Here is a 72,089-nt window from a genome sequence, read left to right on the forward strand (position 1 = left end):
ATTGTGTAATTTGCAAAATATATGTACTATAGGTTTGCAGGAGATGCAGGTGTCAGTTCATCACTTATGGCTCTGAAGGACAAAGGTGAAGGAGAAGGAAGGATGACCTGTTATGACATTTGCAGTGCAGACAAGGTACATAATAGTTGTCGATTATGATCATGATTTTGGAGGACCAAAAGATCCTTAGTAGGGAGGATTGATCCAGGTGGATATTGAGAGTACAAGTGGTATGAAGAACTGATCCAGGTGGATCTCATAAGTGCCAGTGGCATGAAGGTGGATCTTCATAAAGAACCAGTGGCAAGGAAAAGGCTCAAATTTCAAAGTGGTAGAAATTGGATGAAAGTGGTGTAGGATCGAAGTGTTCATCACCCTGATTCCAATGGTGTGAATGGTGTTGAAATCCGAGTCTGTATGCAAAAGTTATAGCTAGTCAAAGATTCAGATTGACCAAAAGAATAAGTCGTAGAGAAGATGACATGGCAAAGTTTTAGAAAATGAGGGAGCACCACGTGGAACGTTTCCACTAGGCCTTAAATATCACATATTGGTTCAAAAGGAAGAAGTGGCTTGAGAATCGGCCCCAGAAGGGTCCCAGCTATGATTGCGATATCGCATATCGCAGGACGAAGATGGAACAAGTATATGAATCGGCCTTGGTGTAGAAGGTTCGCGATGTGATTGCAATCACATATTACAGTGGATCAGAATTGGCCCTCGTTGAATCCCTGGTTGCAATGCGATTGATCGCATATCATAATTACAGAAAACATTGGATGGTTGCGATGCAGTTCCAACTAAAAACACCAATTGTGATTTTGCAATCGACACCAGATGTGATATTCATTATGCTACATCGTATATTCACGGTGGGTCTGCGTTCATCGCAGAATATGGAAAGGATTGTGTGACAACAGACTTGACCGGTTCCAATATGTGATGAACGTGAAATTTATATAGGTCATATTCAAAAGTGTTGACGGGTCCTTTTTATATGCATAGAGTGTAGTTTGGGATCTGTCTGCTGAGAAAAAAATGTCGAGATTTCCACAATCGTTGATATGACGAACGCCGATGGAAAATTATCGAGTGGACCTATTATTTGACCTGATATTTTATCTAGCAAGTCTATAGGATTTTGTAGGACGCAGTTCTAAAACCAATAATTTGGTCTGTTATGATATTTTTAACAACAGTTATTATTTTCAGGTTCGAGAATCTTTAGATTCATGTTTTAATTTGGGTTGTAGTTTAAAACTATTCGATATTTTAGAACGGTATGCCTCAAATGGGGTTTTGGTTCGAAATTGTCTTATGCATGAGAGATTCAACCACTGTAAATATATATCTGCGCAGCGAGAGAAAGGGGGGAGAAGAGAGAGCAGTGCAGTTTTGTCAAGTAGATCAATGGTGCCTACTCCTGGCAGGTGGACATAATTGTTCCTCAACAATCAGGATGTTCCAAGAGGTTGTAGAAGGCCCGATTATTTGTTTGGATGTTTGGATATGTGTTTTTGCACTATTTTTCATGACGAGTTCAATGGTGCTATCTGTTTCTAGAGTTGGGATCTCCATCAGCTAGCTATATTCCAGATTAGAGATATAAGGATGTTTTATGTAAAAATCTTCTTGTACTTCTCTCTTTTCATGCCACTTAATAAAATAAGGCCTCCCCACTATTGAGTAGGGCTTGAAGATGTAGTCCAAATTGGATGAACTTCATAATCAAATCTCTGTGTCATGATATTTTGTGATGATGTCTCTTTGTCTTCATTTTTCATGCTTATGTTTTTATGGTTTTTAAGCATTGTAACTCATGTCAATTCTGATGCATCTATAAGCAAAAAAAAATCCTGGATCAAGTGGTATCAGAGCAAGGCTTAAGTGATGTGAATTGCATGAGTGCGCTAACTAGAGATAGGCTTCAGAGGACGAGCATCTTAAAAAAGGAGACATGGTGAGTATTGAGGCTCATGGGGGAGAGATATGATACAATTGCTATTAGAGTGTGTGTGAATGACAGAGTTGTGCATGAATGATTAAGTGTGCAGCCATGGAGCGCAGCAAGGGAATGCATGAGACTTTCCTGCGTATGTCCAAGATGGTGGATATTATGTATATAGCATATGAGAAGCGCAAAGAGGAGGAGACTCAGGGATCAGAGAGTGATATATCATCTACCTCTTCTAGTTCTTTTCAATCATTTCCTTCCTCGAATGCAGAGATTAATCAGAGGCTTCAAGAGGAGAATGAAGAATTAAAAAGGCTCCTACAACAAGAGAAAGAGGAGAAACAACAATTGCTACAATAGTTGCAAGCAAAGGAGGAAGCCTTGGAAAAGCTGCAGCGTTATCCATGTGAGGTAAATTCTTCCACACTGAAAATGATTCCTGATGCTGAATTTGCTGCTTTTGAAAATCATACCACATGAATAGGTTCTAAATTGTTGAAGAGAATGGGGTATGAAGGAAAAGGCTTGGGCATTAATGGCCAAGGCATTATCAATCCCATCAAAGTAGAAGAATTACCCTATCTAATAGAACTTCAATATGTCAGGAGGGAAGCTGATAAATGCGCTATTACAGCTAGTGAACCATCAATGACAGATGATGAGAAGCCCTCATCAGATTTTTCCAAATCGACAGTGGAGGTAAAAGATGTCAAAAACCCTTCAGTTTCATCTTCACCTAGTTTAATTTTTGTTGGAAATGTGGAGATACCAATTTCAAGGACAAATATGAGACTCCTTACTAGGACGAGGTATAAGGAAGAAGAACTTGGTGTTAGAAGCCAAGGGATAACTCATCCATTGAAGGTTAAGAAAAGACCTCAATTCACAAGGTTGGGGTGCACTGAAGGACATTACTGAAAGATGTCAGAAGCTTCCACAACATTTTTAAGACTGTTGACGAAAGAGGGTGATGGGGAAAAATCATCATCAACCTATGACAATATGCATAACAGAGACAGAGCTGAGGCAAGCTCTTGTTCCCATGATCATACTAGAGACCAACAAAAAAGGTATAACCAGTCTCAATATTTTAATGTTCATTTTGATTACAGTCACATTATTAATAATGGACCTTTTATAATTAACCAAACCAGCCACAATATTAGTCTTCAAGTAGATACATGTTCAAATACGCTATAAATAAACCAAATAAAAGAAAGTTCTAGGAGACAAAACTTGGAAATAGGAAATGAATAGAGAAACAACATTAATGACTAGAGAACTAATCAAACTATAAATGGACTTGTTTTGAAGCAGTTAAAATTGGAAATGATGACAATTTAAGATAATATTATTTAACTCCACTGGTGTTTTTCTGAGACCTTGCTTTTCTAGGTATCAATGATAGAATTAAAATATAGCTCAAGTACAACTTGCATGTTTATTGAATTGTCGAGGATGTGGCAGTCAATGTTTGAAAGAGATCAAATAGAAATAACTCAAACTAGAAAACCTCCAATGTCCAAAGACAAATTATTTAGAAAGTTCTTTTATATGTAGTTCCATGATCTGGATTATCCACAGTTTCAAGTTCATTCTGCCAACGTTTCAAACCCCAAAGGGGGTCCATCATCAGGACAAATCAGAAAGAATAAGAATGAGAGATTATTGAGAGAGAATAGCATTGCGAAATGAATATAAATAAACAAGAACCCTAAATTCATAAAGTCATAAATAAAGGCCGACATATGATTCCTAATTATTATTTTATTTATTATTTTCCTTTATAATTTTATAAATTTTTTATTTTATAAAATTCTATTTATTATTAGTTCAGGTTTTAATTATTAATTATTAAAATCATGAACAATTATTAAAATCTTTACTATAATTAAATTATATTAATTAATATAACTAAATTATATTAATTATATTAATATAATTAATTTATATAAATTATAATTAATTTATATAATTTATATAATTAATATAATTTATAATTAATATAATTTAATATAAATTAATTAATATAATTTATATTTTATATAATTAATATAATTAATATAAATTAATTTATATTAATTTATATTAATATAATTTAATTAATATAATTATATAAATTTGCTTTAATTGCTTTAATTAAACCTCCGAAATGCAAGACCCCTTATTTCTGATCCTAAGCTTCCAAGGGTCCGGGGGGTTTATTTGTTTTATCAGAGGAAGCCAATTTCCACTGATTTCACTCCCATTGTCCCTGTTGAGGTTCTGAGGACATTTCATGATTTCAATGGCCTCTCTGATTTTTCTTTTATGATAGTTGTCTTCTCTTGCAATTATCTTGGCGCCTTCCAAACACACATGATGTTTGGTCTTGGACGAGTGCTCTGCAAGGGCTGATGTGCGGGATCTTTCATTCTTTATGTCAGCGGCATGCTCTTTAAGTCTTATTTTCAGAGAGCGACCTGTTTCCCCAATATAACTCTTGCCACATGAGCAATCGATCTTGTACACTCCCTTGAGTTGCTGACGATCAATGTTATCCTTAACCGACCTCATCATTTGCCTTACTGTTCCACATGTTGTAAATTGAGTGTGTATGTTCTTCTTCCTTAAAATTTTTGCAATCTTATCTGTAATCCCTTGGATGAATGGAAGGTAAACTTTCCCTTGATTTTCTTTCTTGTCTCCAGGGGGACGTTCAGAGAGGACCCTATCCCGAGCCCTTCTTATAGCTTTTGTGATACTCCACTCATTGTATCCAATGTTTTTGAAGACAGATGTCAAGTGATTGATCTCATCCTTAATGTGATCAGGGTCAGAAATCCTAAAAGCCCTCACAGCTAGGGTGTTTAAGACGCCGGATTTTTGGGAGGGATGATGGTAGGAGTCAGCGTGAAGATAGCTATCAGTATGCGTTTTCTTCCTGTAGACCTGGTGTCCCAAAGTACCATCCTCCTTTCTACTGATCAGAACGTCTAGAAAGGGGATCTTACCATTTTCCTCAAGCTCCATCGTAAATTTGATTTCGGAGGATATAGAGTTAAGATGATTGAAGAACTTCTCAAGCTCTGCCCTACCATGAGTCCAATTCAGGTTGGTGTCATCTACAAATCTTTTCCACCATGCTGGCTTCAAGTGGAAGGAGTCAAGGGCTTTTCTTTCAAAGTACTCCATGTATAGGTTGGCGACAATAGGTGAGAGCGGGGAACCCATGGCGACTCCAAAAATTTGCTCATAATAGTGATCTTGAAAACTGAAAAATGTGGACCGTAAACAGATTTCTGCAAGCTTTGCTGTTTCAGGATCGGTGGCCATCTTTATAACATGAACAACTTCATCAAGAGGAATCTTTGTAAACAAAGATACGACATCGAAGCTTACTAGAATATCATCCTTATGCACCCTTTTATTCTTAATAAGCTTTACAAAATCACTTGAGTCTTTTATAAAAGAGTCCGTGTTACCAACCAGAGGTTTTAGGATCTTAGCCACATACTTAGCTAATTCATAGGTAGGGGAACCAATGGTGTTAACAATTGGTCTAAGGGGAACCCCTTCCTTATGGATTTTTGGTAATCCATAGATTCTAGGAATAACCTCACAGGAGGGAATCAGCTTCTTTTTTATTTTATCTTCTAGGTTGGTTTCCATGATGGCTTTCTTGACCTACTTTATTACCTTGGGAATAGGGTTGGAGTTGACTCTTCTATAAATTCCACAACTCAAATGCTCATTCATTTTGTGAATGTAATCTTCTTTATTTAACACTACGGTGGCGCCACCTTTATCAGCTTTAAGAACAACTATCTTATCATTATTTCGGAGAGATCTAAGAGCCTCTCGCCCTTCTTTATTCAAGTTACTCTTTGGGTGTTTAGACTTCAACATAGCTAGGGAACATTCTTGTCTTAATATCTCCCCGTCGTTTGAGGAAAGACCTTGAGTCCCATTCTCAATGTTGCAAATGATGCTTTCAAAGGGAATGTTCTTAGGTGAGACCGCAAATCCCAATCCCTTGCTCAGGATTTTGACCTCTTCAGAGCTGAGAATTATGGATGAGAGATTCACGACTCTCTTATCATGCTTATTGGGAACAATGGGGTTCCCCATAACAAATCTATCATTGTCAGAATTATCACTGGTAGCTCCATGGCTTGAATTGGTTTTAGTTTTAGCATCAAGATCTTTACCATCAAAGTTGCTTCCATTCTTATAAATATTATAATCATCCATGATTCTATTAGCATCACCTTTAATGTTCTCAGTATACTTAATTCCAACATCTTTAAATAAATTATAATCATCCATGATTCTTATAGCATCACTATTAATGTTGTTGGTATCATTAATTACAACATCCTCACTAATTTCCACATCCTTACTAATGAATTCTGATGGACCTTCAATGGGATTCTTCTTATTGCTGTTGGAATCACCATCATGGACAGCGTAAGAGACCCTACTACCTGTGTGTTCCTTCATAGCGCAGTTACTGTTGGAAGTGTGTTCCACAACATAGGAGACCATGCTACCTGCGTGCTCCACATTGTCATCATTGCTGCTGGAATTGTCATTCATGATTGCTGGTTGAACAGCGTGCTCCGCATTGCAAGTTACAGGTTGAACAACGTGCTCCAAACTGATATCGATTGGTTGAACAGCGTGGGTAGCCCATCCAGCGTTCTTGCATTCTGGGCCATTCACATTGTAGCTAATATCTATTACTGGCTGAACATCATGCTCATTGCAAATTACTGCGTGCTCCACATTGCAAGTTACAGCGTGCTCCATGATATCGATTGTTTGAACAGCGTGGGTAGCCCATCCAGCGTTCTTGCATTCTTCTGGAACCTTTATTTCAGCGTATTCTCTTTCAGTATCAGCGCTGTCCAGATATGTTGGTGAAGCATTGTCATAGTAAGGGATCACCTGTTCTGCTGTTATCTTTATGGCGTTGGGAACAGCGCAGGAAGTTTTAACCGAGCAGGAGATTGGCATGCTCAACTTTTTTCTGCTTACAGCATTAAAACCCACACCTTCCTCCAACTTGGCCAGCTTCTTGGACTGCCTTTCCCTGGCGATTCTACCCTCTGACTGGGCCTTCAATGCAGCTTTTGCATCAATTATTTTCCAAAGATCAAAGCTAATTTTCATAGTTAGTTTCAGATGGGAGGAAAGGGCCAATCGATTGAGCCTGTCTAAAGCTGCCCTGGTTCTTTTAATTTCACTCCTTCAGCAACTATCACCAGCAACATCTGTCAATCTCCATCAGCAACCATGATCTCCCTCTGCACCTGTTCTATCTGAACCAAAAATAGCTGTGAAATTGTACCAAAAATTTCTAAGATAATGCAAACAATGTATTATTAGAAGTATATGCTCCCCTTGAACCTGTGCCAGATGATCATTATCAAACCCATATCAGACTCTTTTCATCCTAAGTCTGTCCCACTGATATTCTTCCAACCAACATATACGTGACTGTATCCACTGTAACCGGTGTATGTATGCGGATACGCTTCATGAAACTCGCGTACACAAACTTTTCACTGAACCAAATAAGAATTAATGGCAAGAAGATACATCAACTGCTCCCAACTTCTGTTTGAGGTATTCAAATGTCTCTCTGGGTAGTGGTTTGGTGAATATATCAGTAACCTATTCTTTGGAGGGAACATACTCCAATTTGACCTTTTTTTCAAGCACTTGTTCCCAGAGAAAATGATATTTAATAGGTATGTTCTTGGTCATGGAATGCATGACAGGATTCTTTGAAATACTAATTGCACTTGTATTATCACATAGAATGGATATGGGTGGAGTATAAGTGATTTTAATGTCTTGCAATGTTTGCATCATCCAAAGAAGTTGTGTGCAACAAGATGTAGCAGCCACATATTCTGCTTCAGTTATAGATAATTCAATTGAACTTTGTTTCTTGCTGAACCAAGACACTAATCTGGAACCCATGAAGAATGCACCACCACTAGTGCTTTTTCGATCATCCACGCTTCCTACCCAATCTACATCTGTATATGCATGAAGTGTAAGATTTGTATCTCTGGGATACCATAAACCAAAGTTTTGTGTCCCTTGAATATATTTAAAAATCCTTTTGACTGCCTGAAGATGTGATTCCTTTGGATTTGCTTGGAATCTTCCAACTATTCCCATTGCATGCACGATGTGTGATCGCGTACTTGTTAGATAAAGTAGACTACCAATCATGGATCTATAGGTTGATTGATGCACTGTTGCTAATTCATCATTTGCACTGAGGCTGCATCCTGTTACCATAAGGGTACATACTGGTTTAGCATCATCCATTCCATATTTATTCAAGATTTACTTCAGGTACTTGGTTTGTGATAGAAAAACACCATATTTATTTTTTTGAACTTGTAAACCAAGAAAATACGTGTGCTCATCAAGAAGGGACATTTCAAATTCTTTTTTCATTACCAAAGCAAAGTTTTGACTCGTGGCTTCTTCATTACTCCCAAAAATGATATCATCAACATACACAACAAGTATTAGCAATTTATCATTATCAATTTTTATATATAGATTGCTATCAGTTGATCCTTTCGAAAAGCCTTGTTGATGAAGGTATTTGTCAAGATGATAATACCAGGCCCTTGGAGCTTGTTTTAGACCATAGAGCGCCTTTCTGAGTTTGCACACAAGTTTTGTATCATTTCCAAGGATGAATCCATCTGGTTGCTCAATATATACCTCCTCTTCTAGATCTCCATTAAGAAAGGTAGATTTCACATCCATTTGATATACTTTGAACTTCAGAAAGCTAGAAAGAGCAAGGAACATTCTTATGGCTTCAAGTCTAGCAACAGGTGCAAAAGTTTCTTGAAATTCTATACCTTCTTGTTGAGCGTATCCTTTACAAACAAGTCTAGCCTTGTTTCTAACAACTTGCCCATTTTCATTCAACTTGTTTTTGAATATCCATTTGGTTCCAATGATATTCTTATCATGAGGTCTAGGAACTAATTCCCAAGTATTATTCTTTTCAACTTGCTCAAGCTTTTTATTCATGGCCTTGACCCAACATTCATCTTTGCATGCTTCATGTACATTTTGTGGTTCAATGGAGGAAAGCAATGCTAGATAGCTTGAAGCTTCTATAATAGTTCTTCTTGTCTGTACACCTGCCTCTTTCTGTCCCAAAATTTGAGTCTCTAGATGATTTTTTTGAACATATCTGGATGGAGTCTTTTCTTCTACCATTATCTGCTCTTCTAGTGCTTCATTGGTTTCTTCTTCTTCAACATTAGTCTGATTTGATGTGGAAGGATAATCCTCATATTCTTCCCATTCTTCAGTTTTTACCTACTTTGGATTTTTGCCTGCTTCATCAACCACAACATCAATACTTTCAACAATTTTCCCTAGTCTTTTATTATAACACTTGTATCCTTTACTTCGGGAAGAGTAACCAAGGAGAATGCCTTCATCTGCTCTAGGTTCAAACTTTCCAAGTGTTTCATTAGTCCTTTTGATGTAAAATTTGCTTCCAAAAACTTTGAAGTATTTTACAGTAGGAGTCTTAACATACCAAAGTTTATGAGGAGTTTGAGTGATGTTTACCTGAACATTCGCTTTGTTGAGAATAGTGACGGCAGCAAATGCAGCTTCACCCCAAAAGGTGGCAGGAGTTCCAGACTCATCTAACATAACATGAGCCATTTGTTGAATAGTTTTGTTCATCCTTTCTACCACTCCATTTTGCCGAGGAGTCATTGCAGTAGAGAATTCCCTTCTTATTCCATGTTCTTCACAGAAGTCAAAGAATTCATCTGAGGTAAATTCCCCTCCTCGATCAGACTTGAGGCATTTGATTTTGTGATCTAATTCATTTTCAACCAAAGATTTGAATGCTTTGAACTTTCCAAATGCTTCATCTTTATGCTTCAAAAGTCCTATCCAATACATTTTGGAAAATTCGTCAATGAACAATATAAAGTATTCTTCTCCACGAGGTGAATTTTTCCTTGATGGACCACATAAATCAGTATGGACAAGTTCAAGCAGCTTACTAGCTGATCCTTCCTTCTCAGGGAGATGTGTTCTAGTTTTCTTACCAAATTGACATGATTTGCATATTGTATTTTATGGAATTCTGATGTCAGGAAGATCGCAAACAACCTGGTATTTGCATGCTTTCCTTATATGAGGGAAGCTTAGATGCCCCAATATTTTGTGCCATAGTCAGTGTTCATCATTTTTTCTTAGATAGCATTGTTGTTGTCCTCCCTTGAGTATGTATAAATTATTTGGAGTTCTTATGCCTTTGATCACCATTTCTCCTGTATCAAGCTCACGAACAACACATCCATTTGATCGAAATACTACCTCATTTCCTTGATCACACATTTGACTAACACTCAATATATTATGCTTTAAGCCATCAACATACATAACATTCCCAGCTTTGACCTTTTCTTTTAAGAGAACAGAGCCTTTACCTTTTATGACTATAGGGGTGTCATTTCCAAATGAGGTCTTCCTTTCCTTTTCTAAGGCACTATATGACTGAAGTTTTTCTTTATCACCTGTCATGTGTTTCGAGCATCCACTGTCGATGTACCATTGATTTTCTTGTCCTTCTGCATATAAGGCTATACCACATCTTTCGGTTTGCAGTTCTTTCTTTTTCCATGTTTTGGGACCCAATGAAGCTTACTCCTTCTGATATGTGTGGTGAAATTTAATCCTGCATTTAGAGTCTTCATGACCGAAGTTGTTACAGATAGAGCATTCTATTTCATTTTCAAGAGAAGAAAAGTTATTGTAGGTCCTTTTCATGATCCCAGTCACATTTCTTTGATTTCGTGCTTCTCTAGTCATGATGGTCTTGTAAGCAACACATTGAGCAACTTCGTGTCCAAAGTTATGACATGAAAAACATTGGCCATTAAAAAAATTCCTGCAATTATCGAATCTATTGATCTGATGATTGTAGTTTCCATTGAAATTCATTCTTGAAGCAAGTTGAGAATGATTCACCTGTGGTTGGTTAGAGCTTTTGTTCATTCTTGAAGTATATTGAACTCGATTTACCTGGTGATCTGCTTTAAGCCTCTGCTAACAATTGTCAACCTGTTCACTTCTCCTTGTTGCATCTAGATAGCTTTTAGAGGTTGATGAATTCTGTGCTTGAGATGATTCTTCAGTATATCCAAGACCTATCTTTATAAGAGGAGAACGCTGCACTTTGATAATTTGATCTAAAGTTTTTTATCCTTTAGCAAACCTAAGATTGAGAGATTTTGTTTTCTCAATTTCTTTTCTTAGACCCACAATTTCACATTCTAACTTTTCATTGTGTTTTTCCTTTTCAACAAGTTGGAATGTCAGAGTATCTATAATCATACTCTTTTCTTCTAAACAGATTTTAAGTTTACAAATTTCTTCATAGAGACCATATTCATCTAAACCATCTAAGAAATCATCATCTTCAAAAGCCATCAGAAGTCTATAATCATTACTATTTTCATCTTCATCACTATTTGATAAACCATCACTATCTTCATGCGTATAGTAGCTTTTTTTATTTACACTTTGTTTTCTATTCCATTTTGCTGATTCCTTACCTTTATCAAGCTTATCTTTGTGAGGACATTTGGCATCATAATGACCTACTCTCCACAAGCAAAACATTTGAAAGGTAGTTTACCACTGAATCTTCTAGAACCCAGTTGAAGGTTCTTGACAAAGTTTTATTCTTCCTCTCCTTCTAACGTATGTCCTGACTCATTGAGTTCTCCTTTTCCTAAAGATTTGAATGCGGCTTCTCTCATGTCTGATGGCCCCCCTTTTCTCATTTCGAAAGCAGTTAGGATTCTGTGTAGCTGTGACATAGTAATACTCTGAAGATCTTGCTTTTCTTTTATGGCAGAAACTTTTGATTCAAACTTAGGAGACAAGGATCTTAGAACCTTTTCAACTAAAATAACTTCTTTTATCTCTTCACCCAAGTTTTTCATGCGATTAATAATCTCATATATACATACGAAATAATTAGCTACACTTTCATCATTGTGCATTATGAGAGTTTCATATTGAATTCTAAGAGATTGTAGTTTTGCATGTTTTACCTAATTGTCTCCTTCATAGCTTAGAATGATCTTGTCCCATATTTCTTTGGCAACTTTGAGCTGCATAACCTTGACAAATTCTGATTGTGATAGACTCCCCAATAGAGTATTGACAGCGTTTGCATTTGTTTCATACTACTTTTTACCTGTTGTATCTGTAGGATTTGCTGATGGAAATGTGTATCCTCCTTCCAGGATATCCCAAACTTCTGTTCCAAGATATTGAAGATAGGTTGTGGTTCTTATCTTCCAATAGATGAAGTTGCTCCCATCAAAGTTTGGTGGCATAATGGATGCCTCTTTTTCGTAGTTTCTCATGATGATAGATCTTCCTTCAAGCGATCAAGCTTCTTCTAAAGGACCTGCTCTGATACCAATTGTTGGAAATAATATTGAGGGGGGGGGGGGGGGGGGGGGGGTGAATCAGTATTATCAATTTAATAATATTTCATTTCTATAAACAGATTTATATATGCTACTTCGGTTAATGCAACTTGCGTATATATGCAACTATGTTAAGAGCAACCAGCATACACCTTGTAAACTTATAATTTAGTTAGTTGATCTTTAATCTATGTATCAGAACCATATAAGTAGTAACAGGTACAGTGAAAAGAGAGCAGACAATCACACACAAGAACACAAGATATAAGGTGGAAACCCAATGTGGGGGAAAACCACCTACTGCAATTAGTCTCTATCTTCTTTTAATAAGAAACTTCTTTTACAATTTTTTTATACTGGTGCAGTCTTATACCAGTACGCAGGCTTCTACCTACAGAAGGCTACAACCTTCTCTTGTTCTCCAACTTCTCCTAGAAGGGAGCTACAACCTGTTGGCATTATGATACATATGTTGTACTTGATGGCAACCCACTCATCTCAGATGATAAATTATAGTGCAACAAAGTTCACGCACTTTCATGAAGATAAAAGTTTCTTTCGTGTAGAGAAAAGTTCACGCACTTTCATGAAGATAAAAGTTTCTTTCATGTAGAGAAAACTTCGCACGCTTTCATGAATATGAAAGTTTCTTTCATGTAGAAAAAAGTTCACGCACTTTCATGCAGAGAAAAGTTTCTTTCATGCAGAGAAAAGTTCACGCACTTTCATGCAGAGAAAAGTTTCTTTCATGTAGAGAAAAGTTCACGCACTTTCATGAAGAGAAAAGTTTCTTTCATGTAGAGAAAAGTTCACGCACTTTCATGCAGAGAAAAGTTCCCTTCATGCAAGAGAAAAATTCACACACTTTCATGGTTGGTTCATGGTATTAGTACAACAGTTTTTGATCCTATGGTTTTGGTCCATGGTATTGCATCCAAAAGTGTTGATCTCATGCACTTTCATGGTTGGTTCATGGTATTAGTCCGACAATTTTTGATCCTATGGTTTTGGTCCGTGGTATTGCATCCAAAAGTGTTGATCTCACGCACTTTCATGGTTGGTTCATGGTATTAGTCCGACAGTTTTTGATCCTATGGTTTTGGTCCGTGGTATTGCTTCCAAAAGTGTTGATCCCAAGTATTGGGTTCATGGTATTGTGTTATTATGGTTTTGGACCGTGGTATTGTGAAAGGCCTAAGACTATAAAAGAGGAAGGAGATCATTTGGCAAAGCATCATCTGAATTATTGAATATCTGATAAGGTGCTAGATCTGGAATATTATGATTGGGTTATGGTCTAGATCTAGATCTGAGCTAAAGAGGGATCTCACCGGTTGATGGAGAACAAGATCTAAGGATAGATCGAGATTAAATGGTTTGAAATGAACTATCTCTACATAGTTGATTATGCTTATTCTAGATCTGTATACTGACGCTTGTAATGATCTGAACTAGGTATAACTTAAGTTTGAAATCGCTGTAAGTCATGATTGAATATTTATAGATCTATATGCGGGTTGGCCTTAGTGAAAGCGCGTATGTACGCAAGTTTGGTTCATTGTAGTAGCGTATACCATTTGAGCTATGATGTTTAAAGTTACAGGTGGTTCTGGTTGTTGATGTGTTCAGATGACTGTTTAATGGTGTCAGTATTCTACATATTCAGTTTGATTGATTGTGTGTAGCCTCAGTGTTGATGGATGAGATCTAATAATGGATCAGAATTATAATGACTCATATTTATGTGATCTAATGGACTAGATTGAGTTGCTAACACACATATTATCCTTGTATAATTAATAATTTGGATATGTCTAAAGTCAAGAAGTGCATCAAGTTATAAGTAAGTAATTGATGACATATATGCTGGTTCACTTTGGTGAAGTTGCGTATACACACAGGTTCAGCACCTCTGAGTAGCGTATGCACTCTGATGCATGTTTTTGATGATACAGTTGGATCTGGTTATTATTGCAGAGTTCTGTTGTCTGTTATGTGACTGTGTTGATTGAGAATGTTACAGTATTGGATAAATCAGAGATTGATGATGCAAGTGTAGTTGATGGGTTTTGCAATAGTGATTGTTCCTGTGCTTCAATGTTGTTGTTGGGTCCAGTATGAAAATTGGATGAAACGTGGCCTTTCAGATTATGATGTTGTGCTTCAGTGTATCTAGTCTGAAAATTGATGAAACATAGTACCTGGAGGAAGAAAGAGAAGGTTGTAGCCCTCGGTAGGTCAGCACCTATGTACTAGTACATCAATTAGTACAAGAACAAAGGGGGTGGTAGCTCCCTTCTAGTAGCAGCTGGAAAACAAGTAAAGGTTGGAGCATTTCAGCAGGTAGCAGCCTGCGTACTAGTAAATGGATCGGCTAGTACAAGAGAAAAGGGGGTTGTAGCTCCCTTCCAGGAGAGCCTGGAGAACGAAAGAAGGTTGTAGCCTTCTGCAGGAAGAAGCATGTGTACTGGTATAAGTCTGCACCAGTAAAGAACTATTGTAAAAGGTATTTCTTGCTAAAGAAGATTGAGACGACTTGCAACAGGTGGTTTTCACCCACATTGGGTTTCCACCTTACATCATGGTGTTCATGTGTGCTTCTTGTGTGTGATAATAAGTTCTATTTTACTGCTCCGATTTACTGCTCATATGGTTAATAATGTTCTGATGCACTCATTAGAGATCAACTAACTAAATCATATGTTTACTGGATATATACTTGTTGCATCACATATGAATCTTAATATGGAAAGTGAAAAGTTATATTGATCTGATAATACTGATTCACCCCCCCTCTCAGTATTATTTCCAACAATTGGTATCATAGCAGGTCCTTCGGTAGAAGCTTGATCACTTGAAGGAGATCCGTGGAACAATGGGAAAGAAGCTTAAGAAGAAAGCGCCTAAGCAGAAGAACACATCTCAGAAGAACTATGATAGTGGGAGAATCAATTGGGGATTATGCAAAAGCACTTCAGATTCAAAATCATATTTAGAATCACTTCAGAATGAAGATGAACAAGATCTATTAGGTATGAATTTGTTATCCTCTGGTAATACAGGTATCTATCCATTTGGAAAAGATGAAAGTGATAGCGAAACAATTGAATTTTCTCTTATGGGTGAACAAGAAAGATATCAAATAGAGGCAGAATTTAAAAGGCTGACAGACAAAATTAGAGATCAAGAAGATCTATTGAACATAAAGGCTGGTGCATTCAAAGAAGTTGCTACCAAACTAAAGGCTTAACAAGAAGAAAGGAAGTTATTCAAGGAAAAATATCAAAAGTTGCATGATGAAGCAACATCTCTAAGAAATGAAGTCAATGAAAAGAACACAACAATCAAGAAACTCAGAGATAGATCCAGTTATTATGAAAGTCTTGAAGCTTCAATCCTCTCACTAAAAGAAGATCTTGAAGAATCAAAGAAGTAGAATAAAGATATACTCCAAGCTATTAAAAAACAGGAAAACGAAGTCATCAACTTAAAATCTCAGCTGGAATGTGCCTTCAGAATGCATCAAATGCAGCAGGATCTGAATGAAGAACAAGAAAAGGAGATACTCAAACTAAGGCAAAAAATGGAAGAAGGAAGAAAGTATGAAGAAATTTTGAAGAAGAAATCTCTGGAAAAAGAGGAACAACTTCAGATTGAGGTAAATATCTTAAAAGGAAAATTAGAAGAAAAGGATAAACTGTTACGATTTCAGGATAGTACTAAAGCCTTGGATGATATTCTTAGTAGTCAAACGTCTCCTGCTATCAAGACTGGTCTTGGTTTTCATGAATCTGTTGAAGGTGAATCTAGTTCACAAGGAGAGGCAAGGAACTCTAAAGAGAAATCTAAAATTATCAACAAGGAGATGAGAGGTCAACCCCATCAACAATCAAGGAAAGAGATTCTTCAAAGAAAATCTTTTACTCCTAACTATGGAAGTAATAGTCGCCCATTTACTCAGATGAATATTATTGAATGTTGTGAATGTCATAATCTTGGACATGTTGCAGCTAGATGCAGAAGAAGAATGGTTCAAGATCATCACACAGAAAGATCATCACATTCCAGGTACTTTAATGGATATTGCTTTGCTTGCAATATGTTTGGTCACAAAGTTACTGATTGCTACAGAAGGAATATGAAACATGTAAGATGCTATGCATGTAACAAGCTTGGACATAGAGCAAAGGAATGCAGGAACAAAGTACAGGGACCATACCAAAAGAAGAAATCATCATCACACTTGAAGATATGGAAGAGGAAGAAAGTACAGTCAGAAAGATGTGGTACAGCACAATATACTCAGACAAAGCATAGCATAGACATAACAGACTCAGGGGGAGCTGAAAGTGTAAAAATTCAGTGTCCTGAATCCCATACACTAGTTTCTTAAAGGGAATTCATGTATATATGTGAGTTGAATACTGCACAATCGCGTATATGATTGTCTGAAGAAATGCAGTGGGGACAGGCTCAGAGAAAGGGTATGATATGATTCAATCAATTATTTGCTCTATTGGTTAATAGTTATAGTCTATCGAGGATGTGTGGAAATTTCTTGATACTTGTAAGATGTTTAGAAGTGTTTTGATCCTAACTTGATGATGATGATGTATTGATACTTCTTGTTGATATATGTGTGATCAGATTTGACAGTAAACAGATGGCATAGGTTCAGGGGGAGCAGATACTTTTAATAATGCATTGTTGGCATTATGGTTAGTGGTCCTTGGTGATGATGCTTAGGATACATCTTGCTATGATATGATTATGAGTTGTCCATGATAAAATCTCATATGATGTTTGGGGTTACATAGTTGATGATCAGATCAGATTTATGGTTGATTCTCTGATATAGTGCTTACATGGTGATATTTATAAGGATAAGGAAAAGTACAAAGCTTGAATTCACATCTCCTTTACTTGATAATGAGTCACTCATATGCTGTTGTTGTCATATGAATAAAGATCATATATTTTAGTTATGGTGCAGAATTCCTATAGTTCTTGGTGCTCACATGAATGAGGATTGTTGCTGCTGATGATATCAAGAAGTTTTGAAAAATGATCTTGAGCTCATGATACATAGAAGAACAAGACTCTATACATTATAAATGACCTTCCTATCACCAACGACTCATACATACATCCATCTCCCAACCAAGTGGGGATATACCAAGATTGACTCATTCACCCAACCAAGTGGGGATATATCAAAAGGTTCTACAAGATAAGAACATTACATCATCCATCCCAGGCATAGTGCGGAAATAAAATAGGTTGTTACATGACCTTGATAGTAAAATATATACATGACATAGAGACAAAATATATAATATGAGATAGTTATCAACAACTATCATCAGTAGCATCTGTCAATCACCATCAACAACCATGATCTCCCTCTACACATGTTCCATCTGAACCAAAGATAGATGTGAAATTGTACCAAAAACTTCTAAGATAATGCCAACAATGTATTATTAGAAGTATATGCTCCCCCTGAACCTGTGCTAGATGATCATTGTCAGACCCATATCATACTCATTTCATCCTGAATATGTCCCACTGATATTCTTCAAATCAACATATACATGATTGTATCCACTGTAACTAGAATATTTACATGGATACACTTCATGAAACTTGCGTACACCCACTTTTCTCCAAAATAGATAAGAATTAATGGCAAGAAGATGCATCAACTTACTCCCAGCTTCTGTCTGAGGTATTCAAATGTCTCTCTGGGCAGTGGTTTGGTGAATATATCAGCAACCTGTTCTTTGGAGGGAACATACTCCAATTTGACCTTTTGTTCAAGCACTTGTTCCTAGAGAAAATGATATTTAATAGGTATGTGCTTGGTCTTGGAATGCATGACAAGATTCTTTGAAATACTAATTGCACTTGTATTATCACATAGAATGGAGATGGGTGGAGTACAAGTGATTTGAATGTCTTGCAATGTTTGCATCATCCAAAGAAGTTGTGTGCAGCAAGATGCAGCAGCCACATATTCTGCTTCAACTGTAGATAATGCAATTGAACTTTGTTTCTTGCTGAACCAAGACACTAATCTGGAACCCATGAAGAATGCACCACCACTAGTGCTTTTTCTGTCATCCACGCTTCCTACCCAATCTGCATCTGTATATGCATGAAGTGTAAGATCTGTATCTCTAGGATACCATAAACCAAAGTTTTGTGTCCCTTGAAGATATTTAAAAATCCTTTTGACTGCCTGAAGATGTGCTTCCTTTGGATTTTCTTGGAATCTTCCAACTATTCCCACTGCATGCATGATGTCTGGTCGGGTACCTGTTAGATAGAGCAGACTACCAATCATGGATCTATAGGTTGGTTGATGCACTGCTACTGATTCATCATTTGTGCTGAGGCTGCATCCTGTTACCATAGGGGTACATACTGGTTTAGCATCTTCCATTCCATATTTCTTCAAGATCTGCTTGAGGTACTTGGTTTGTGATAGAAAAATACCATCTTTATTTTGTTGAACTTGTAAACCAAGAAAATATGTGAGCTCACCAAGAAGGGACATTTCAAATTCTTTTTGCATTACCAAAGCAAAGTTTTGACTCATGGCTTCTTCATTACTCCCAAAAATGATATCATCAACATACACAACAAGTATTAGCAATTTATCATTGTCAATTTTTATATATAGATTGCTATCAGCTGATCCTTTTGAAAAACCTTGTTGATGAAGGTATTTGTCAAGATGATAATACCAGGTCCTTGGAGCTTGTTTCAGACCATAGGGCACCTTTCTGAGTCTCCATACAAGTGGTTGAAGGGAAAGTACCCCTAGAGTCCTTTGGGCTGAGACTCTACCAGACTGAAAATTGCTTATACAAAGAAACACTCACACACAGCCATCTTTTTTACTTTTAAGCAAATCCTAATGTTTTAGGGTACATACCTAAGGTCCTACGTCTGAGAAGACCGTTAGGGTGCAAACCCTTCTTGGAGTTCCCTTCTTCTTTCTCTGATCTGCAAGACAAACAAATCAAAGAAATCAACAGTACATGTATAGAAGTTTATGTATAAATCATCTTTATGCTATAAAGTTAGTTATAAATAATCTTTAAGTAACTACTTTCATAAGTATTCAACACAAGAATCTCATAAGCATAAAGAAAGATTATTCGGGAACAAAGACGTGTTTCTTTATATATAAAGGCAAATAAAGTACATATATCGGAAAGATATCACCTGAACACCTTCAGCAGGCTCCAAGCAAGCTTCCTCCCGGATTCGTTCCAGCCTCCAGCCTTCAACAAGAGCTCCTTCCAAGTCTTACTCAATGATGGTGTCAAGGATGAATGATCACCAATACACATGGAAACAAGGGTTTCCTATGCAAAATGGGGGAAGTGCAGGATGCACCAAGGACTTCAGACCTGGTCTAAGGGAAAAATCTCAGCATAATAATCTTGCTCTCCTTTCTCTCCTTTCTCTCCCTCTTTGGCCTTCCCTTTGATGTCTTTTTATACCCTCTCCAAAGTAGTTTTTTAGTTAGGAGTTGGTTGGGAACAGTTGGGCCACGGGCACTAACAGGTGATCCAGCAGGTAAACCCGCGATCACCGCCCGAAAAAGAGGAAATTATATTTTTTTAAGTGTTTTAATAGATACACGCGGGTTGGGTATGACAGACCCGCGTGTACACGCGTTTAACACAGGGCAAAGTCGCGTACAGGGAATAAAACACTGTTTTTTAAATTTTTGGACCAGGTCTGGAAGGAGGGGTTGCCCTAGGCCATAAATGCAGCATCACAAACCATAAGAGTGAGATTTGGAGCTATAACAACAAGTTTTGGATCATTTCCATGGATGAATCCGTCTGGTTGCTCAATATATACCTCCTCTTATAGATCTCCATTAAGAAAGGCAGATTTCACATCCATTTGATATACTTTGAACTTCTGAAAGCTAGAAAGAGCAAGGAACATTCTTATGGCTTCAAGTCTAGCAATAGGTGCAAAAGTTTCTTCAAAGTCTATACCTTGTTTTTGAGCATATCCTTTACAAACAAGTCTAGCCTTGTTTCTAACAACTTGCCCATTTTCATTCAACTTGTTTTTGAATATCCATTTGGTTCCAATGATATTCTTATCATGAGGTCTAGGAACTAATTCCCAAGTATTATTCTTTTCAATTTGCCCAAGCTTTTTATTCATGGCCTTGACCCAACATTCATCTTTGCATGCTTCATGTACATTTTGCAGTTCAATGGAGGAAAGCAATGCTAGATAGCTTGAAGCTTCTATAATAGTTCGTCTTGTCTGTACACCTACCTCTTTCTATCCAAAAATTTGAGTCTTTGGACGATTTTTCTAAACATATCTGGATGGAGTCTTTTCTTCTGCCATTATCTGCTCTTCTGGTGCTTCATTGGTTTCTTCTTCAACATTAGTATGATTTGATGTGGAAGGATAATCCTCATATTCTCCCCATTCTTCAGTTTTTACCTGCTTTGGATTTTTGCCTGCTTCATCAACCACAACATCAATACTTTCAACAATTTTCCATAGTCTTTTATTATAACACTTGTATCCTTTACTTCGGGAAGAGTAACCAAGGAGAATGCCTTCATCTGCTCCAGGTTCAAACTTGCCAAGTTTTTCATCAGTCCTTTTGATGTAACATTTGCTTCCAAAAACTTTGAAGTATTTTATAGTAGAAGTCTTACCATACCAAAGTTCATGAGGAGTTTTCATGTTGTTCACTCGAACATTCGTTTTGTTGATAATAGTGATGGCAGAAAATGCAGCTTCAACCCAGAAGGTGGTAGGCGTTCTAGACTCATCTAACATAGCACAAGCAATTTGTTGAACAGTTTTGTTCATCCTTTCTATCACCATTTTGCTTTGGAGTCCTTGTGGTATAGAATTCCCTTCTTATTCCATGTTCTTCACAAAATTCGAAGAATTCATCTGAGGTAAATTCCCCTCCTTGATTAGACATGAGGCATTTGATTTTACGATCTGATTCATTTTCAACCAAAGCTTTGAATGCTTTGAACTTTTCAAATGCTTCGTCTTTATGCTTCAGAAGTCCTATCCAACACATTCTGGAAAAGTCGTAAATGAACAATATAAAGTATTCTTCTCCATGAGGTGACTTTTTCCTTGATGGACCACATAAATTAGTATGGACAAGTTCAAGCAGCTTACTAGCTGATCCTTCCTTCTCAAGGAAATGTGTTCTGGTTTGCTTACCAAATTGACATAATTTGCATATTGTATTTTCTGGAGTTCTGATGTTAGGAAGATCATGAACAACCTGGTATTTGCTTGCTTTCCTTATTTGAGGGAAGCTTAGATGCCCCAATGTTTTGTGCCATAGCTAGTGTTCATCATTTTTGCTTAGATAGCATTGTTGTTGTCCTCCCTTGAGCATGTATAAATTATTTGGAGTTCTTATGCCTTTGATCACAATTTCTCCTATATCAAGCTCATGAACAACACATCCATTTGATCGAAATACTCCCTCATTTCCTTGATCACACATTTGACTAACACTCAATAGATTATGCTTTAAGACATCAACATACATAACATTCCCAGCTTTCACCTTTTCTTTTAAGAGAATGGAGCCTTTGCCTTTTATGACTGTAGGGGTGTCATTTCCAAATGAGACCTTCCTTTCCTTTTCTAAGGCACTATATGACTGAAGTTTTTCTTTATCACCTGTCATGTGTTTCGAGCATCCATTGTCGATGTACCATTGATTTTCTTGTCCTTCTGCATATAAGGCTATGCCACATCTTTCGGTTTTCCGTTCTTTCTTTTACCATGTTTTGGGACCTAATGGAGCTTGCTCCTTCTTAGATGTTTGCCGAAATTTACTCCCACATTCAGAGTCTTCATGACCGAAGTTGTTACAGATAGAGCATTCTATTTCATTTTCAATATTAAAAAAGTTATTGTATGTCCTTTTCATGATCCAGTCACATTTCTTTGATTTCTTGCTTCTCTAGTCATGATGGTCTTGTAAGCAACACATTGAGCAACTTTGTGTCCAAAGTTATGACATTAAAAACATTGGCCATTAAAGAAATTCCTACGATTATCAAATCTACTAACCTGATGATTGTAGTTTCCATTGACATTCATTCTTGAAGCAAATTGAGAATGATTTACCTGTGGTTGGTTATAGCTTTTGTTCATCCTTGAAGTAGGTTGAACTCGATTTACCTGGTGATCTTCTTTAAGCCTCTGCTGACGATTGTTAACCTGTTCACTTCTCCTTACTACATCTAGATAGCTTTTTGAGGTTGATGGCTTCTATGCTTGAGATGGTTCTTCAGTATATCCAAGACTTGTCTTTATCAGTGGAGAACATTGCACTTTGATAATTTCATCTAAAGTTTCTGATCCTTTAGCAAACCTAAGATTGAGAGCTTTTGTTTTCTCAATTTCTTTTCTTAGACTCACAATTTCACATTCTAACTTTTCATTGTGTTTTTCCTTTTCAACAAGTTGGAATGTCAAAGTATCTATAATCATACTCTTTTCTTCTAAACAGATTTTAAGTTTACAAATTTCTTCATAGAGACCATCTTCTATAAACCATCCAAGAAATCATCATCTTCAAAAGCCATCAGAAGTCTATAATCATTACTATTTTCATCTTCATCACTATTTGATAAACCATCACTATCTTCATGCGTATAGTATCTCTTTTTATTTACACTTTGTTTTCTATTCCATTTTGTTGATTCCTTACCTCTATCAAGCTTATCTTTGTGAGGACATTTTGTAGCATAATGAACTACTCTTCCACAAGCAAAAAATTTGAAAGGTAGTTTACCTCTGAATCTTCCAAAACCCTGTTGAAGGTTCTTAACAAAGTTTGATTCTCCCTCTCCTTCTGGCGTATGTCCTAACTCATTGAGTTCTCCTTTTCCTGAAGCTTTGAATGCAGCTTCTCTCATGTCCGATGGACACCATTTTCTCATTTCGAAAGTAGTTAGGATCCCGTGTAGCTGTGAAATAGTAATACTCTGAAGATCCTTCTTTTCTTCTATGGCAGAAAATTTTGATTCAAACTTAGGAGACAAGGATCTTTGAACCTTTTAAACTAAAGTAACTTCTTTTATCTCTTCACCCAAGTTTTTCATGTGATTAACAATCTCATCTATACTTAGCTACACTTTGATCATTGTGCATTCTGAGAGTTTCATATTGAATTATGAGAGATTGTAGTTTTGCACGTTTTACTTGATCGTCTCCTTCATAGCTTAGAATAATCTTGTCCCATATTTCTTTGGTGGTTTTGAGTTGCATAACCTTAACGAATTCTGATTGTGATAGACTCCCCAATAAAGTATTGATAGCCTTTGCATTTGTTTCATACTAATTTTTACCTGCCGTATCTGTAGGAGTTGCTGATGGAAATGTGTATCCTCCTTCCATGATATCCCAAACTTCTATTCCAAGAGATTGAAGATAGGCTGTGGTTCTTACCTTCCAATAGACGAAGTTGCTCCCATCAAAGATTGGTGGCCTAATGGATGCCTCTTTTTCGTAGTTGCTCATGATGATAGATCTTCCTTTAAGCGATCAAGCTTCTTCTGAAGGACCTGCTCTGATACGAATTGTTGGAAATGATACTGAGGCGGGGGGTGTGAGGACTGAATTAGTATTATCAATTTAATAATATTTCATTTCCATAAACATATTTATATACACTACTTCGGTTAATGCAACTTGGGTATATATGCAACTATGTTTAGAGCAACTAATGTACACCTTGTAAACTTATAATTTAGTTAGTTGATCTTTAATCTATGTATCATAACCATATAAGAAGTAACAGGTACAGTAAAAACAAAGCATACAATCACACACAAGAACACAAGATATAAGGTGGAAACCCAATGTGGGTGAAAACCACCTGCTGTAATTTGTCTCTATCTTCTTTTAATGAGAAACTTCTTTTACAATATTTCTTTATTGGCGCAGTCTTATACCAGTACACAGGCTTCTACCTACAGAAGGCTAAAACCTTCCCTTGTTCTCCAGCTTCTCTTAGAAGAGAGCTACAACCCCCTTAGCTCTTGTACTAGCTGATGTACTAGTACGTAGGTGCTGACCTATAGAAGGCTACAACCTTCTCTTTTCTTACAGGGACCACGTTTCAATAATTTTCACACAGGATCCATCAATAGCATCAATGAAACATCAAAATATATCTACATCAATCAATCTCCCTTGCACAAACCAAAACTGAATCAAAAAATCACTTCTCTGAACATTGTAACCAGAATATAGTAACAATACCAGAACCTAGAACACTGCAACAATAAACTGAAGTATCTAAAACATATTTTATGAGACATACACTACTTCAATATGTATAACATACGTGCATACGCTGCTATATGAAGGAAAATTTGCATATACGCTATTTTGAATTATCGAACCAGCATGTATATGCACCTTTGCTATACTGAACCTGCATACAGATTGGTAAAAGATGATTTACCCTTTTCAACTATTTAGACTTCAGTTATACCCAGATCATCAGATTTACAGATCAAGACATGTGCCAAATATAAAATATCCAAATTACACAAAGATACTTCTCTTCAAGCCTTAAGATCTTGACCCATCAATAGAACTTATCCTTCTTCTAGCGCTCAGGTTCCTCCTTGATTCAGATCCAGCTATGCACCATAACCTAATCACCAGTATTCTAGATCTTGCTCTTCATTAGATATTCAATGCTTGAGTGCTTTTGCCTAATGATCTCCTCCTCCTTTTATAGTCTTAGGCCTTACTCAATACCATGGTCCAAAACCACTTAGAAGCAATACCTTGGACCAAATACCTAGGGTCAACACTTCGGTCAAGATACCTTGGATAAATGCCACGGGTCAAAATACCAGAGACCAAATACCACAGACCAAAACCAAGTTTTCCAACATGTACGTGCTTTTCCTTGCGTGAAAGTGCGTGTATACACATACGCGCCTTCTAGAATGCTAACCCGCATGTATACGCGGCTTGTTCAAGGGAAACTTGCGTATACCTCTTTTTGCTTCATTCTGAGAGCCTAAAATGTGATATGTCATCTCAGTGAGTTGCCATCAAGGATAACACTTGTGTCCTAGTGCCAAACTTGTGTCATAATGCCAACATGATCTATCTAAATTCTCATAAGTTGCCACTTTGAATATCTTAGTCATGATGGTGTCTTTTATATCATTACTACCTCTAGGGGTAGCAATTAGTAACTTGGTTTCTCTCAAATGACTAGAGCCTAGGAGCATTAGTACAATAATACATCAATATATGAGAAGATCACAAATCAACACCATTCCCCTATTTGTAAAGTAAGGATAAGGTTAACCTAACACTCTTATGGTAGGGCTAATGTTATGCAATCAGCTCATATAATAGAATAAGATATAGATCAATGACTTCAAAATTAGCCTCTTTGATGGGGGAACCTCCTTTACATGACAGAAATGTACAATTATTCGATGATACAAATGACAAGACCTACTTTATATATATAGGAGTCTAAGGGGTCACAATATAATCAAAGCCTACATAACAATAATATTGTAAGGGCAGAAAAATAACAATAGTGGGCTTTTATGGGGCACAATAATACAATATGGGGATTACATGGGCACAATAATACAATAAGGGGGTTCACTAATAACAATAAGGGGTTACACTAGTATTATAGGGACCTAAAATGCCCCTCTCCTTCAAAAAAGTGTTGTTCTCAATGCTTGATTAGTTTTGGATGCTTCTGTATAAAATTCTCATCCTCCCATGCAGAATCTTTAGCAGTTAATTTCTTCGACTTGATGAGATATTCTAAAATTGATCAATTTTGTAGTTGTCGGGTTCTTATTTCTGTGACTACTTCAAGTTCCAATACGATTTTTCCTTTCTTGTCAAGTTCCGGAAATATTGTTTGAATTGGGATCTTGTCACCTGTAACCTTATTTAAGCATGAAACATGGAAAACTGGGTGCACTTAGGAAGATGTAGGAAGCTCTAATTTATATGCCACAGTATTAATATTTTGCAACACCCTGTAAGGACCATAGTACTTTGGTGATAATTTATTATCCTTCTTAGCTTGCTTGAGGGACATTTATTTGTATGGTTGTAGCTGTAAAAATACCCAGTTGCCTACATCAAAACTTCTTTCGCCACAATGTTGATTTGCCTGTTGTTTCATTCGATTTTGCGCCAAAGTGAGGATATCCTTTAAGAGTTGGGAAACTTGTTGTTGATGCTTGATGTGATCTTCCACTGCTTGAACCTTAGAACTTTCTCTTAGAGATGATGTGATGGATGATGGATGATATCCATAAAGTACCATAAATGGGGTCATTTTTGCTAAAGAGTTATACCACCATTCAACCAAAGGTAACCACTTGACCCATCATGTTTGTTTATTAGATACAAAGCAACAAAGACATCCTTCCAAACATTTGTTCACTATCTCTGTTTGTCTATCTATCTTGAGAGTTTGAGGAGTGGTAATTCCTGCCAATGCATTACAAGATATGGTCAGATTCATTTCTTCTTTCTCTAGGGTTGGTTCCTGGTGTATATCCTCTTGTTTTGATGTTTCTTGATCCTTTTCTTCCTCCTCTTCACAATCTACGTAAAATAATTTATTCTTAGCACACTTATGACCTTTAGTGTATTTCCTATCACAACTGTAACAAATCCCTTTTCTTATTTTTTCTTCCAATTGTTGTGGTGTCAAACTTGTAGGTTCTTGAAGGCTAGGAGCAACAACACTTTCATCTTTATAGTTGTGAGTGGTAGGATTCCTTGTTGCCATAATTTTTCTTGCCAACCTGAATGCCTTCTCCAATGAATTAGGTTCCCAAAGATGAACCACATGTTGGATGTTATCCTTTAAAGTCCTTATGAAGACATCAATATTAATGTCCTTTGCAATATCATTTACCCTTATATTCAATTTTTGGAAGTCCTCAATGTGCTACACCATTGAACCTTTTTTTTTAGATTTATTAATTAGCTAAAGAATGTGTTGCTCTTTGTATCCTCATAATGTGTTATCATTTACTCCGTTAAAATTGACCAAGTGAATTTTTTTTTATGAGAGCATAGCCATAGATACCATACAAACTGATTGGGTTCTAAATATAAGGTTGCAATACGTACCTTTGGTGTGTTTTGCACATTATCGATATCAAAATATTGCTCCATCTGTAATATCCATATTACAGGATCCTTGTCATCAAAATTTATCATATCAATCTTTGGAATATGGTGGGTCTTCAATCTAATGTTATATCATATGAAATCATGATTAAAATTTCTTTTGTTATCATCATGATTTTCCAATGCTACCTTTTCATCATTAGGAAGCCTTTCTTGTAGCAACTTTGTCCAACCTTCCTTCAAACCTTCACTGTCTTTCTTCAAATATTCCATGTTGCCTTTAATTTTTTCTTCTATACCATTGATATTAGATTCCATGCCATATATAAAACCATTTATCTTAGATTCGATCGCATTCTTCAAATCATCCATCCAATTTTTCTTACTAGGTGTTTCTATTTTCTTGATTCGAGTAATTTTTTTCTTACTTAGGAGCTCGATATTGAAATTATTGTAACTCTGTCATTTTGGATCTCCAAGTTCTAAAATTTCATTTTATCGTAGCCCTCTGAGTCCTCTTTCCAACCCCATAGGTCTGATTGAGATTGGATTCTTCAAGAAATATTTATGCCCAATCTCCCACGATGACCTAATTATAGATTGGTTCAGTAGAGTGAACTTGTATGAAGTTCCATGTGTCATTGTTTCAATCCTCAACCCTAAAAATGATATCCACAAAACTACAGTCCATCTTATTTATGTCACTTTTTATGAAATTTAAATTTTATGCTTAGAGAAAAATTTATGAATATTTTCCCAAGGTCACCTGTTTGAGATCGAATTTTGGAGCCTGCAAACATCCTAACTTCCTTGTATCATATCTCTGACAATATAGTGACACAAGGTCTGAAATTCATATACTAGGTTCAATGAGATTTCGCCTCCACTGGGTTTTAATTTCAGCTTCTTAATCTTCATAGAAAAAAGCTATAGTGAATATTACATGATGGCATGTTTGAAGTAGTGAAACCCTAGAATCCAAAGCTCTGATACCAAACGTTATGCAACCAACTCACAAAATAGAAGAAGAGATAGCTCAATGACTTTAAAATTAGCCTTTTCAAGGGGGAAACCTCATTTAAATTACACAAATTAACAATTCTTCAATGATTCAAATGAGAAGACCTCCTTTCTATATATAGGAGTCTAAGGGGTCACAATATTATCAGAGCCTACATAACAATAATATTGTAAGGGCACAAAAATGACAATAGTGGGCTTCTATAGGGCACAATAATAACAATATGGAGATTACCTGGGCACATAAATACAATAAGGGGGTTTCACTAATAACAATAATGGGCTAGACTAGTAATATAGGGACCTAACAACTGAAAACAACTAAAATTCATTATAACTTTGTCAGTGAGAGTTCTAGCATATCCACATACATGGAATTTTTAGCTATCGCCTCTTTGGAATCTCAAAACATATTTCAAATGAAAAATAATAATGCATAAACAAATAAACATAAAATATAGATGTCTTTCTCAAGTCAGCTTTAAACATTGTGTTTCAAACACATGAATTTAGGCGCAAACAAGTATTCAACAGAATGTGTATGTGCATAATTTGATGTTATTTGATATTTTCTCTGGGTGTATGTAACTGATAAGTTCGAGTTTGTGTGTGTGTGTATCAAAATCAATGGTAGTTTAGAATGGATTTGTCTTATGAAAAAGGTGAAACCTGTAGAATATTTGAGAGAATTAAGTGAGGGGAGAAACTGTATTGTAGGTAGAGTAAGAATCTAGGATTCATGCTGAGAAATCAAATAGAGGGTTTTGTATGTGAGGAAACCTTGGAGAAGACGAGAGAGGAACTTGTCAAATGATAATGACAATGGATCTGAGAAGAGGTTAATGCGTGTGCGGTGAAATTGAGTAAGTTAAAACAGAAAGACAATGCGTAGAGCATTTGGAAATCTTGACACAACTTTATTACATGCAAGCATGACCGTGATCTACATGTAAATTCATGATGGTGGATGAAGCATCAACAGATTTAGCTATGTCTCCTCAAGGTGCCTTTTGTTTTCTAAATGATTGGAATATTGCACAACTTGTGGAAGCTACAACAAGTATAAGTATTAACAGTCATGAAGTATCAAGGTTTTGTACCTTCCTTATCCCAGAAAAATTTCAACCGAAGTGGCCTCATCGACAAGAAGTTTTACAACCTCAACATATTGTATACTGTGGCTTGATAGAATGAGCTATATTGCAATCTGAATCTCACCATCCTTAATCTTTGTGGTGGGATAGCCATGTGAACCCTAAAAAATCAAAATGGATTCAAGAAAACCTGAAATATATGGATATGAAGATCCAACCCATGTTGAAGTTGATTGAAGAGGATGCAAATTCATTTTCCAAGCATGTAGAGATGTTCTACAAAAAACGACTAGAGCTTGTACATTTGGTCGAAGAGTTTTATAGAGCATATTGATCTTTAGCATAATGATGTGACCAAATCTATGGGGAATAATGACAAATTTAGTATACCATGGCTGAGGAATTTCCAAACCAAATCCAATAACGTAATAGATTGAGTCCTCTTGATCTTGATGAAATTATAGAAAACACTTATGACCGACAAAATAAATCACAAAGCTAGATGCATAATAGGGTTGTACTCTCTTTTGAAGAGGCAGAGAATGGAGGGGAAGTTACAAAATTGTTGGGTTCAAATCAGGTGAATGAAATAATTACAGAATACACAACCACTAAGAAAAAGGAATCACAAATGCAAGAGGAGTTGAATTGTGTGTAAGAATAAAGACAGAATATGAAAGAAGAGTCGTCATTTCAAGCTGAACAAATTAGTGAGTCGAGGGAGAAAATATTCTCCTTGAATAAGAAGAATGAAGAGCTTGATCGAGAAGGACATGTACTAAGACTGAAATTACAAGTTGAACTAGAGGAGCATCAAAGACTTGAAACATAAATTCAAAATTTGGAAACAAAATGACATATGTGAGCCCTAAATATAAACCTAAACATGATAAAATAGTAAATATGCAATATGGTCAAGTTAGGACGAGGAATCAACAGTTGGGAAAAGGAGAAGAAGAAACTGAGAAAGCTCTTTCAAGGCCACATGCAAAATAGGAGGAAATAATTCTTCAGTATCATTATGTCCTCAATCTTTTCAGACTTCTGAAAATAGGGCCAAGAATTTTCAGGTAAGACTAGCTCTTGCATAAGAGGAAAATAACAATCTTAAAGATGAGTTATCATATGGAGCGCTACATTTGAAAGTTGTAGAAGAGAAGACACACCACTTAGAAAGGGACAAGAATTCCCTTGAACAAGATAGGGAACATTTAATCAAGAAGATGAGATTGCTAATGGAAGAACTAAATTCTACACATAATGAGGAACAAAGTCTTAGAATAACACTACAAGAAGAGACAACCTATAACATGAGGATTTATGCATCTCTAAGAAGCTTCCAACAAGCCTTGAACCAATCATAGGAACAAGACAAAGTTCTGACAACAAAGATACAAGCAGGAAATGAGAGGCTGAAGGATGCTAACAAAATTTTTAATGAAGATGTACAAAGCATTCAACATGCATTAAGTCAATCACAAGAACAAGAGAAATTTTTGACAGTTGAGATACAAGTCGGAATTGAGAGGTTGAAGGATGCAGATGAAGAAAAAAAATAAATTAAAAGATGAGTTATCAACTAGAGCTCTACACTTGAAATTTATATAAGAGAAAGTAGAAAAATTATAAAGGGACAAGAATTCCCTTGAACATGAGATGGAGTATTTAGTCAAGGAGATGACCCTGATAGTGAAAGAACTAATTTCTACATGTAACAGGGAGCAAAGCATTAAAATATGACTTAAAGAAGACACTACGTAGAATAGGAGGATTGATGTTGCTCTGAAAAGATTCCAGCAGGAATTGAGTCAGTCACAGGAACAAGAGAAATCTCTTACAACAAAGATACAAGTGGGAACTAGGAAGCTAAAGGATGATGATAGAAAAATAAAGCTCCTAGAGGAAGAGATTTTCTGATTCCGAAACAAGAATTATGCTCTAGTGGAACAAATCTCTTATGCATCAATGTCTATTAAAACTCTAGAAAATGAAGTCTCTAAATTGAAGCAAGTCAAGGTCAATTTGTTGGATGAAGTGGTGCTTTGTATATACTAGATAAATGCTCTACAAAAAGAAATTTATTGCTCAAAGGAGGAAAGGAATGACCTGGACAGAAGATTTCATATAATCACAAGACAAATCAAACTATTAGGACTAGATCCATAAAATGTTTACTTGTGTTTTGTTATTTTGAAAGATGACAATAAAAAAATGAGTTAAATTTTCCAAAACTATGAGGAGGAAAAGTTAGCAATGTCAAATACTGTTGAAAAAATAGAAGAGGAGCTTAGAGATAGAAAGACATATCTAGAAAATGTATTATCATCTCATACAATAGAGGTATAGAGGCTTGGAAATGAATTGAAGAAGCAATAATTACTTGCCCACGATCTATAGGAAGAGAAGCATACCGTAATAGTTGAGAGTCAACAGTGCACTAAGCAGATAAACATTCTTGAAGCAAATTTGCACAATTTCTAGAAAAGGGTTTGTCAACTTGAAAGAGAAAACATGAACCTAAGTAATGAATTTAAAAATTCACATGGACATGTGAAACACCTCAATGAACAACTATGCTTTTTCCAAAGTGTGAAATAAAAAAAATGAACATGAACTTACAACATGCAGTACTCAAATAAGAAATTTAGGAAAGGATGTTTGCTTGTTACGAGCAAAAGCAAATGATCTGCAGAGAAAACTACAAAAAAGACAGAAAAATGCAAAAAAAGACAAATTGAGATAGGAGAATTGTGTGGCATACTATGTCAAATGGAAAATAAAAACATTTCATTGCCAGTAGAATGTCAGAAACATATTAGAGAGTATAAAGTCGTGGAAGAGAAGGTGTCAAAACTAGAAAGGACAATTTACATACAACAAACAATTTTTTTTCATTTTTAAATAATCTTTCCTTTGAAATGATATTTAAAAAGGAATTGAAAGTATAGATGGAGAAGCTTCAAAACATACTTGTTGTACCTAATATTATAAGGGGGCAATAAAAAATCACAAATGTTGAAATCATGCAGCTGCTGAATATTATTTTTGAGAAAGTAAAAGACCTTCAAACAAAACTTTTCATTTTGAAGAAGTTAAAAAATGTCTTTCCATTGTTGCATTGGAAGCTATTACATATCTAAAACATTTGAAGATGGAGATGTCTGTTTTGCAATAATAAAAAGCATCCCTCAATGAAGAGGTTGCAATCAGATCTCAGAACTTAGAAAATATGCGAAAGGAGATCCCCATTTTATAGGGGGTTTCTCAAGGGCTCGGAGTAGAATTACAAGCCAATGAAGAGAGAGAAGTAAACCTAAAAAATGAAATTAAGCATCTGAAAAATTATTTACCAAGTTCTTAAGATGCTCATATGATTTTTGAAAAATTACACAAGAGAACTTTACAGGATTACAATTTTGTGAAAATTCGAAATGATGAGTTACAATGAATGTTGTGTCTTATTGAAGAGGAAAAACAAATATTTCTGACTGAAGAATTAACACAACTTAGTCTTGTGACTATACTACATGGTAACATTGCTCAAAGGGACAAGCATATAGAGAAATTGATGGAAGAATTAAGCAAGTTGTATGAGGAAAAGAAGGCACTTGAAAATGAGATCCAAAGGAGTGCTAGAAATTTACAAATGTTATAGGTTGAGATGTTTCAATTTTGGGGGTTGATACAAAGGATTAATGAGGAGAAAAATCATATAGATACATTGCATGATGAATTACTTGTTGTTCAAGAAATGTGTCTGCATATGGATGTTCAAATTCAAACTAGTATTGATCGTATAAAAGAAAAGGTTAAAATCCTTAACAAACTTAGGCATAAACTACAAGTAGGTGAGGAAGAATACATGATGTCGGTAAGGAAGTTAGAGTGTCAAACATGAACATGCAATGGGTCAAATGACATTGAATGGATTTCAGCTACAAGTGTCATCATTGATGGAGGAGATTATCAATCTCAAAGCTGAAATATTAGCTGTAGTTAATGATAAGGAAACAATGAAGCATGAATTGCATGGCTCGCAAAGGGAGAGAGATTTTTCGAGAAAAAAATTATCTCCTACCTTTGCGCAGGAAAATATTTATGAGAGGAATTTAAGCAGTTCCAAGAGGGAGGAGAGAATACAAGAAGAAAACCTCATAAGCAAGTTAAACAAGCCATAGTTCTAGAATTAGTTGTGAAGTTATATGGAGCCTTTCAATCTACATAGATAGAGAATGCATTATTGAAATATGGAAATCAAAGTATGTATGAAGCAAGCAAATTGCTTGAAACAAGAACATGGGAGCTTCACGAAGAGCTTCTTTCCTAGGAACATGAGAAGTAGAAACAACAAACAGAGACAACAATTAGAGTTGCACAAATAAAAGAACTTAAGACAATTTTTTTTTTTTGAAACAATGAAGGACAATGGAGGAGTTAAAGCTGCAACAATATTTGGCCTAATAGCCCCTGTGAAAAAAGAATTATGCTTGTTGAAGGAGTGAGTTTTGGATCAAATGAATATGTTAAGACGTGACACCCACAAAATTAAGGATAATATTCTCAAGTGCTATGAATATGCTGAATAAAATGTAGGAAACAAACATGGAACCATCCATGGAAGCAGATAATCGAGCTCATGAGGTTCAAAAGTTGCAAGAAGCTAAAGCTAAAGATGCAAGAATATTTGGCCTAATAGCCCCTGTGAAAAAAGAAGTATGCTTGTTGAAGGAGCAAGTTTTGGATCAAATAAATATTTTAAGAAGTGGCACTCACAAAATTAAGGATAATATTCTCAAGTGGTTTGAATATATTGTGAAGAAAATGTAGGAAATAAACATAGAACCATCCGTGGAAGCAGAGAATCGATCCCATGAGGTTCAAAAGTTGGAGACATATATTGATGTGGCTCAACACATTGTTATTGAAATGGAAAGAAAGAATAAGGTAATGAAAGGTGAATTGCATAGAAGCATCAAAGAATGGTGGGATGCTAAGGTTAGATTAGAGGATAAACACAAGAATAAAATCCGTTTGGAATAAAAAACAAATCATTGAAAGAAAAACTCCATGGACACACACAAAAATCCCTTTAACTACAAGTGGAGAGGAATATTTTTGAAAACTTGAATTCCAAGCTCAAGGAAGCAAAAGAGCTTGAAATTTATGTTTCAAGGCTTCTTGATATGGTCATTTACCCACAACCAAAACAAATGTCAGTAAACATGGAAAGTTTCCAACTTGCAGAGGATAAATTTAGATAATTTTTGAAGAACTTGTTTGTTTAATCATGAGAATGAGAAACTTAAATATTATTCCTTGCATATGTATACTAAGGTTGATAAACTAGAAGATTCCTCACTTTTAACATAAAAATAAGGGATATAGAGAAGGGATACCATCATGGAGAATGGTGAAAAGAATATTAATCTATTCGAAGAATTTGAACTTCTTAGATAAATGTGTAGAAGTTTAAAGGTTTAAGTGTAGAAACTGAGTGAAAAAGCTAAAAAAATTTATACAAAGTCTTAGGGAGCACATAATTTGGAAATGAAGTTGGAGGAATTGCAACCAGCACTAGTAGACATAAGACGACTTAAAAAGAAAATTCATGCTCTTCAGGCTCGAGTTAAAAACCTAAAACAAGAAAATACTCGACTCAAAGCTAAGTGCACTTCTAAGAGATCACCAAAATTCAAAGAGGTTTTGCACATTAAAGAATGATATTTGGTCATAGAGGAATCACTTGCATCACAATAGAAAGAGGTGGTGATTGATTAAGCTAAAGACCCAATTTTTTTTGATGTTGTTGAGAAAGAGATTGATATATTGTAGGAGGAAAATAAAAAGTATTGGAACTGACTTAGCTTTGCTACAAAAATAGACACAAAACCTCCAAAATGGAGTCCAAGAGTTGCAAAACAAAATGAAAAATTTGAAGCAGAACAATAAAAAACAAAAGCATGACAAATATGGGGGAATAGATTATAATTTGCTTGAAAATAAGTTAAAATATGCCCAAGGGAAATTCATGCAGCTAGTGGAGCACAATAATATATTGAAAAAGGATCTCAAGTATGGATTTTCTTGGATTAACAGAATGTCGAAGGAGATCAATGGCTAGGAACACAAGTTTAAGTTTTTCGAAGAGATCTCAATATTAACTCAGCAAAACAGAAAAATAGCAGAAAGGTTGGAAAATGGTTCAGAGAAAGCTCAGGTTTTAGAATTGGAGGTCCAAAGGCTCCACATTATTATCTCAAGGTTTCAACAGAAAATGTTGGAAGATGGGCCTCAGATCAATGTTCCATTACGGGCATTCCTTATTGGTGGCAGAAAGGAACAACCTTCCAAGCAACAAGCTCATTGTGCTTGTATGCAACCTTCGATTGTTGAGTAGACAAGACTAAAGCTGCAATCATGTCATGCTGGTAATGGAGGGAGCTTGTAAATCTTGCAGAATCTCCTGCTAGCTAGTTATTAATGGTCTCCCAGTTGTTTTGGGAAGGCATAGATTACTGCTTACATATGAGAAACACTCAGCGACAATCAAGTATGTGATCAATTAGATGTTAACTATTCCACACTCATCAAGTGTTAGCTACTACATTCTAACCAGCAAGGAGAGATCACGACCCCTCCCAAAAATAAAGTGTAATCATATTTCATATTTCTAGTCTACATACATAACTCCAATACTTTCACAAATAGTAAAATATGTACTCCATGCAACAGTTCAAGGCCATCTCTTTTGAAAGAAATAATAATATTTCATATTGTAGTTGTAAAAGATGTGTAGTCTATGCAACAATTCAAGGCCATATCTTTTGAAAGAAATGATATATTATTTTATATTTCATGTGTAAAAAAATGGCACATAGATGTAGTTCCTTCAAAGATCGATTCACATTTGAGGAAATAAAAATTCAAACTAGTTTTTGTTTCTATATATCTCCCATTTGGTCAATTTGTAATTGTAGTAGAAAAAATGAAAGAGAAATGGTAATGTGAATTGAGGGGCAATAAAGGGTGGAAATACAAGGTGCTAGAGTGTGTGCAGGTGGTAGTCTCACGTGTAATTGGCCTTGTGTTGGACACCTATGATGTGTGAAAATGTTTCATAGAATAATGTCTATCCATAATCGCCCTTTTACAAGGATCCTTCCGATGGAGAGTCACTAGACCTCGATATGTAAATATGGGTGTGATGTCTAATGATGTGTCATTGGATCAAGCTTTGAGATCGACCTTCCATAAAAGTGTTGACCTAGTTATAGGTGACAAAGAGCTATTACAATGATCAAATCTCCATATTGGAGTTTACAAAAATGTATCACTGTTGGCTGCTTTAATTGTTTATTAATTAAACAGTTGAGCACCACATTAATTTGTCAACCCGGGAAAGTCCTTTTATTTCAAAGGTGACCTTGTACTGTATGCACTTAATTCTAAAAGCATTAAAAGTTGTAGTATGAACAATTCTACTTTCTGTCAAACCCCTTACTCTGTGTTACAATAGTTAAGGTATATTGCAGAAATGAAATGAAAGCAGTTAACTAAAGGTAACAAATCTGCAAAGAGAAATAATGGCTGCCTTGTAGCAAAGGACCAGGACCCTATCCTCAGGGTAAGGATGTTCAGCACCTGCCCCTGTAACCAATTTTCCAGTACACACTGCAAATCCTAATCACCGGTGACACACTCTTTTATAGCGCCAATTGATTAAGAAAACATAGTATCAGCAAAGGTAAACTATCAGGAGAAATACTACAGAAGTCACACACACACACTCAACAGAAAAGAAATGGGTGAATCTTTTGAAGAAGGTGGGCCCTGTCCCTCTCACAAGATTCCCCAGGTCACAGACACTAAATTAAAATGCTCAGCACAGTGCTTTATTCATCTGCCAAAATGTCAAATTACAATAAAGATTCAGATTTGTTCTGTAATACAATTCTCCTATTACCCCCCCTTATTTCAATGTAGATGTCTCCTCTTTATAGAGGAGACATCTATTACAATAGATTGTCATGATTCATTCAGTTTTACCCTTTTGTACAAAATAAGAAATCAATTCTTGCTACAGCCATGCTGTTACAATAGTGCGTGACTGTGTATTCCTTCTTAGGTCTCTTGCTGTTGCAAAGCTGGTAAACGAACCTCAACCGTCTCGTTGAAATCCTCATACTATCCTTTGCTGCTTCACCATTGTTGCTGATTTAGTAAATCTCAACTGTTCCTCAAAATTCTCGTGCTGTTTAGCATCTGCCAAATAGAGTTCTGCCAATCTTCAGACGATTGCTGCTCCCACTAGACTATTGTTGTTTCTGGTGTTCCAGCCATTGCAAAATGAGGTTTTACCTATTTTAGACAGTTGTTGTTTCTAGTGTTGCAGCAACTGTGAATTATAATTCTGCAGACTTTGAACAGTTTCAACGATTACTCAGCAGCTTAGTCAACTTTCCAAAGATTAATTATAAAGATAACATGAATATGTGTTGAATGATTAAACATATAGTAATGAGGAGAATTACTTCATACCTTGGAATAATTAGGTTAAAATGTTAGTAAGGCTTTCAACTTAAGGGATGAAGAGGGTAATATTATGGAAAAAATACAAGGTCAAAAGTGGTCAATATGGAGTCCTAACATCCCCCCCAACTGAAAGGGTTGCATGTCCTCATGCAACGTTTATTCTGAATCTGAGTCGGAGTACTGGGATGAAGAGTGTAAGTTGCTGATGCAGTAGCTATGGAAAGTATTGTCGAACCTGTTTCTGAACCCATAGACACTCTGTAGTTGCTTCCATGCTGCCAACTCCTCCTTTTTGGTTAATTTGAACTGATTCTTGTATTGCTGACCAGGTAACCACAAGAGAGGGAAATGAAAACGGTAACCAATCCACCTTTCAGCACACTGTTCCATACATTTAACATAGTAAGGGACCCTTGAAATTGCTACCTGAAGATTGAGGGGATTGTAGGGATGATACTCCTGTCTTTCTTTGGGACAGTGTTCCCAAAATAGATTGTTGGATTTGATAGCCAAAGCTCCCTTTGTTTTCACATAATGTTGGCAGTCTCACAAGACTGTTGCTTGTAGTTGTCTAATGTGATCAACCATTCCTGGTTCGCTTAAAATTCGTTGATGTTGTGCAATGAAGGTGGCTGCATTTTGAGGTTCAGCCCTAATCCAAAGAAGACAGTTCTGTTCATTGTGTGCTGCTGATATGAAAGAATTTTGCCAAGTAAGTTGGTTGGCTAGAAAGGAAATGAAGGCTCTTATTTGTATGTCACCAGTAAGAGGAAGTATATTCATTTTTCTGTCTTCAGACATAGCCTCATTATGAAGATAGAGTTCACACAGCAAATTCTGATCATTATTGAGTGATTGTGTGAAAGTCTCAATAAATTGTTCTGATGTAGTCACTTGGTGGGGTCTTCCATCTCTGACTGCCTTTATTTGTAAGAATGTTAAGCATTCCCTCAAAAATATTGCATAGTTAAAAGAGGGTTTTCTTGTAGCAAGTATCCTCTGAACCAAATCAAAAATATAGGACAATCTAGCTTTTAATTTCTTATTTTCTTTGTGTTGAGCTCGAGACTGTTCAAGTGCTTCCCAATTTCTATATGCATAGCTGAACCAGATTGCCTTTTGTTGCTGGAATGCTTTTCCCTGTGAAAGCTCATATTCTGTCCTCCATGTATGCTTTAGTTCTTGAAAACTAGAAGTCTCAGTGTAAGCATCACTGGCACAGGGAGGTTCAGTCTGTGTATCGGCATCAGTAAAAGATTTATGCTCTGTGATAGTCTGGGTAGGCCGGGGTGGTTCTATGTCTTCCTCTACAATTCTTGAAGAACCTGCTGGTTCTTGTGTAACAACAGGTTGTTATGTTTCCTCTTCTGCAATTTTTGGACAACCTGCTGGTTCTTGTGTAACAACAGGTTGTTCTGTTTCCTCCTCTGCAATTTTTGGAGAACCTGCTGGTTCTTGTGTAACAGCAGGTTGTTCTGTTTCCTCCTCTGCAATTTTTGGAGAACCTGCTGGTTCTTGTGTAACAACAGGTTGATCTGTTTTAATTACAACAAGAGGAGGCTGTGAGCTAGCTGCAGTCATTGGAACTTGAACTATCTTATATCCTTCTTGAGTATAAAGCTCACCACACTCATTACACATATATTCATTGTAATGACTCTTTTCAGTTGCAGACACTACTCGTGCTAGGATGTGCAGGTTGTATTCATTTTGATAAGCTTCTTTGACCCTTATTATCTCTTGCTGATAATCCTAAATTTGAGATTTTAAAAATTCAATTTCTTCCTACAGGGAGGCTATGGTAGGTTGAGCTTGTGTAACTGCAGGTTCCAGTGGAGGAAGGGATCGTTCTTCAACATCCATTTGATCATTTGTATCCGCAACAGGTGGTTCTTGTGTGTCACCTGTTGGGTCAGTGGCTGTTTTCTGTGTAGCAGCCACATGCAGGTCACTGTCTTTTTGTTTCCCATAGGTGGTTCTTGTGTATCACCTGTTGGGTCAGTGGCTGGTTCTTGTGTAACAGCCACTTGCCCAATATTACCTTGGGTGTCTATTTTGGATTTTTCGGCAGCTGGTTCTTGTGTAACAGCTGCCTTAGAAAATAATGTCACAAAACTGTGAACACTCTGCATCTCAGCACCAGAGGGTGAGGAAGGGGAGTGCTCAGGGCTGGTAGGAATGCGGGCTCTTAAGATGATGGGTGGGGAGCTGGGGAGAATGGGGCTAGCGGGTTTAGTTGCTATAGACGACCGAGCCCGTCGCCTTGGTAGGGAAGCAGGGAATTCAGTATTTTTCTTTTTCGGCCACTTTCTTTTAAAATGGGGGAAGTATAAAAAATAGCAGCTGCTTTGACTGAAGCCCTAGTTCTTTTCCTTTTTGGTGGAGTTTCAATTTTCTGCTGCTTTTTTCTTTTAAGAAAGGTGATAGGAGTATTATCATCAGAGTCGTCGGTAGAGATATGAAGTATGGGGGTGGATGGCTCGGCTTCATTGGGGGATGGGGTCCTCTGCAGGGGTGTTTCTACTGCTGATTGTTGATTTTCAGCAGCTTGTTGGGGGCTGTCCTCCAACTGTTGAACAGTTTCATCTTCTTGGTGGAGAACTTCCTTTATTTGTTGGGGAATTTGTTCAGTTTGCTGGGAAATTTCTTCAGTTTTTTGGGGAATTTCTTGGGATATTTGCTCTGATTGCTAGGGAATATTTTCTGCTTGCTCAAGAATTTCCTCATCCTGATGAGGTATTTCCTTAGCCTGGTGAGGAATTTCCTCATCCTGCTGAGGTATTTCCTCAGCTTGTTGAGGAATTTCCTCATCTTGGTGAGGAATTTCCTCATCTTGCTGAGGATTTTCTTCTCTTTGCTGGAGAGGATTAATGAGGGGGGTGGGTGGTTTAAAGCAAAGCCTCTATTTATTAGAAGTTGGGCTAAGCGATGGTGTTTCAAGGAAAGGAGCGGATGCTTCACATTTACAGTATAACGTGACATATTTCTTAGACAACCCAATAGATAATAAGGCATATTTATCAACTGACCATGCCTCAAATGATTTAACAAGATGAAGTCGTGTTGGTAAATTACCTGGTAACGACCTTCGCAAGTCAAATATTGCTTAACGAACTCCGCAACCTTCGGCCATGGTTGGGGCAGTGATTGAAGTGCGACCCCTCTACCTTTGGGTTCCACCTGCTCGCCTGGTTGGAGAAAGTCTTGTTGCGCATTGAGGATCAGATGCTTCCTACTAAACCAGCGCGTGCCATTAGTTGGTAGCCCGGAAACTTGGGCTATGACTTCTTCTGTGACTGGAATTTGTACTCCCTGAACGATGGAAAATCCCTCTCTTAAGTTGCATGCGAACTCAAGAACTTGCTGTGTATTGAAATTTGGAAGTCTTCTAAAATAGTCTACCCATCCTGCTTGAAGGAAGATTTGGTAGGCCTCTGGGTAGAGCTCAAGTAGTGCTGTTGTGCCAGGTTCATATGTAATCAGATTTCCCCCCATAGCTGCTGTTTCAGCGAGAATACACAGTGCAGAGCCGAGTTTCCGAGTTTGATCCAGAGTAAACTGTTACAAATGAGAATATGACACGATGAGGTGACTTTTACATACTACCGGGAGAGCTAAGGATGGCGGTGATTGACGTGTTATGAAATTATTACAATGTTTTGGTAATCCCCCCCCCAAGGCTACTGTTGAATGATATGATTGGTAGTACAATGATTCGGTAGTCGTATCAGCATCTCCACATTAACTATCATTTAATATCCACACTTAAACATGCGTACCTTTATATTTTACCTTTTTAGTTGCTGCGTCAAAAAGTCTTATCTTGTCTTTTGCTGGATCAATAATGATTAAAAAGGGTCTAAAAGTATGAGAATACCGGCGGTTTTTATTACTGATAGGAAGTAGTAGTGGAGAAATGTAATTATCAGAGTGCATGGCTGGTTCTTTTGATGAGAAATGATATGTTTCATGAAAATAATAATTCATTTCTCGGGAACAAAAATGGAGAAATTGGTGCTTTTTTAGTAAAAATGAGAAAAATTGATGTTAAGCACTGAAAATGGTGTTACGGCATCGGGACGTGGTGTTGCAGCAACGGGAGTTGGTGTTGCAGCAACGGGGAGTGGTGTTGCGGCAACGGGAAGTGGTGTTGCGGCAATGGGAAGTGGTGTTGCAGCAACGGGAAATGGTGTTGCGGCAACGAGAAATGGTGTTGTAGCAACGGGAAATGATGTTGTAGCAACAGGAAGTGGTGTTGGACTAATTTATGGTCCAAAAACGTTCCCAAGCTGCAAAGTGATTCTTTTGGAATTTTTGTTCTCAGCCACCCTCCGAAACTAAGATCTGCAAAATAATTAATTGTAACATGGCAACCCTTGGCAGGAATTATTAGTTGAAAAATCTAATCTAAAAATAAATAAATGAACAAAAATTTAAGTGCCTTGAGGGACAACAGGTTCCCTCAAAAAAACATAATGTATGTCTGCCATGCAAGTAGCTTTAAAATCTTCTTTAGAAACAGGATGTTGATACAAACGGAGTCTATACCCATTCACTAATAATGGTGTTCTGCTATCATCAATCGTTAAGAGTCTGACTGTTCCATTTGGAAAAACAACATCTACTTCATAAGGTCCTAACCACCTTGTTCTTAACTTACCTTGGAAATTCTCAAAACGGGAGTCATACAGTAGAGCCCAATTACCTTTCTGGAACTGCTTTTGCTTGATAGTTTTGTCGTGCCACCTGATTCTTTGTTGCTGTATCATGGTTGTTTGATGGATGGCATCCAGTCTCTTCTCGTCCAATTCCTGAAGCTGCTGCAACCTAGCTGTCTGTGCATCAATCAAGTCAAGGTTAACAGTTGAAGCAGTTCTTAATGTTTTGATTTCAAACTCTACAGGGAAAACAACATTTTTACCAAAAACTAATTCATAAGGTGAAAAGCCCGTAGTATTCCTCCAAGTAGTTCTATAGGCCCATAGTGCTTCAGGCAACCTTTGAAACTAGTCCCTTCTATTTTCCTTTATTGTTTTTGTCAAGACGGCTTCTATGACTTTATTGGTGCTTTCTACCTGCTCATTTGCCTGGGGGTGATAAGGTGTAGACATTTTGTGCTTAATATGATATTTCTGAAGTGTATCTTTGAAGCCATGAGAGTTGAAAGGAGGTCCTCCATCTGTGACTAATTCTCTAGGCAATCCAAACCTAACAAAGATCTCTTCAAATAAAAATGTTAGTACTGATTCTTCATTAGCTTTGAGGAGTGCCTTCACTTCTACCCACTTAGTCATATAATCTGTGCAAACTAGTATGTAAACTTTTTGATTGGATGGAGGATTAATGGGACCTATAAAATCTAATTCCTATCTTTCAAAAGGTTCAAGAATTACTTGGGGATTGAGTGGCATTTCATCCCTGTGATTAGGCTAGCCCATTCTTTGACAGCTATCGCAGGCCCTAACATATTTTCTTGCATCTTTGAAGAGTGAGGGCCAATAGTAACCCATTCTGAGGACCTTGTGTGCTGTTCTTTTATTTGCAAAATGCCCTCCACAAGGGCCATCGTGACAAGCTTTCAGTACATCATAAATTTCATCTTCACCAATGCATCTCTGGATTTCCTGATTGAGTCCTGTGTGGAAAAGACACCCGCTTATCCAGCTGTACCTAGCACTTTGCTGAATGATCTTTCTCTTTTCTCTGTGTGATAGGTGTGATGGTAGTTTTCCTGCAACTAAGTAGTTGGCAATGTCTGCATACCAAGGTGAGTGAGCAGATACTGCAAATAAATACTCATCAGGAAAAGAATCATCTACTGGAATATTTTCATTAGTTTTTAACCGAGAAAGGAAATCAACAACTACATTCTCTTTACTTGGTCTATCTACAATTGTGATGTCAAATTCCTGCAATAATAACAACCATCTGGTAACTCGAGCATTTGTAATTGATTTGTTCACTAAATATTTAATGGCAGAGTGATCAGTATGCACAAAAGTAGTGTACCCAGTAATATAATGTCGAAACTTATTGATAGCATAAATAACTTCTAGGAATTCCTTCTCAGTGACTGTATAATTAAGTTCAGCTGGTGTCATATTTTTACTAATAAAATAAATAACATAGGGAAGACTATTTTCTTCCTGGCCCAAGACAGCTCCAATTGCGGTATCTGAGGCATCAGAGGATATATGAAAGGGGAGTGCCCATTCAGTTCCTCTCAAAATGGGAGCTGTAGACAACTGATGTTTAAGTTCATTGAATGCTTTTTCACAATCATCAGTCCACTTAAATTCAGCATTTTTCGTTAGTAACACAAACAGAGGAGAAGCTATTTTAGAAAAATTCTTGATAAATCTTCTATAATATCCAACATGTCCTAAGAAGCTTCTTACATCAGTTTGCATTTTGGGGATAGGGAGAGTCTGAATTACCTGTACTTTAGCTGGATCAACTTGAATTCCTAGGAATGAGATGAAATGACCCAATACAATACCTTGATTCATCATCATATGGCATTTTTCAGTACTTAAGGAAAGGTGTGCTTCTATACATCACTTAAGTACTTTTTCAAGGTTCTGAAGTGCATCCTCAAAAGTCACGCCATAAGGAGTAAAGTCATCTATAAATATTTCTAAGGAATCATTTAGCATATCAGAAAAATCCCTATCACTACTCTTTGAAATGTTGCTGGGGCATCACATAACCCAAATGGAAGAACTCTATAGGCAAAGGTCCCTCGTGGGCTAGTGAAAGTGGTCTTGTCCTGGTCTTGGGGTGCAATCTTGATCCGGTTATATCCGCTAAATCCATCCAAAAATTAAAAGTATTTCTTACCTGCCAAATTATCTAGTACCTGATCAATGAATGGTAAAGGAAAATGGTCTTTCTGGGTGGCTTTATTTAGAGCTCTATAATCCACACATACTCTCCATTTGCCATTTTTCTTGGGTACAATTACTAGTGGGGAAACCCATTCACTATCAGATATAGGATATATAAATCCTGCATTCAACAGTTTCTGAAGTTCTTCCTTCACAATTTCCCTTAAATTGGGATTCATCCGTCGTTGGGGTTGACAGACTGGGCGGGATCCTTCTTTAATATAAATGCGGTGGGTGCATAGTTCAGGAGAGATCCCCTTCATGTCTGTATAATCCCATGCAAATGCTTCTTTATTTTCCCGGAGTAACTTTATTAACTGTTGTTTTTCATCATCTGTTAGGTTAGGATTTATATTTAATGTTTTGCCAGGCTCAATTTCTATTGTTACACTTTTGGAGGAGCTGCCAGCTACTGTCTGAGATAAATTTTCAGTTTTAAGGTTCTGCTGAGATTCAGATTCCAAGATTGCAGTGAAGTGATTATGTATTTCTGGGCTGACCGAAGAAGGTTCAGAAATAAAGTTGCTGATTAATTCATCTTCGGTTGAGTCTTTGAAAGTTAAAGCTTGTCTGACAGTCAAGATAGGTTGGGTTTCTTCATCCTCATAATCTACCCATACAGAGTTATCATTATTAATCATGGGTGTAGCATGAGGATAAAGGGTAAGCTGTTTGGTTTCCTGCCCATTAGAGATTGTCATTGATCCTGATCTACAGCTGATGCAGGCATCTGTTGTAGCCAGCCAAGGTCTTCCTAGAATCAGTGGATGACCCCCCAACTTTGTTTTAGTTTGTAACACAACAAAATCGACTGGGTAATTCCAAGATTCTACAGAAATTATCAGGTCTTCAATGACTCCTTCAGGTTTAATTGTAGAGCGATCAACCAGCTCTAGAATGGTTGGTGTTTCCCTAATAAAAATTTTCAACTGCAGTAATTGTGTTGTTTCAAGTGTCATTATGTTTATTGCAGCACCCAGAACTACTAGAACTCTGGAGACAAAGGTTTTACCAACCTGGACTGTTACTGTAGGGTGACCAGGGTCACCATATTTCGCAGGAGGGTTTTTTTATGTCATTAAAGTAGTCAGTTCTCCCATCACATGGACTGGAGAGGATCTTTAGCTTTTCTTCCAGGCTTTTTATTGCAGATATCCCTAACAGTTCTATCATAAATAGGTACATCTCTTAGTGCTTGCAATAATGGAATTTTGACATATAAATTCTGCAGTTCTCCTAAAAGGTTAAAAGCAAGTGGCTCAAGTGTTTTGGTAAGAGCGAGACGTTTAGGGAATGGCGGCTCTGCTGTTTGAGCAGTCTTATTAGAAGATGATTCAGCTGTTTCAGCATTATTGTTAGATGACTTTTCTTTTACAATTTCCTCTTTATCAAAGTTAGTAATGTCATCAATGATGGGTTCAACAATTCTCCCAGAATGTAGATGGATATCATTACATTGCATAGGGGAGACAGGCTGATTTTGAACATCAATTACTTGCAGAGATTTATTGTTATTTGGGTTGGGGTTAGGTTGTACAGGCAACTGAGGCTTGATTGTTTGGTTATTCGGTGGAGTATTGGATGGTAAGGAAAGAGATTGTTGATGCTGAGGAAATGGAATCTGCTGGCCTGTCCAGTTTGGATTCCATTGATTAAAATAAGGTTGCTGTGGAGCCCAAGGATTCCACATGGTAGGATCAGCAAAAGGAGGATTTGTTTGCTGCATGGGTGCGAAATGCATTGGATTGAAGGGTGGGTATGGCATTCGATTCATAGGTGGGTAATTTGCTTGAAAATGAGAATGATTATTCCAACGACTAAATGCTGTGTTAGAATTCATACCTTGTCTTTGTGGTTGCCATTGCCTCCTCTGTGTCATCAGGTACACTGCTTCAGCCTCTTCTTCAGTTGACTGTAGTGCTGCTTTTATTCCTAGCAGAGAAGGACATTGCTGGGTCTCATGGTCCTTTTCACAAATAGTGCAAACTGATACCTTGTCCAGTGGGCATTCCCTGAGTGGGTGCTTTTCTCTGCATTTAGAACAGAAAATAGCTAGGGCAGCTTCTGCTTCTGCCTGCTTCTTTTTAACCTGCAGAGCATCAATTTGTGAAGCAAAAGAGCTTAACATTTCAGTTTTAAATTCTTCAAGCAAGTTACCTATTTCAGCTCGTGTTGCTCCTCCACTTGCTGATTTCTGGACTCTTGAGTATACACTGTCCCTGCTTTTTGGTCTGCTTGCTGCTCCTCTTGAACATCTCATACAGAGGTTGACAATCTCATCAAATGGTTCTTTGGAAATATCTCCTTTTCCAAGCATATTCAGCATGTCCAAGCAGTCATCTCGTACCCCTTTTAGCAGTATTGTCTTCAGAATATCTTTACTCATATTAGGATGATCAGACCGCTACAGATTATACTGCAGTCTTTCCACGAAATCCTCCAGATTCTCGTCCTCCTTCTGAACCATTTTAAACAGTTCTTCTTTCCTTTCTCTTGTTCGGCAGTAATCCTGATATTTGGCCAGAAAACTTTCTTTCATTTGATCCCACGTAGTGATTACCTAAGCTCCTAAGCTCATAATCCACCTTAACGCATTCCCTTTCAATGTTGCTGGAAACAATTTTAATTTCTGAGTAGGGTTTACATAATCATAACTCCTACAAAGTATATCAAACTCAAAGAGGAATTCATCAGGGTCTTCAGATCCTTTCTCTTGTTCGGCAGTAATCCTGATATTTGGCCAAAAAACTTTCTTTCATTTGATCCCAAGTAGTGATTACCTGAGCTCCTAAGCTCATAAACCACCTTAACGCATTCCCTTTCAATGTTGCTGGAAACAGTTTTAATTTCTGAGTAGGGTTTACATAATCATAACTCCTACAAAGTATATCAAACTCAAAGAGGAATTCATCAGGGTCTTCAGAGGATAGCCCATGAAAGTTGGGTAGTGCTGAGAGTGGAATGTTCTTCATAGGGGTTTCTCCTCTTGGGAGCTCCCCAATAGGAAACTCCAGGGTAGAGAGAGAGTTTTCTCCCCTTCCTTCTGCTCTGTTGTCTTCCACTGGTCTCCTCCCTGAGTCACTTGCCCGGTCTTCAGTATCTTCTGTTTCTTCAAGTTCTTCTACCGGTTCCTCAATGTGCTCTGGTGTTTCCAACTTCCTTTCAGGTCCTAGTACTTCCTCTGTTTGTCGATCTGTTTGGGAGGAATACTGGATCTGAGGCCTCCGGGAACTTGTCCTCTGGGATGTCTCGGCTTTTGAAATGATCTTGTCAATGAAAGTCTTCCTTCCTCCTCCGCCTTTGCTACTTGTAAAGTTAGGTTTCCTGCGTCCTCTCATGCACCTGTTATTCTAAAAGAAAATCATTAAAGCTTTTTAAAATCTCTAGTCGCCTTCCCCGGCAACAACGCCAAAATGTTGGCTGCTTTAATTGTTTATTAATTAAACAGTTGAGCACCACATTAATTTTTCAACCCAGGAAAGTCCTTTTATTTCAAAGGTGACCTTGTACTGTATGCACTTAATTCTAAAAGCATTAAAAGTTGTAGTATGAACAATTCTACTTTCTGTCAAACCCCTTACTCTATGTTACAACAGTTAAGGTATATTGCAGAAATGAAATGAAAGCAGTTAACTAAAGGTAACAAATCTACAAAGAGAAATAATGGCTGCCTTGTAGTAGAGGACCAGGACCCTATCCTCAGGGTAAGGATGTTCATCACCTGCCCCTGTAACCAATTTGCCAGTACACACTGCAAATCCTAGTCACCGGTGACACACTCTTTTACAACGCCAATTGATTAAGAAAATAGAGTATCAGCAAAGGTAAACTATCAGGAGAAATACTACAGAAGTCACACACACACTCAATAGAAAAGAAATGGGTGAATCTTGTGAAGGAGGTGAGCCCTATCCCTCTCACAAGATTTCCCAGGTCACAGACACTAAATTAAAATGCTCAGAACAGTGCTTTATTCATCTGCCAAAATGTCAAATTACAATAAAGATTCAGATTTGTTCTGTAATAAAATTCTCCTATTACCCCTCCTTCTTTCAATGTAGATGTCTCCTCTTTATAGAGGAGACATCTATTACAATAGATTGTCATTATTCATTCAGTTTGACCCTCTTGTACAAAATAAGAAATCAATTCTTGCTACAGCATGTTGTTACAACAGTGTGTGACTGTGTATTCCTTCTTAGATCTCTTGCTGTTGCAAAGCTGGTAAACGAACCTCAACCGTCTCCTTGAAATCCTCATACTATCCTTTGCTGCTTCACCATTGTTGTTGATTTAGTAAATCTCAACTATTCCTCAAAATTCTCGTGTTGTTCATCATCTGCCAAATAGAGTTCTGCCAATCTTCAGATGGTTGCTGCTCCCGCTAGACCATTGTTTTTTCTGGTGTTCTAGCCATTGCAAAATGAGGTTTTAACCGCTTTAGACAGTTGTTGTTTCTGGTGTTGCAGCAACTGTGAATTATAATTCTGCAAACTTTGAACAGTTTCAACGATTACTCAGCAACTTAGTCAACTTTCCAAAGATTAATTATAAAGATGACATGAATATGTGTTGAATGATTAAACATATAGTAATGAGGAGAATTACTTCATACCTTGGAATAATTAGGTCAAAATGTTAGTAAGGCTTTCAACTTAAGGGCTGAAGAGGGTAATATTATGGCAAAAATACAAGGTCAAAAGTGGTCAATATGGAGTACTAACAATCACTACACTATAGAGAGATTGGTGCTAGTGCTGAAACCAATGTTGCGAACATTGGCATAGGTATAAAATCAAAAAGAGTTCAGAAAACCAAAAAACCGTAAAAAATAGGAAAATATTGGTAAAAATTAGCAAACATCAGCAAAATCAAGATACCAACAAAATATCAGTAAAAATCGACAAACATCGACTAGTCCAAAATATCATGATTTCAAGATAAAATAGGGATGTTATGAAGATGTTCATAACACTGGCTAAAACCACAGAAAAGTATTATTTTTTCTTATCAAGTGTCAAACCATAGATTTGGATCTATAAAAACTTGTTAAGCTTTTGGGAAATGGAAATATCACAAGGTTGAGAATGTAATGGAAGAATAAAGACCCAGATGATAAAACCTAATAGGAAATACAAAGGTTCGTGACCAAAATATAGTAGAAATCGCTACCATTAGAGGGAAATTAGGAAGTATTGAGGAGCTTATGTGTTGAGGAGTTGTGTACAAGACTATAGATTGTAGTCAAGGTATGAGAAAGAGAACAAGCAGTAAAATTTGAGGATTTTCCTGCTATAAAAAGGGTTAATATTTTACAAATCCTAGTCGAGGCCTTAATACCCAGAACATGTAAATTAGGTATGGAAGTGGAAACATGCTCCAATATAGTACATTTATTCACAAACCCTAGATTTGAAATGCATTCCTATGGTTGGTCAAGGTTCCTTAATGATAAAGTAACTAGATTTTTAAGGGATTTGGATGCCAACTGGAGATCTTGGTCCTGCAATTGATCCATACATTTAGAGAGATTTATGTTCTTAACGTGTTTGAAGCAAAAAATGAGAGAAGGAAGCAGTGCATAGGACCTGAGATTTTGCGCTTTTTGTGTGGGAATTTTGTTCTAGACTCTCCACACCATGAATGCCGAGAGAAAATCCTATGGCCCTGGCAATCGCATCAATATGAGGAGACACAATAGTTCCTATGGCTTCTGGAAATCTCCATCCTACTCTCCTCTTTTCCCCTTCAGTTAAAGGCTCCCATCTCTTGAATCAATTAAACGAGAGGGAACCATCTGCAATATCCATGTTTCTCTCTATTTCCCCCCTTTCATTAACAACACCTGTATGCTAAATCAATTGAATAATAGGGTGCCATCAGCTCATTCCTTTTATTTTATTTCATAGAAAAATTTCACCAGAGAGACAAAAATAATAAATAACCATTTTCATCTACCCATTCAAAAGAAAAATGTAGCAAGAGAGACAAACAAAAAGAGATAAGAAAAACATAAAGTGCAAGTTAAGACAAATTCTTAATTTGTCTCAAATGTATGTCTTAAAACCCCTTATCGTGTAGTAGTGTTAAAACTATTACATGTAAAAAATAGAAATTCACACACTTCCAACACCAAAAGACATGGTTTACTTGCACAAGTATATCACACTTTCACATTGTCCTATCGCTAGAATAGAGAGGAATTAGCAGAATCCAACGTTTAGAAGTAGATACCATATGCTTTCTTGGAACTATATAAAATTATACTACAAGTTGGCACTTTCAAGATGGAGAAATACTTTTGGGCCCATGTGGCAATATGATGAATCCTTGATACCTTTTTAAAAATGCAAAGAAACTCATCAGAATGTCGCCATTGCAAGAGCAGATGCTTTAGAGGATTTCAATCTATCCAGAAAACTAGGATTGACTCTAAATTATATGCTTCATTTTAAAGTTTTTTAAACCATGTCACATAGCTCTTGATGCAATATTTATGGAAATTTAATGTAATAAAAAATCAGTCATGGTTTTTCCAAAAAAACGAAAGAAGATAGGATTCAAATGATATTACCTTAACAATTGCTTCAAGTTGAACAAGATCCTTGTCAATGTCTCATAGCTCTTCCATCTTTTCAATACACTAAATGCACCATTAGAGGGGTAGTTAGAATAAAACCACCCCTCGTCTACCCTATTTAAAAATGAAATTAAGATTTTTTTCTTTGCCAACGAGGGAAATTGTGAGTTTTAATTGTGGATATGGCATGATTGTTGTGTAGCAGATTATGTGAATCAAAAGCTTAGAGTTGAGAAGATCAAAGTTCCAAAGCTGTGAAGAGAGTTATATAAGACTTATAGGACAACCATGGTCAGACTCAAGGTATGCATTCAAACCCTTTTGTTTGATGGAGTTTGACATTGTATAGCACTAGGGGGATTTCATAGCCTACTATTGAGGTGGTTTTGTAACTTTACAATTATTATATAAGGTCTATCAATTAAATTCACAAAGGGATTATGATCCACTTTCATTTGATCATGTTTCTGGAAATGAATGCATAACATCTGAGATCTATTGTCCATAATTATTCCATGTTTTTTTTTCATCAACTTATGTAAATTAATGTACTAGCCATCACTCTACTGAGGGACCCTTTGCTAAATGAAAAGAAAAAACCCCTCTTTCTCATCTTTGGTGTTTTAAACCTCAATGATATTTTTTTCTTGCTCCACAGATGATATATTTTTTAGCTTCATGGATGCGATTTGCAATTGAATTGGCATCAATTATTACTTGAATTTCATAAATTCATTGCTTATTTATCATCACCTTCTTAAAATTGCACGAAGTGGGTTATATATTTGACTTTGATGACTACCACAACTAGTTAAGAAAACTTATGTCCCCGTGTTCTTGAGTTTACAACTATCTTGTGCTTCTACAAAATTAAAGGAAGTGTCATTGATTACCCTTCATTCTTTAATTTGTTTGGACTCTATTGAATCGTTGATTGCTTTTGGCTTGAAATCCTATCCTGTTTTACTTATTCATATTTGTTCATGGAAGATTACCATATGAGAATTTTTAACTAGACCCCGTGCTAAAGAATTTGTCACTAAGCATGCCTCAGTTGAAAAATTATAAGCTTATTACATTCCTTCAAATTAATTATCTGATCATAACGCATGGTGAGGGAGAATAACCTTTTAGAAACTTGGAAGCATGTATCTTGAGTGATATTTTTAACACGAAACAAATGTTTACAAATGGTGATAAAGTTCATGCTTCAAAGGTCCTTAACTGGAAGGGGTTGGAAGATTGCTTTGAAGACATAATATGCCTTGAGACACTTAATATTCTTTCAAAAATTAGTAAAAACAATAATGAGTGGGATATGCTCACTTCTAACTCTACAATCCCAGAGACACCCATTATTTTCAAACCCTCAAAAGAAGGCATAGAACATTCTCTTAACCTTGCAACTGTTGATCCTCAAATAAAGGTACGAGACTGAAGACTTTGATTTCCAGTTCCCTTAGCTTTATCATATTTCTTTTCTAAACATGTGATAGATCAGATATTGTAGGAGAAATGTATGTTGAAAACATCTTGTGCCAAAGAGCACTCATACCGCTTCCCCCAACTTGAAGAGCTCCCTTTTCCTTTCTATGAATATCATTGTGGCTGAAACTCGAAGCAGTAAACTTTAATCTACATTTAAAACTTCTTTAAGGGTGAATGAGTTAGTTGAAATTTGAAAATTCATGTTACGACATGGTTTTCACAAGAAATAGATGCATGCTAGGTTGATTATATCCCACAAATTTCCCAACCATGTACTTCTCCCTGGTTCCTTATCACTGCAAGAGCTATAACAAGAAATTATACGTTGGCAGTAATCTAGTTCCAAAACATAAAATTATGTGACAACAATGTTTCAACTTTCAACAAGAAATTGATCCCTATTAACCTAATCACATTCTACAAACTGCCTAATTGACCACTTGTTCCAAAATCACGATTCCTCTACAAAGAGGAGCTAAAAGAGAATATTATAATCTTAATAGTTAAAGTGTCCTAAATCCACATCACTTGCTTAAATATTGTTGGCATGTATCAGGGAACAAAAATCCATTTTTATTTACCTTATGCATGTCATTTTATCAGTGCCTATTATAAATTGACTATGGATTTGTTGTGTTTTCCTATAGATATTTTTTGATGACAGTCCTTGGAATATAGCTGTAAGGTCGGATGTAGGCATGCACACTATATTGGTAAGACTAAATCATTCTAAATGGGAATTGACCCTTTAGTAATAGGGGGCTATTCCAATATTTTTTAGTTCTTATAATGGCTTTCATTTTGAACAGGTGGGGACTTTGGTCCAAACAAAGGGAGCAAATTTTTCCCTTGAAATCATTCACAACATTAGAGAAGCACTCCCTGAGATATGGGATGAAGAAGATGCAGGGAGCTCAAAAACATGTTGTGCATTCAAGAGGAGCAACTGCAACAATTGAAATAGTTATCACTGCATAAGCCATGATCTCATAGAATGAAGCAAGGAGGATTATGCTAATCCCTTTCGAGATCTACAAAAGGCTGGAAGAAACCTTGTTTAAGTGTGTATGCAAAGTAGACTCCTTTATTTGTTTTTGTAATATCAAATCCATACACTTTGATGAAATGCACTACACAAATATGCACTACCCAAGTGATTTAACGATGGACATGGACTTGGTTAATGATTGAGACAATCTTAACAAGCTTAATTATGATAAAGCATGTAGGTTTTTTTGTACCTAGGGTTTAATACTTCAGATAGTTTTGTGCAACATACTAATTTTCCTCGTCATTTAGTGTCCAAAAGGAAATACACTCTTTGGAGTGCATCCTCCCATGTATATTTCTTGAATCCTAAAGAGCGATGACCTAAAACATGGGAAATGATTATCTTATCAAACCAATTCCCTTAAACCCTACCTATAAAATACATTCACTTGCAAAATATAAAAAGGGATATATGTAGAAACAGTAAACTGTGCATGTTCGTTCCACCTTGAAGTATGAAAGGACAATCACTTTTCTCGTAAAAATAAAATTGGGGCCTTTTCACTTTCAATCTTAGAAAAAATTACATTGTTTTTGAACCTTCTATCATCAAGTTAGAAACACTATCCAAACACACATTTTTTTTTTAATAACAACAAAAATTTAGTTGCAACAATGATTATCTTCAACCAACAAATAACCATCAGAATGAAAACTTTTCCAAGAATGAATTTGTTTTGAAACAATTTAGAAAATTACACTCAACCAAAGTGTAGAATTACATCCAATTTTAAGTGCCAATTTTCTACCTCTATCAATACATTCAACAAACAACTTCACATAATTTTTCCCTAGGAAAAGTTGGAATGTGATGAGGGGGATAGTTCATTTATGATTTGTTTACATTGTACCTGGTTCGTTTGGGTTATGTGGACATTGTATCACTCTAGATTGAAGACCATATCATCGCTTTGGATTTCCTCCCTAAGGGGTTCCATGGTCACATGGTGGAGAAGAATCAAGGGTTTATTGTTATGAGGTGGGTGTGACAATTGATCATTCTGGCACATCCTTCCACTATAGATGGAACACTATTTTGGAGATGATGATGATGGGTGTCCCATTATGTCCTGACCGCCATTTCAACTCTAAGTTTGTGGTCGACGAATCCAAATCTCCCAAATCCTAAATTGGGTTTTAAACCAGATGCAAACTTCTAAACAACTCAAAAAAAACCCTTCATTCCCGATCAGGTGGGATCGCCCCAAAAATGGTGGGGAATTCCCCATGCCCTATTATTTTCCTTTCCTATGATATTATCTATCTATATATGCTTGTTGCCTCTACCGCTATCTCAGATGGTGGATACCTTTACTGCTACCCATGCTATTGTAGGTTGTGGGTAATCTTTATATTTTCTGTCAAAATTTGGCAATGATGAATTGTGGAGGCTTACAAATAATTAATCCTTATGAACTCAACTCCATGAGTAGTTTTCTAACATATTCCCTCACCTTTTACCCACCCAACAAGCCATACTTCCTAATATCTAAATACCTAAACCCAAGCTATCTAATTCCTCTCCATATGCAACATCTTTTTCTTGATAACCAAGGGCTTCAAGAAATCAAGGATGTTATAACGAAGTTGTTTTTGTCATGGAAATTTCAACATGCCCTAAGCCCTACACCTATCTTATCTAACTCGATTTCCTTACACCGTACTCAGTATAGAATTAAGGCAGATGGTAGGAAACAGCATCACTGAACAGGCAGATGGATATTCACTATAGTAAATCCTTGGTGCCGTGCCCTAAGTCCAAAAAGTTAATATCCCACCCTGGTGATTATTTCTTTAATCACAGTTAAAAAAAATCAACATCCTTCCTAAGGCTGATTATTTCTTTCAGTCTTAATTAAGACAATTAACTGTCTTATTTTTAATTGAAGAGATAAGGAAGAAATCATTTTAAGGCGAACATTTGTTTTTATTTTTTGTAGCAGTGAAAAATTACTTATCATGGCTTTTAAGAAGATAAGAAGGGAAGAAAAATACATTATATTCTAGTGAGTTTTGACAATGGTTTTCCTTTCTCAAAATTAAAGGTGGTAGGAACTTAAAATAACCTACTTCTCAGCAAAACAAATTTTTGTTTAGATCTAATTGAAAATTACTCATGAGAAATTTGTGTGTCAGAGTGATTTAAATGCTCAAGACTTCCTTCATGTTGTAATATGGGTTGATTAATGTCAATGTTAGGCTCTTCTATTTCTTAATTGTTATAACGTCATCATGTGTATGTGTAAATGGCATCATCATACATTTCCCAAGTTGTAGACATTTACATTAACATCGTCATACATTGACGAGGGCTATTGTTGTTGAACTAGGAAGCATTCCTTACTTTTAAAACTACCTAACACAATGTTCACTTGTCAATGGAAAAATTTGCAATACAAATGAAAAGGATCAAAGGATATTAAATTATAGCAAAGTTCTTGGTTAGCAAGTTACAATGTGCTCTTGATAAAAGTTCAAAAAAAATATTAGGAGTGAAAAAAAAGAAATTGTATTCAAGAAGATATAACCAAAACCAAATTGCAACTTTACAAGAAAGTTAGAATGGAGCAATTGGCAAACAAATAACCTTCTATCCCAAAATATACAATATCGTAGCATCATCTCTTCTTTTTGTGGATACTTATATGCAGTCTCTTATTTTATCTAGCATCGCACGTTAAAAAATAGAAATAACATGAATCAATGTTTCTGATGAAGTTGCATCTCCTCAAGAATTATGACCAATAAAAAAATTGACATAGTACTCATAATAATAGACTCAAATAATAATGATTATAAATATGTTTCTTACTAGTGGTCAATGGGGACCAAACCAACACCCTAAAATAAACTATAATTGAGTAAAAAGTGAATAGAAGACCTAAGATGATATCTTTCCTTTGATTCAAACTTAATGTTCTTGCATACTACTTCCAATTGTAACAAGAAAAACCTTTGCTAGAGGGTTTCCAAAGAAAACTGGTCCTTTTGTCACTTATAGAATATAGTAAAGTTAAAAAATTACAATAAAGATCATTACACAATAATGCCAAAGCTGCAAGCATGGTAGACAAGAAGCTCACCAACTTCTTGTTATGCTCTACTTTACATCATAAATGAAAAAAACACAGAAAACGAGACTCACACAGGTCTACTAAGCATGATCATATTATCATACCAAGAATCAAATAGTCAATCAATCCCAAATAGACCTTTCCCTGCACAATATCTACTTTTTATTAGCTCTACAAACCAGAAAGTGTAGACCTAGTATTCTACTTATATTCCACAAGTTGAATAACAGAATGTGATTAGTAACTATACCTTGGATTGTAGAAAATGCAGAACATACTTTTTGTGGTAAATGCATGAGCTATAACAGCTAGCACATATGAATGTATGCCATGGCTAGAGAGCACTAATGAAGGCACACTGCTTTTTTGTTGGGAAGCTCCTAGATTTTCCAACCTTAATTCTCCATTTTCATCCATGTTTGTGATGAAAGTTACAATGTTAGAATACAGAAGCATGTTATGTGAGGTAGCCCTAGTGACAAGTAATAATACGTCTTTCAACATGAATAGTGAATTCCTAGAATATTGGAGTGTACCATAGAAAAAGTACAACATATCTAGCAACAAGCCTTTTGTAACTCACAAAGAGACTCCATCTTGTAGTAACAAAATGCCTACAAGGCTAATCCACAAAAATATCCTAGGTATAATGGGAAATTCTCAATTCTCATCAATGATTCAACACTCTAATTCTCAGTGGCTTACATGAAAACTACATTTGACAAATTTAAGATCTTATATCTCTAATCCATGCCTTGTCAACATGGAAAAGTTGTGAAAAAAACTAACCCATCACAAAAAAATCTAAAATAAACATCAAAAACTTCAATCCTGTTACATTTTGGTAACAAGGATTTCATAGAGAAATAACCATCAATTGATTGTACCCTCTTGTTTTGTGCATGTACTTTATGCAAGGCACCACATATTACATCATAATCTTGTGCTAGAGCATTTTCTGTTTGAGGATAACATAATGAGATTTAGGTATACAATGGTATAATGGATGGAATTTGTAACCATCCCCTTCATAGAACTTGTTTTGAAACTCAACCTAATGAAGATTCAATGCACAGAGAAAAGCACTTAGAATTTCCATTAGGAGAAACACAATTGTGCTTACAGAAATAAATACAACTAATCCAAATATATGTATGAAGATATTATAATTTCATTACAATCACAATTAAAATGAGATGAGCAAAGATGAAGCAAGATGAGAAGCTAGAAGACATGTAGTTGCAAGAGAGGGACCTCCTTAGAAAATAGAGAAAGGGACCTAATACAAACTTAATAGTATGTATCATTTGGTGGAGAAAACCTCATTGAAGTCAAATTCTTCATATCTAGAATTATGGCCATGTTCCATTTCATGACAATACATGTTTGAATTCCTAAGAATTCCATATGGACAAACTTGAAGTCTCTTAATTCTACCAAAATTATATATTTGAAGATCATGCTTTGAAGAAAGGATAACATAAAGTAAAAATGTCAAATGATTGTTTCAGACAATTTTTCTGAACAACTTCAATGAACCACATTAACCATTAATCAGGTCCTTGTTTGAATCCTTTCTAGTCACTCTGCTCATACCACAAAAGTTTTACATGTGCTAGAAACCCAACATTTTGGGCTTGTGGAAAACATGGATTAATAGTGAATGAAGTTGGAGATGGTTTCACATTTCATTTATTTATAAATTACCTTGTGAATTAACATATATAACAAATTCAACACTTGAACTATCTTCTAAGGAGAGAGCATGTTCATATTTTATTTGCAACAATCAAAATTTGATTTGAAAACTTTTAAATTTGATAAATAAGGTGACCTGGGGAAAAATTATATCCATTTGATTCAACATAATAGCATATAGAGTAAATGATTTCTTTCCATATATAAGACTAACTACTTTATAAGAAACAGAAAGCCAAATATATTTTCTACGCAAAACAAGATAATTTGAAAGGTGACTTGGGGAAAAATCACATCCCTTTGAGGTTAACACAGGTCATTTTGTATCTAAAAGAGGGAAAAAGTGTTTGACTTCTCCCTATGAGAGATCTTTCTTCTTTTCTTCCTTTTTTTTTTTTTTTTTTTTTTTTTTTTTTTTTTTTTTTTTAATTATGATTGTTATTTTACTCTATATATTTGGAAAAGAATAAATTGTTGTGGAATCTAGGGGTACATTTTCTTTTATGCTAATATTTTGTCTCCCTTTTCTTCTAGTATTGCTATGCAATTTCCCATTTTGGGTCCTCTCCGTTGTCCTATATTTTTATCTATAATTATATTAACAATATTGATGCACACTTTAGTAGTTTGAATTTTTCTATATGCCTTTAGGATGTTATATTATATATAAAATTGCATTTGGAAATATAAATATTTGTATAGAGAAGTCAACTATAAATAGTGTTGAATCTATGAAATCATAAATGACTTCCTCCATTTTTTGTTTTCACCGAAGAAATAAGGTGGAAATGTTTCTAGTAAACATTTTCTTGGATGTCTCCCACCTAGGGAATTCTGGGACCAGAGATTCAAGATGACAACAAAAAAATGCAAGTTTCAGGGTTACAAATCTTGTAAAAGCAAAAGAAAAAGGACAAAAAAATGGAAACAACACATTAAAGTAAAAAAACCAACAAAATATTCAAAACAACACATTCATAATTAAAAGTGGAAAAGAAATGAAAAAATGATTTTAAAAAGGGAGTTTTGCAATCTTTCATCACACAATTGAATTTTGTGAGTTGCTTGGGTAGTGTAGGTTTTTATTGCGAGTTTGTGGACCAAACACTCCCAAACCTGTAGAGGAGTTACACGAGTCTTGCATGTTGAAACAGATTTTGCAGGTTTGTGATTTGTTTTAACTCTTGAAGAAGGGATATTGCATATTTTCTGCATACATCTTTTTTCCTATTTGATGACATCTTCACATTTTTTCATAGAAGCAATCTCAAATAGCTTGAGTGGGCCTATGGTTAACAACCCCTGCTTCCTCATAATATGTTACAGGTTCAAATCTAGAGGGATGTAGAGCATGTACACCTCCTTAGACTTTAGTAATCAAATCAAGGAACAAGGTTTCTTCTTCCATGTCAGTAACACTACAATGATCTGCCCAAAGGCAACATCAACAATGTCGTAACATTACAATGATCTGCCCAAAGGAAACATCAACAATTTCAATAACATTACATGTTGAAAATAGCAACAAGAAATGATAAAAATAACATTGCTATAGATAGCATTTCAGGATATATTCCAATTTTAATTTGTCCTTGAATTAAAATTGAGAATTAAAATTCGAATTTAGTCTCACTAGCTGTTTGAAAAATAATTAATTAATTCATCTTGAGTTAATTAGTTGGTGAAATTCAAACATGAAGTCTTTGTGAAGATATGCAATAGCTATCCCTTTGATTGAGGAAGTTATCCCTTAATTAAGGAAATAAGGATGAGTTGTAATTAGTTAGCTCAATTAACTGAGTTATGTCTAGTTAAATTAGCTCTAACCAGTTTGAGGACCGAATTGTGAGTTCAGTAAGTTGATGCATGCATGCATCAAACTAGTGTACTCTAGATAACCAAGGATTCTCTCATAAATAACTCATGCATGTCTATTCAGAGAAAGACCTAGTTGAGATTAAAGACAGGGACATTGTACTATCAATTGGAGGAACTTTCCTTTAAAGGAAACTCATCCATGCAGAAGGAATAAGGTTCCTTGAGGATTGTGCACTTTTACAATGTGTAAGAGCAATGTTTCACTTGGTTGAAGGTGAATCATCCCAGAGGAAGAATGCAAGGAAATAGGAGGCTTGGAGGGCAGAGGAGAAGGTTTGTGAGAAGCCTTGTTTGCCTATAAGAAGCAGTGAGGGATTGTACTAAGAGCTGGATAGCTATGAGAGCTAAAGCTTTGTGTAATCCTGAGATATTTCCACCTTTTATGATTTTATAGATAGCAGGGTTTTTAGCTGAGGCTTTCCCCTGAGTATTTTCTGTGTTTCATGTGCATTGATTCTTCTTCTCTATTATATGTATTTTGTTTGATATTTCTCAAATCGATTAAACTTCCACAAGTTTGATAGTAGAAGCAGATTAAGTATTTTGCTTTAGTACATTGCATAATCAGATTAATCTACAGTGAGAATTTCTACATTACAATGCTTTGCCCAAAAGCTACATAAACAATGTCATATTGGGAGGAGAATGATATATTTTCGACAACTTCCACATGTATTTATGTGTGCATTTGTTAAAATCATTGTTTTGAAAACTGAAATATTTTTTTTATGTTTCCAGTGACTTAAGGTTGAATAGAGTAGCAAGTTCAGATGGTTGAAGTTGTTAATAGGGGAGTGTTGTAGGAGTGCAATTGGATGATAGTGTAGGAGAAAGTGCAAGCCTTTTAAACAATCTGGCACTGCTAAAATTTGATTTAAAAAGAGGCAATTTTTAGGATAGAAGAAATCATGCTACTTCAATTTAGAATTAACCAATCTCGAGTCCAACAAAGTTCAAAAAAACACAAGTATTCTAGCTAAGGCGGGCCATTAAAACTGGGAGTTTAGGGATAAAAGTGCAGACTAATTTTCTATGGCTGTAGAGAGGGTAGGACTTTTTTGTTGAAACTATATTAGAAACTATGAATGCCAATATTTTTCCCTAGAGAAGTTGCTCCACAAAAAAGTTTTGTTGAAGAATGCTTCACTTGAACCGAACTAGTTGTGGAACCGATTTATCAGACATGTCATTAATTTTAGAACCCAACAATCTAAACATTGATATATAGTCATGCATACCTACATTTGAAGGAGATGTGGCACCCAAAGATTGAAATTGGAGGGTTTCTGTTATAGCACCATTTACCACTCTTGGTATATATGATGCTTTGTTTATGGCCTAGGGCAACCCCTCCTTCCAGACTTGGTCCAAATATATAAAAAAATGTTTTATTCCATGTACACTACTTTTCCCTAAGCTAAAAGTGTGTACATGCAGGTCAGTCAATACCTAACCCACATATATGTATTAAAACACTTAAAAAATTAAATTTCCTTAATTTTGGGCAGGGTTCACGGGTTTTACCTATTGATTACCTCTTATTGCCTGTGGCCCAGTTGTTTCCCAACTAAAAAGCTAATTGGGGAAGGTATAAATAGACCTCTTTGGGAAGGCCTTAAGAGGATAAGAGATAGAGTTATTATACTAAGATTACCCCTAACTGAGTCTGATGAATCATTGTGCCTCATGCACTTCCCTAAGCTTCAGGAAACCCTTGTTTCCTTGATTATATATATGCTTCCTTTTGCTTGAGATATCATGGTGTTGGTGATGGAAGAAGATTATTGAAGGCTGGGATAGGACGAATCCGGAGGATAGTTCCGCTTGGAGCGAGAGAAAGACTCAGGTGAATTCTCTCCATGTTATTTATAGCTTATTGCAATAAAAGAAATGTTGTCTTGTTTCCAAAATTAACTATGTCTATGCATCAAATTATGTTTTAATTCATATATGAATGTCATTTTAATGTATGATCAATCATTTGTTTATATGATATAAAGTCAATTTCATGAATATGATTTACTTCTATACTACTATGTATGTTCAAACTGAATGATTTTTAGGTTTGAAGAACATCGGGAGTTGCAGAGGGTCTAAAACCTATAGGACCTACTCAAACGAAGGAAATTTGGGTACGGTCATTCTTACATAGTTTGATAATATAAGCATCTTGTCTCAGTTGTTTGAGTATTTCTTCTTGTAGTTTGCTTCTGCTCTGTTGGGGTTCTAACCCAAAGCCCTAGGGTGCTTTCACTCGAAACAGAATTTGTGACTCCACTGGGGATAACAATCTTGTTGTTCCTAGTTTGGGTTGTTCATTCTCAATCAGGGCTTAGTCTTTGGTTTGCTTGTAGTTACAGTTCTATTTGGTCTACTAGAGTCCTAGACCTCAAGTCTAATATTTTGGATCAGACTTTGTTTTTTTACTTTTTCTTGTAAATCTTTGTATACGCTCCTTACTTTGTTTACAGTCGCGTATAAATGCTTGTTTTTGTAAATTGAACTTGCGTATACATGAGTTTCCTGTGTGAGGAGCGTGTGTGCACGCCTCTGTGTTTGTACACAGTCGCGTATGCAAATTTTTGCATTGTTTTTCAAATCATTCAACCCAGATAGATTTGTTGCCCGATCTTTTCAGTCTCTATGTGGTCAATTGTTGTCTGAAGAATTTAATTATTCTACAAGCTTACTATTTCGAAATCTCCTCCTAATTGAAAAGATTTGGCCTAGGTTTGCTTTTTTGGCGAGTTTGTAATTTGTGTTTTGGCACACAAGACTTCGTCTTGAAGTTCTTGATTGTTTTAGTCCTCTAGAACATGATATTGTTTTCAGTTTCAGTGTCAAGCCCATATTTCAAATCTACTTTCTTTACTCTCCTTTGTTTTGTGGCCTCATAGCTTTTCTTGCTTTTTGAAAATATTTTTGATGTTAGGATATTCCGACACATAGGAAATAGTTAAGTATAACTTGGTCTAGTATAGAGTTAGGTAAAGTGTGTTTCTTTACTATGTACATTTTGTAACTTACAATTCGACGGTCACGATATGTAGTGATCCGACGGTTCATTCTCTCCTCGGTATTACCGACACTTGATGTGTGGCTTAACACCCGATTGGTCCATGATCTCTATTTAAAGCGCATGGAGGGTCATTTGTAGAGTAATCCGTCTATGAGAGAATCTTATGTAAATTTTCATTCTTTTATTAATAAATTGCTTGAAGTGGCCGCGTTGGCTCAAGGCGTGGACTGTTTCCCTCTTTGAGGGTTTTAACCACGTCAAAATACTGGTGTATTGATCGGTGACCTAGTTGTGAGCGGTGTCCTTTGGTGTTCTGTCTGAGGAACTTACCCTGTAAATTCCTACATGGTATCAGAGCTATTTGAGGGCCGCATCCATTGGTGATCTAAATATGAAGCCGGTAGAACTGCATTCGACTGTCATTTCCTAGATCTACTATTTCTGACTACTTTCGGGCCGATAGGACTACTCTATTGTGTTGGGAGCATCTGTTCCAATGAGGAACCCCTTTCGTTTCACGCAAAAAGGTTTCTGGTAGCCCTAGCTGCGTCATTTTTAAGATCTGGAGGTATACAGTGTTTATTTGCAATTTACAGTTATTTTCTCTCTGTTTATTTCAGTTTCAGTTTATTTAGCTTTTTTTATTACCGGATCTATACCTTTCATTTCTGCGTATGCTCTTTGCCCTACGACTATGTGCGATCTGGGCAAATCAGAAACAGAAAGGAAGGATTTTTCTCATGCGTATGCTCGTTTCCGCTGTGCCTTAGTGTAATCTCGGAAAATCAGAAACATTGAGGAAAATATTTAGTTTCCGGCTAAAGCTAACTTCGAGCCGTAAGGTTTTTTTTCTTTGTATGTCCGTGTTGGGTTTTGCATTTTTTGTTTTGTAGGGAAAAAGAGCTTTCTCAAAGCAAGCATGCAACCCAAAGCTTCAACCCCCCCCCCCCCCCCCTCTCAAATTTTTTGTATAGTTCACTTGGTTCAAAGCTAGTTTATGAGAGTAGAGGTCTTGAGTTCAAATATCCTTTTTGTGGGGGCGTTTTTTTTTCATTTCCGCACATTCCCACACTTCGTCGACATCTTAAACAACTTTTCTTCAAAAATCCATAACTTCTTCATCCGGAAGCCGTTTTCAGAGCCGTTTTTTTTGAACCAGCCTAATTTTTCGAGATCTATCCATTGGAACACTTAGTTTCAGAATCTTTAGCTTTAGTTTCCGTAAAAATGGAAAGTCAATACCAAGTTATTCTTGACAGCACCAACTACTTCCAACGGTTGTCCTACATTGAGGATTTACTTAGAAGTAAAGGTCTCTACAGAATAGCCTCAGGCCAAGAAACCAAATCGAAAGATGAAGATAAGGCAGCCAAATGGGAAAATAGGCAAGATCAAGCACGAGGGTTGATAGGGATGTCTATTTCTCCAGATCTTAGATTCCATATTGCAGAACTTGATACTCCTGATGAAGCAATGAAACAAATCAATAAAGTTTTTGGAATTAAAAATGAACTTCGAGCCCATCAACTTGAAAATGAGTTGCTTACATTGGACCCCAATAATTTTTCTTGCATTGAAGATTTCTTGTCCAAGTTCAAGACCCTTAGATATCTCTTGGAAGGTGTTAAGGTTAAGAAACAAGATAGTAACCTTATCTATTCCATCCTTACTAAGTTGGGACCAGCCTACTCTGTGTTTGTTTCCACCTTCCATTCTACAAGAGAAGCCTTCATTTCTCAAGGACAAGACTACAAGTCCCCTTCCTTTGACTCCTTTTGTGATTCTTTAATAAGAGAACAAGGAAAAATCTTACACCTTGGTCTTCTTAATCTTGGAAACTCTTCTAAGAAAGCGTTAGCCGCCCAGCAACAACCAAATTCAAAGAATCCTAAGAAGTCGTATCCTAAAAAGAATGGTCCTAAACCAAACAAGGGTCCTAAGCAATCTCAGCCTCAAAATGAAAAATCATTTCAGCAAAATGATAAGACAAATAAAAACAAAGGGAAGAAGACTGATAGACATTGCAACTTTTGTAATCGAGATGGCCACTTAGAATCCAAATGCTTTAAGAAGATGGAAGCCTTGGAAGCAGCAATGAAGAAGCATAACATCCATTTGGAGCACTCTTCAACTTCAACTTCATCTTTAGGAATGGCACTTTCTCCATGTGGTTGTCAATCATCTCGGTCTAGTTATGCACTAAATGTATCTTCTTCTTCTCATTCTCATGAGTGGCTCATTGATTCTGGAGCTTCTTATCACATGGCCAAAAACAAAGCCATGTTTTCTTCTTTAAATGATTGTAACACCAAAAATATATATGTTGGTGATGATAGATCTCTTAATGTTGTAGGGACTAGAATTATTCATCTAGACAATGGTCAATTTAATGATGTATTATGTGTTCCAACCTTATCCTGCAACCTTCTATCTGTATATCAGATAACTCATTCAGGTGAAGGTAAAATCGTTGAATTTTCACCTCACGATGTTGTAATTAAGGACCTAAGAGATCCTAGACATATTTTAGCTACTGGCATTGTTGATGATTCTACAAGGTTGTATAAGTTTCACAACTTTGGGTCATCAAATCTTCACTCAGTATTTGTTGCTCATAACGATGAAGTGAGCAAACTTTGGCATGAGCGATTTGGTCACTTAAACTATCGCTCCCTTCAGCATCTATGTAAAGAAAATATGGTGACAGGTCTTCCAATGGTATCTTGCAGAGATGGTGTTTGTTCCGGATGTCTACTCGGAAAACATCATCGGGACAGTTTTGAAAAACGTGCCTCTTGGCACACCTCAGCCCCTTTACAGCTTGTGCATAGTGATTTGTGTGGTCCACTTCCAGTTGTTTCATTCTCTGGCTGCAAGTATTTCTTAACTTTCATTGATGATTTCTCCAGACGCACTTGGGTATACTTCTTAAAACTCAAGAGTGAAGTATTTAACACATTTTTGGCCTTCAAGGCCTTTGTTGAAAAACAATCTAGACATCAAATTCTTAAGCTAAGATCTAATAATGGCGAAGAATATGTTAACAACAAATTCATCAACTTTTGCACTGAGAATGGAATTCAAATGCAACATATTGTTCCATATACTCCACAACAAAATGGTGTAGCTAAAAGGAAGAATCACACCTTAAAGGAAATGGCTAATTGTATGCTTCAATCTAAAGGACTTGGTCTCAGTTTTTGGGCAGAAGCAATTAACTGTGCAAATTACATAATAAATCGCACTCCTACTAAGGTTTTAAAGAATATCACTCCAGAAGAAGCATGGAGCTCAATCAAACCAGATGTAGGTCACTTTCGTGTTTTTGGAAGTGAAGCATGGGCCCATATTCCAGATGAAAAGCATAAAGCTTTAGAACCTAAGAGTGAAAAATGTATTTTTGTTGGATATTCTGAAGATGTCAAAGGATATAGACTTATTCCATTTAAGTCCAAAAATGTTATCATTAGAAGAGATGTAAAGTTTGCTGAAAATATATTGGCCTGCGAGCCTAGTTCGGCGGATGTGCCACCTCTCCCTATCTCTTCTACTTTTGAAAATTTTTCTTCTTCAGATGATGAAAGTGACGATGACAATCCTGCCCGCCTTCTCAAGATCCTCCTTCAGCTCCTCAGCTTCCAAAATGGGTCCGTGCTACTCGAGATGCAACAGGTGATCTTGCCGGTGATCCTACAAATCAGCGACGTACACGTTCTCAGTTTGATAGAGCCTCTTCTTTACTGGCTCAAGCTCCAATGAATTATGATCCCGACACCTTTGCAGAAACTTTAGGCCATCCAAATTGGGAAGCAGCTATGAATGAAGAATATCATTCATTATTGGCAAATGATACATGGGATCTTGTTCCTCTACCAAAGGGACGAAAACTTGTTAGATGCAAATGGGTTTATAGAACCAAGTATGGACCGGATGGGAAAGTTGATAAACATAAAGCTCGTCTTGTTGCTAAGGGTTTTTCACAAGTTGAAGGCATTGACTACACTGAAACCTTCTCCCCTATTGCCAAAATGAACTCTATCCGCCTTGTTCTTTCCCTTGCTGCCTCTTTCAAATGGGAAGTCCATCAGATGGATGTTAATTCTGCCTTCTTGCATGGGGACTTGCATGAAGAAATCTACATGGAACAACCCATTGGCTTTATAAAAATAGAATCCATCCTTGTATGTCAGCTTAAGAAATCCCTTTATGGTCTCAAGCAAGCTCCTCGGGCTTGATTTGCCAAAATGGATAGCTTTCTTTCAGAGTCTGGCTTTTCTAGGTGTCATTATGATAATACTGTCTACACCAAGAAAGTGGGCAAGTCTCTTATCATTCTTGTTGTTTATGTTGATGATCTTATCCTTACTGGTAGTGATCCCAACCTTATCAACCATGTGAAGTCCAGCCTTAAAAGGAAGTTTGAAATGACAGACTTAGGACACTTACATTATTTTCTCGGTCTTCAAGTCTTGCAATCCAAAGAGGGTATTTCCCTTTCCCAGTCCAAGTATGGCTGTGATATTCTACATCATTTTCACATGGAAGACTATAAGCCAGCCCCTTCTCCCTTTCAGTCTGGAGTCAAAATTTCAGTCACTTGTACTTCTTTTGAAGTTGATGCTACCTTATACCATCAACTTGTAGGAAAACTTTTGTATCTAACCCATACTCGTCTTGACCTTTCCTTTGCTATTGGCCTTGTTGCTCGGTTTATGCAAAAACCACATGAAAGTCATTGGAAGGCAACTAAAAGAATACTTCATTATGTTCGAGGTACAGTTCAGTTTGGGATTCATTACAGTGCTGAAGCAGCTCCTCTATTGGTTGGTTTCACTGATTCTGATTGGGCTGGTGACCCTGATGATCGGAAGTCTACTGTCGGTTATGTGTTCACTCTTGGTTCAGGACCTATTTCATGGGCTTGCAAGAAACAAGGTGCCATTTCTCTTTCTTCGGTGGAAGCAGAGTATCGTGGTGCCATAGAAGTTAGTAAGGAAGCCTTGTGGCTTCGTCAGATCCTGTCAGAGTTTGGCTTTCAGCAACAGCATCCGACTACACTTTGGTGTGATAATCAAAGTGCCATTCAACTATGCAAAGATCCAGTCCAACATCAGCACAGCAAACAAATTGAAATGCACATGCACTTCATCAGAAAGCTCATTCACGACCATGTTCTTGAAGTGCAATATTGTTCAATAGATGATCAAGTTGCAGACATCTTTACAAAGGCTCTCACAGAGGCGAAGTTCACTAAACTTCGATTTATGCTTGGAGTTCAGGAAGTTGTCACTAAGGGGGGATAGGCTCTAGTGCCTCCTTCCTTCTCTTATTGTGTCATATTTGTAAATCCTTCAATCCTATCCGAAGTTTTTCTTAATGGGGGATGTTAGGATATTCCGACACATAGGAAATAGTTAAGTATAACTTGTCTAGTATAGAGTTAGGTAAAGTGTGTTTCTTTACTATGTACATTTTGTAACTTACAATTCGACGGTCACGATATGTAGTGATCCAACGGTTCATTCTCTCCTCGGTATTACCGACACTTGATCCGTGGCTTAACACCCGATTGGTCCATGATCTCTATTTAAAGCGCATGGAGGGTCATTTGTAGAGTAATCCGTCTATGAGAGAAGCTTATGTAAATTTTCATTCTTTTATTAATAAATTTCCTGAAGTGGCCGCGCTGGCTCAGGCCGTGGACTGTTTCCCTCTTTGAGGGTTTTAACCAAGTCAAAATACTGGTGTATTGATCTGTGATCTGGTTGTGAGCGGTGTCATTTGTTGTTATGTCTGAGGAACTTACCCTGTAAATTCCTACATTTGACAAATTTGGAAGTATTCCTTTCCTAGCTTCTTAGTCAGTTTGTCAAACTCTTTGCTGCTATTTGGGTCATTTTGTACAAGTTGAAGTCATTTTGCTCAAGTTTTCGTTCATTTTCGAGTTTGTAACTTGCAAAGACTCCTTGTGCTCTTTTTTCGATATTTTGAGTTTTAGTAGCATTTTGGTGATTTCAAAAAGTTGTTTTGGTTGCTTCTTTAAAAAAAAAAAAGATTTCAAAAAAAATTGTTTGTGTTTTTCTTTTCCGAAGTTTGGTTTATGGTTTCTTTTTGTTGTTGAAAGTGAATTGCGATCTTTTACAATTTGTCCTTCTTGTTTGGAGAGAATTTTGTGTCCAAAATTTGTATCCTCTTCAGTAATTAAGTTGGCTCATTGTTAGTTATAAACAATTGCTTTTTCTTTTTGAGTGTTATTTAGGATCTTGCATCTCCATTATATCTTGCATTAGGGTAGTTTGGATTGTTAAAGCATTCATAGTCTTTTAGTTTTTGGGTGTGTGAAGTGTGTTTCAAGAAAAGACGAAAAAAAAATACTTTTCTTTGTAGAAGTTTTGTAGAACCCATATAGAGATCTCTTTTCATTGAAGAAAAAATGACTGCATCCATGTAGTTATTTTTTCGTTGATTTTTGTTGCATCATACAAACATCATTGGTTTCACTCCCATCTTTACCCTTGACTTAAAAGAACAGCCATTAAAATCAAGTGATTAATTAAAATAAACTAGAACTTTTATATTGTCATTAGAATACACCAACAAGTTTAGGTTTATTAGGGCCTTGGATTAGGCAAGAGGAGAGTTAACTCTCCAAGGCCGCTCAAAATTACAAAACATAGAAGTTTGATTAATGAGTGAAATCCAATAGCGCTAGGGAGACTGGGAAAGCTCTATAACTGGGAGTAAAGCGTGAGGGACAATGAAGATAAGGACGAGAGATACCCCCTCTCTTACTTGTCGGATCTCGCCTCATGACAGTTCCACCCGGATTCTAATATGAGTTTGTGACCATAATTGCCTATCCCAGGGATCACATAGGTTGCTACGGAGGGGAATCCCGTGGCACCTGAGGCTGATATTGTATCATGTTCAACAATACTTCTGGAGGGTACCCTTACGAAGCTTGGGTGCTTGAACTAGCAAAGACTGTTGTCTGGAGGTCAATGTAACTGCCTCTAATACCTTTGCTAGTAGGCCTGGGGCATAGTTACCCCAGACTATTTTCGTAAGGCCCTTTTTATTAACTTTCTTGTATTTTGGTGTCTGTTCCTAATCACTCGGAGCAGAAATACTCAAGAGTTGTTTGATTACTGATATCTTTAGGGACTTTTTAGTGAGTGTTCTTTTCTCCTAGTCAACATAGATTTATAATTTTTTGAGTCTTTAAGTAGATCTTTTAAATAATTCAAAGTGGCTAATTGACCATCTCGATGGTCTAGGAGACTTCATGGGCTATCACCTACAAGTCCTAAGCCTTCTCCTAGAAGGCATAGGAGCAATTCTGCCAGTGGTTTTCAACCAGTGGCAGTAGGCACATCAGAGATTGATCCTCCACTTGGGGTCATTATTTCACAAGATAGACCTAGCACCAATAAAGAGTTAGAGAGGAACACACCAGTTCGTTCTCGAGTACTTTTTCAGTCGGAAGAGAATATCAAAGTTGAAGAGCCTTCAAAGTCAGTTGCAGCTCCGAATTCTCCTCTTCCTCCTAATCATCTAGACATTCTATTATACATCGAAACCCCAACCCATAGGCCTTCGAGCCCAGGTTTACACCCATCTATTCCTTCAATGACCACTACTGGAAGCATGGAATCTATGACAAGTGTTGAGAGTGTGCAGACTCACATATTTGTATAAGGAGGAGGAACTATTTCCATCCCTTCTATTACTCCCAACACAACTATATTTGGGTCTACTTCCATTTCGTCAATGAGTGGAAGTTCTCAGGCTACTGCATCTGGCTTCAGATTTGTCCCTTATGGAATGTCATCTCATAGGATTCCTTTAGACAATTTAGTGGTATATCCTCCAAATCATCCACCTCGGCCTTAGCCTCGACGTCCATCATATCTGCATATGAAGAAAGAATGTGCGAGCCAACGCAACATCTTCGTACATTTCCTCTAATACACTCTCACTTTCCATATCCTCCTCCTTAGGACAAATGGAGATAATGAAGCTTGCAATCATATGAAAATACTTAAAACCGTAGGGGTTCAATTGTTGGACATTTGATGATATGAAGATGGCTAGCTCTGTGGATGTGTAAGTGTTGGTACTGATGTC

This window comes from Pinus tabuliformis, chromosome 3_2, assembly GCF_031772625.1.
Source record: "Pinus tabuliformis cultivar Carrire ecotype Pingquan chromosome 3_2, CPIR1, whole genome shotgun sequence".
Classification (NCBI taxonomy): Eukaryota; Viridiplantae; Streptophyta; class Pinopsida; order Pinales; family Pinaceae; genus Pinus; species Pinus tabuliformis.